The 71,658-nt window shown below is 34.7% G+C and overlaps 5 protein-coding genes and 1 long non-coding RNA gene across 11 annotated transcripts; 3 read left to right on the top strand and 3 right to left on the bottom strand.

Moving 5' to 3' along the window:
• Positions 1-15,868: 15,868 nt before the first annotated feature.
• On the top strand, positions 15,869-20,363 carry LOC130968724 (phosphatidylglycerophosphate phosphatase PTPMT2-like). 6 transcript variants are annotated; one of them, XM_057894139.1, is made up of 9 exons: positions 15,869-16,090; positions 16,194-16,458; positions 16,775-16,897; positions 17,136-17,229; positions 17,368-17,450; positions 17,549-17,638; positions 17,781-18,325; positions 18,402-19,683; positions 19,919-20,363. In XM_057894139.1, exons 2-7 carry the CDS (start codon positions 16,255-16,257, stop codon positions 18,039-18,041), a joined length of 855 nt encoding a protein of 284 aa, XP_057750122.1. In that variant the 5' UTR covers positions 15,869-16,090; positions 16,194-16,254; the 3' UTR covers positions 18,042-18,325; positions 18,402-19,683; positions 19,919-20,363. The 6 variants fall into 6 exon arrangements, with proteins under 6 accessions (XP_057750122.1, XP_057750124.1, XP_057750125.1 ...); XM_057894141.1 differs by having other exon boundaries at positions 17,781-18,332; XM_057894142.1 differs by having other exon boundaries at positions 17,781-19,296; positions 19,517-19,683; positions 19,962-20,363.
• A 14,792-nt stretch (positions 20,364-35,155) lies between these two features.
• On the bottom strand, positions 35,156-39,742 carry LOC130969980 (NAC domain-containing protein 75-like). The gene is made up of 7 exons (XM_057895908.1): positions 39,672-39,742; positions 38,349-38,795; positions 37,089-38,084; positions 36,710-36,865; positions 36,533-36,631; positions 35,485-35,585; positions 35,156-35,383 (listed from the first exon to the last, which is right to left on the bottom strand). The coding sequence occupies exons 3-7, from the start codon at positions 37,875-37,877 to the stop codon at positions 35,353-35,355; spliced, it is 1,176 nt and encodes a 391-aa protein (XP_057751891.1). The 5' UTR covers positions 37,878-38,084; positions 38,349-38,795; positions 39,672-39,742; the 3' UTR covers positions 35,156-35,352.
• A 7,411-nt stretch (positions 39,743-47,153) lies between these two features.
• LOC130968117 (uncharacterized) lies at positions 47,154-47,672 on the top strand. The gene is made up of 3 exons (XR_009081516.1): positions 47,154-47,315; positions 47,391-47,477; positions 47,602-47,672. It is a non-coding gene; the product is annotated as an uncharacterized LOC130968117 (long non-coding RNA).
• A 4,868-nt stretch (positions 47,673-52,540) lies between these two features.
• On the bottom strand, positions 52,541-56,892 carry LOC130970556 (mitochondrial-processing peptidase subunit alpha-like). Its single transcript, XM_057896670.1, has 13 exons — positions 56,638-56,892; positions 56,266-56,517; positions 55,886-56,182; positions 55,106-55,273; positions 54,847-55,014; positions 54,656-54,736; positions 54,278-54,344; positions 53,996-54,093; positions 53,783-53,855; positions 53,610-53,680; positions 53,392-53,441; positions 52,988-53,100; positions 52,541-52,873 (listed from the first exon to the last, which is right to left on the bottom strand). Exons 1-13 carry the CDS (start codon positions 56,674-56,676, stop codon positions 52,821-52,823), a joined length of 1,530 nt encoding a protein of 509 aa, XP_057752653.1. The 5' UTR covers positions 56,677-56,892; the 3' UTR covers positions 52,541-52,820.
• Positions 56,893-57,779: 887 nt separating this feature from the next.
• Positions 57,780-61,005, top strand: LOC130967124 (ATP-dependent 6-phosphofructokinase 3-like). Its single transcript, XM_057891945.1, has 11 exons — positions 57,780-58,470; positions 58,554-58,600; positions 58,681-58,720; positions 58,810-58,872; positions 58,951-59,088; positions 59,163-59,444; positions 59,532-59,661; positions 59,755-60,020; positions 60,162-60,210; positions 60,302-60,456; positions 60,616-61,005. Exons 1-11 carry the CDS (start codon positions 58,369-58,371, stop codon positions 60,763-60,765), a joined length of 1,422 nt encoding a protein of 473 aa, XP_057747928.1. The 5' UTR covers positions 57,780-58,368; the 3' UTR covers positions 60,766-61,005.
• Positions 61,006-62,286: 1,281 nt separating this feature from the next.
• On the bottom strand, positions 62,287-70,925 carry LOC130968867 (uncharacterized). The gene is made up of 22 exons (XM_057894342.1): positions 69,807-70,925; positions 69,338-69,453; positions 68,959-69,167; positions 68,409-68,528; positions 67,885-68,013; positions 67,669-67,794; positions 67,148-67,200; positions 66,938-67,037; positions 66,728-66,845; positions 66,405-66,614; positions 65,975-66,302; positions 65,791-65,884; positions 65,444-65,552; positions 64,973-65,244; positions 64,740-64,867; positions 64,376-64,610; positions 63,956-64,144; positions 63,565-63,851; positions 63,266-63,446; positions 62,928-63,170; positions 62,737-62,828; positions 62,287-62,660 (listed from the first exon to the last, which is right to left on the bottom strand). Exons 1-22 carry the CDS (start codon positions 70,640-70,642, stop codon positions 62,513-62,515), a joined length of 4,323 nt encoding a protein of 1,440 aa, XP_057750325.1. The 5' UTR covers positions 70,643-70,925; the 3' UTR covers positions 62,287-62,512.
• Positions 70,926-71,658: the final 733 nt, after the last annotated feature.

The following is a 71,658-nucleotide window of genomic DNA, read 5'->3' as shown; positions in this document are numbered from 1 at the left end:
CCAAAACACGTCATAACCTGGAGTTTAACGCCAAGAAAGGCCTCTACTCGTGGATAGCTTTAATCTCAGCCCCAGCACACACCAAGTGGGCCCCAGAAGTGGATTTCTGCACCAATTATCTTAGTTTATTCATTTTCTGTAAACCTAGGTTACTAGTTTACTATTTAAACAACTTTTACAGACATTTCTTGTAACTCATGACATTTTCAGATCTGAATTACATACTTTTTGACGGCATGAGTCTCTAAACTCCATTGTTGGGGGTGAGGAGCTCTGCAGCGTTTCGATGATTTAATACAATTCCTTTGTTTTCCATTCAAACACGCTTGTTCTTATCTAAGATGTTTATTCGTGCTTAATTGTGAAGAAGGTGATGATCCGTGACACTCATCACCTTCCTCAATCCATGAACGTGTGCCTGACAACCACCTCCGTTCTACATTAGACTGAATGAATATCTCTTAGATTCTTTAATCAGAATCTTCGTGGTATAAGCTGGATTGATGGCGGCATTCATGAGAATCCGGAAAGTCTAAACCTTGTCTGTGGTATTCCGAGTAGGATTCCGGGATTGAATGACTGTGACGTGCTTCAAACTCCTGAGGGCTGGGCGTTAGTGATAGACGCAAAAGGATCAATGGATTCTATTCCAACCTGATTGAGAACCGACAGATGATTAGCCGTGCTGTGACAGAGCATAGGAACGTTTTCACTGAGAGGATGGGAGGTAGCCATTGACAACGGTGACACCCTACATAGAGCTTGCCATGGAAGGATCTTGCGTGTGTGGAAGGATTTCAAGGACGAGTTGAAGTTCAGAGGACAAAGCATCTCCAAAACTCCAACATATTCCACAGTCCCTTATAAACAAGTAACTCTATTGTTCAAGTAATCCAAACAATTTTGTTGACATCCTGACTAAGACAAATAAAATAAACATTGATTGCTTCAAGCCAATAATCTCCGTGGGATCGACCCTTACTCACGTAAGGTATTACTTGGACGACCCAGTGCACTTGCTGGTTAGTTGTGCGAATCACAAATTCGTGCACCATTATGCAGCTGGGAATATGACCCTATTTTAGAGGAAGTTGTTTGTAAAGGGCAGTGAGCTAGTCACATTTCCACCTGCATAACTATTTTTATAAATATGGCATAGGTCTAAAATTCAAATTAAATATAATAGACATATAAAGCTTTAAACTGTCACTAGTCCCAACTTAATTACTTATCTGAATTAAAAGTTAAGTAGGTTGAAAGTTGATACTTCTGCAGCAGGAGTACGAAATTTTCTACAAAAACCTATAGTTTTCAAAAATTCATTCGTCTCAACTTTCTTATCCATATGTTCTGAAATTTTTAGGAGACATTAAGGACACACTAAAATTTCATAAAAAAATAATTTTGTCCAAAATGGTGGTTTAAACTACTCCCAGAATTTGTTGCAAGTCACTGTTAATTATGCAAAAAATTCTACATTAAGCAATTTCACAACTTTATATACCAAATTCCATATCTAAGCTTATAACTCTTTTAAAACCACACATTTAACTTTCTTTCGGGTATCCAAAGTTGCTACTACCCTCAACATAGCCCCAACATCTCAATTCCATTAATTCAACAATAGATACACAATTAAATAAATTACATATCATCAACAAAATCAGCACGCATATAAACCAAAATTTTCAGCACACCATCATCAATGATCAAGTAACAATTTCACCACCTATCAACTAATTTTCCAAACACAATCACAATTAACATTTACATATCCTAGCCCTTGCATTGGTTGTTAATTAAACACACAAAACTTGTCCTTGCTAATTCCTTGAGCTCGAACTCTAGTCACAACAAGAACTAGAATTTTTTGTCATACTCAAGGCCATTCGGTTGAATCAATCACAAGCATGGAAAAAATCACTCACCTTTTGTGGCATGTGGTGATGGCTATGATGAATGAACTAGAAGAATGGAGCAAGGGATAGGTTAGAAATTCGAATTGGAGAAGAAAGGAAATAAGATGAAATCACTAGTTCTTACTTAGCAGAGAAACTCAACGAATCAACTGGGTGTATAGGATGCAGCTCTTGCTTCATCTTCGGTCGCCCTCCTCCTCTCTGCTCTCTCTTCTACTCCCGTCACTAGCCCTCTCTCCCTTTTATATGTTTGGTGTGTGTTTGGAAAGAAGAGTAATTGAAGCTACTTACCTATATATATATATATATATATATATATATATATATATATATATATATATATATATAGAGAGAGAGAGAGAAAGAAGGGTTGAGCTGTTGATGAAGGCTTCGTGGCTTCCTCTCCTCATCAACATGTAAGCACAACTCTACTGGTAGGAGGTGGAACTAAGGTTGGTTGCATTGTTAAGAATGAGAAGAACGAAAGGAATTATTCAAGGTTATCTGTTGCTTGGTTTATGGTTTAGCTTAAAAGGGGTTTAGTTCGGTTGAACCAAGGGTTAGGAGAAGAATAATGGTTTAAATCATGGTTCATCAAATAACCAAGGTCATTTTGCTTAGTCGATCAAGTGTGGTTTCTAACTAACTAACCAAATATTATATTAATTCATTTGTCTTAACATCTATCTTTCACACATACATATATCAATTTACAAAAAATATTTTTTTTTAGTAAACAAATGAAATTTTTGAGGTAGAAAAATTGGGTTCTTACACAAACATCTAAAATAAACATTTTCTATAAGAAAATATATTATTTATGCATATGACAAATCAGCATTTAGCCTGTCAACAAAATTATAATTTTATGCAATTCGATATACATTCATAAAAATTTAAAAAAAAACACAATTGATAAATAAATATAACCATATACTAATAGATTGCAATTAAAATAACAGTAACTTACAACCCATAATTTTAATGAGAAGAAAAAAAATAACATATTTCTCCAACTTAACAAAGATAATGTTAAACTATCATGTGATACTATTATCTTTTTCTTTTTTTTATCTGCACACAATGTAAGATACAAAAATATATGATAAAGAGTACTTTGTTTCAGTGCCTTTTGTGCTCTCAACAGTTTCTCCTGCCCTAAATGCCAATTTGGATGTGTTCTGAGGGTTACCTGAAACTGTGGGTCGATCTCGGAATCTGCAGTGGTGGTCGGAGCTGTCGTGTCCGACTTGTTGAACTTGGTGGTGCTGCTGATCCTTCATCACCGGAGGGTGGTCGTACCTGCAAGAGACTCCGATGCTTAAGTTAGCACGTGCTTTTGGAAGATTTTTAGTAAAATCAGAGTATGAGTTATACCTAGGTGCTCCAGTGTATTTATAGTAGTGTGGAGTGACCTCTCGAGAGATAAGATAGTTATCTTATCTTTGAGTGAAGTTATCTTATCTTTAAGGAGAACCGCCCTTATCTTTCTAGGCTTTTGGCTGCCTTTAGATTTGGGCTGTGTTCCCTCGTGTTGGGCCTGCTTTGGGCTTTTCTGACGATTTGGTCGATCTCTCAGAGAAGAGGTCGGTGGCGACCTAGCCTGAAGAGGTCGGTCGCTTGTCTGAAAATAGCACAAGTCTCATAACTCGACCCAGGGTATGAACAGGATGGTTCCAATTTAGACTTTGCCATCACAATTATTTTTCTGCCCACATCTGTAGTTATGAAAATCGAAAAAGTAAACTATCTTTAGTCACCAACTCAAAATCTGAAAAAAAATGAAGACTCTTCCTTTTGAGATTGAAAACGCAATATGAAACTCAGAAATAATAAATCCAAAAATATTTAAATTAAATGAACTGAAAATCACCCCAAAAGGATTCAGAATCATACAGACCAGTAGATGATAGAGTCATCATCATCAACAGCAACCCTAATCAATATCCATTCGAACCCATCGTTCACCTCCAAATGAAAAAAAGAAATCTGAAATTTATTAAAATGTGCATTATCTTAAATAAAATATAAATATTATAAAACCACAAAAAAATATATTCAACATAATTTATATAAAAATAGGCAAAAAAACTATTTAACTTAACTTTCTTACACACTTTTTTACCCCATTTTCGATTCCAGTAGTAAATTAATTTTTATTTGAAACAAAATCAAAGAAGTATATCAAGAAACCGAGTTAGACAATGCAAACATATTCATTTGATACTATACTAAAAAATGACATTGACAGATACAATATATAATAATATCTGAGAACAAAAAAGCACTAAGTTGCCTCTGGTTTATTAGGGTCTTTGACACCTTTTTATTTTTTAGCTTTTTCGTTGCCTTTAAAGACCACCATTTCTTTCTTATTCCCAGCAAACCTAACAACACCACACAAAAATCACCAAATAGCACAGAAGTCACCTAAATACAAATATGCAACACCTTAAATTTCAGATAAACTCGTTATCTTCACAATTTTTACAGATCAGAGATAGAAGAACAGAAAAAAACGAAGACTCTTCCTTCTGGGATTAAAAATGCAATATGAAACTAAGAAATAACATATAAAAAATACTTAAATTAAATTAACTGAAAATTCTTACATACCTATCCCAAAAGGATTCAGAATCATACAGACCCAATAGACGATAGAGTCATCATCATCAACAACAACCCTAACCAATATCCATCCCAACCTATCATTCACCTCCAAATGATAAAAAGAAATATCAAATTTATTCAAATGTGCATTATCTCAAATAAAATATAAATATTATAAAATCACAAAAAAAGAACACATTAAACATAATTTATATAAAAATAGGCAAAAAAAATAACTTAACTTTCTTACACACTTTTTGACCCCATTTCCGATTCTAATCGTAAATAACCTTTATTTGAAACAAAATCAAAGAAGTATATCAAGAAACTGAGCCAGACAATGCAAACATATTCATTTGATATTGTACTAAAAAATAACATTGACAGATACAGTATATAATAGTACTTGAGAATGAAGAAAGCATTAAGTTGCCTCTTTGGTTTATTAGGGTCTTTGACACCTTTTCACTTCCCAGTTTTTCCATTGCATTGAAGACCACAATTCCTTTTCTTATTCCCAGCAAACTTGACAACACCATACAAAAATCACCAAATAGCACACAAGACACCTAAATACAAATATCTAATGCCATAAATTTTAGATAAACTCGTTATGTTCACGGTTTTTACAGATCAAAGCTGGAAAACCATCATCCCTAATTATTTTGATCACTTTACCTTAATACACCAGTAAGGTAAAAAAAAAAGAACCCGTAACCTACAACAAAACAACAACCTACGCTACTTATTTGGATCGGTTCTGTTCAAATCGCCTTTCTAATTTGTGACTTTCGTGACATCAGTTGTAACCAAAGAAATTAGGTTAGTTTTCTTGGCATTAAATTGAATGAAACAATGAAAATGAAGAAGAAGTAGCGACGACTGAAAACAAATACGAACCAGATTGTCGAAGGCAGAGTTAAGAACCTAGGGTTTCTTAGAAATAGCGAGAGAGACCACTACACTCAGAAAACCAGACATCTGTTCTCTTCTCTCACAATCCACTCCCAGAAATTAAATCTCATCTTTAGAAACTCCAACCTAGCACTATGACAACCCTTCACATCGAGATACCCAGAGACAGGCAGATCGCAGGCTACCCACAGAGACGCTGTAATCCAGAGAGGGAGGGCACACAACATTGAAAGACAGAAGATCTAGGCCAGAGGGAGAGAATAGCCTATCGAGGAGGGAATGGAAGGAATAAGGGAATTAGGGTTTTTTGAGATTGAGACAGAGGAAGTGAGTGCATGAAATGAAGGAGAAAGAACAGAGGGAGAAGATGAGGCGATGTCAAACACGTATACGTTATTTTTGGTTTATTATATTTTTATTCTAAATGAATATGAGACTGACTTGTGGCTGAAAGAGCCACGAAAATTATACAATTAGTAGATATGAAGAAGAGAGAGATGAACGTGCATCACAATAGAGAGAGGACACGCTTTTCAGTGTTAGAATTACCGAATCATGAACCTAACATGTATGGACGTGTGTCGAGCATGCAGAATAATATACGGGGATATATTCTAGTAGTGACGACCCTATCTTCTTATATAGGAAAATTCTACTGTGTTGAAGGGTGAAAGTTGCTTTAGTTGCTGATGCTGCATGTCAAGCTTGAATAAGTAACGCATGGAGGAGTGAGAACTTGAAAAAGTTCTTGGCATGTCAAGATCTCATAGACCACGTGGAGTGTGGATCCCATAACATCAGTGTTTGTCTGTTGTTAATATTACAATTGAGACTTAATTATTGTTATAATATCTCACAGTAAAATAATTTATTCAATTTTTTTATTCATTTCTTTTTAATTATTTTTAATTCAATTTCTTTTAATATAAAAAATAAAAAAGGGAAATAAAACTCCGAAACAAACCTAATCTAAAAAGAAAGGACCAAGAAGAGGACAAATACATGAACTAAGATCAAAATAATTATTTAAATTAATAATTCCACATAAATACTGCAATATAATACTCACAGAATAGAATAACAACACTTTAACATAAACTCTACAAATGACCAAATTAGCAATATCAATAACATGAACTTAGAACAGGACCACAACAACATTTAAAACAGCTAAATCCAAAAAATAACAGCAATAAAGAATTGACAACAACTTAAATACAGGAAAGAAACAAGAACAAAGAAAAGAAATCAATTCACTAAATTCTGAAACATTTGAATAGACTTCTTTTGGAGGTCGAATCCTAGAACACTCAACGGAGAAGGAGCTCCTATGAGAGTTGAATGACAGCGAAAGCACAACAATATTGTGGCAAAAGTTCGGTCAAAACAAAGGCCAAATCGTGCGTAGATACAAAGAAGGCTTGAGGCTTGAAAGTCGACCAAACGACTAAACCAAACGACCAAAAAGAAAAATAGCGTCGGAAACACGCTATGACAAAGGTGAATTAAAAATAATAAAAAAATAAATTAAAAAGATTAAAGAAATTATTTTATTATTGGATATTATACCAATAATCAAGTTCCAATTACAACATTAACAACAGAAAATAATAATATCTTAAAACTCACACTCTGTTTGATCTCTGAGATTCTGACATGTCACGAAACTCTTCAACTCCTTCATACGTTAATTACTCATTCAGTCTGACACGCAACCTCAACCTCTAAAATAATGGGTTAATTCTCAAAATGGTCCCTAGACTTGCAGCCAAGTCTCAATGTCGTCCCTTAACTTAAAATTGTCTCAAATTTGTCCCTGAACTTAGTAATGGTCGTTCCTAAGATATTTTTTATTGACGAAATGATGACGTGATTAGACGAAAGTCACGCTGGACTGGTAAAACATCGTCGTTACATTTTTGGTATCCAAATAGAACATAAACATTGTTTAGGGTATTTTGAGGGGTTTCTACCCTCAAACATGTTAAAACTCCTCAAAATACCCTAAACAACGTCGTTTATGTTCTATTTGGGTGCAAAAAATGATACTGCAACGTTTTACCAGTCCAGTGTAATTTTCAACGTGGCATCCATCTAACTATATCATCATTTCATCATTGAAAAATATATCAGAAATTACTTTTATTAAATTAAGAGCCGAATTTGGAATAGTTTTAAGTTTAGAGACAACATTAAAATTCAAATATAAGTTCAGAAACTATTTTAAATATTAATTTCTAAGATAATCTTTATTCTTCAACACAGTAGAATTTTCTTTTGTATAATATACCGTTTTACTCTATCAATTTTATACACACATTGAAACTCAATTAAATAAAAAAACGTAAATTTTAAACACAATAACAAATGTAAAGGGATAGCGTCAATTTAGGCAGAGATTCTGAGAAAAAAAAAAGTTGTAAGCATACGGCCAATGTGAAAGTGGATCAGACCCAATTTTAAAATAATATCCTATTCAATTGGTTAATAGGATTGTAGCCTTGTAGGAGTATGTTTACCATAGTAGTTCTAGCTAGCTATCCTTCCTCTGCTGCTGAAACATGGTTGGGCATGCATGTGATGGGAAACTTCGTGAAATCTGGACGATTCGGATAAAGTCGAGATTAATTATTGGTGAATTTTATAATACCTTTGTTGTAATACTTAAATGATCCAATTTATTTTTTAAAATAAAAATAAAATATTTAAAATTTATTAAATATTATTTATTTTTTTTTTAATAATTTAGACACAATATTAAAGATATTTTGTGCCTTAACAAATATTATTAACATAACAACGATAATATTGCCTTCAAATTTAATGGTAAAAAGGATGAAATGTGTATTATACTATTATTACTTGGCACTTGTTAATAATAATTATCAACTTGATTGAGTGTTATTAAATTGTTAAATTCTTTAATAAAAAAGATTTTTTTTTATTTTTTAGTATATTTAGTAAAATTATAATATTAAAAATAAAAAAGTTTTTTTACAAAAATTACAATTTATATATTTTTAAAAAAATTTATTTAAAAAATATTTTTAATATAGTAAATAAATAAATAAATATTTTTATATTATTATATTTAAACATAATTATTAAAAAAATATTTTTATATAAAATATTTTAATATAAAATTGCTTTTATTATTATTTTTTTTAAAGGATAATTTTTTTTAATTTATAAAAATTTATCCAGACAAACCGTAAATCTCATGATAATGGGCAAGGTCAAAATATAATCTAATAACATTAGCAAACATAGTTCAATCTAATACCTATGATAGATTTGCAGAAAATTGATTCCCATCCATGAAGAAGGCTGATGAGCGCCTTCTTTTTTTCTTTTTTTTTTAATGAATTAAAAAAGTCTAAATTTGAGGCGTTGCATCATATATTTTACAGCACAGTGACTGTTTATGGTTTGGTTAAACTAAAAATTAAATTTATTTTTGATTAGTCAAAAATATAATTTAATTAATTAAATAAATTGATTTTATGTGATAAAATTGATTATTAACCGTTAAAATATTCAAAAACCAGTTTTTAATCGGTTATAAAAATAAAAATCAATTTAAAAAAATAATCAATTAAAAATAATAATTTTTTACATTAAAAAATTGAATTTTAAAAAAAATTAAAAATCAGTTTTTAATCAATTAAAAACTGATTTTAATCAGTTAAAAATTAATTTTAACCGGTTAAAAACTGATTTTTACAAAAAAATAAAAAATTGATTAACCAATTTAAACACAAGAATTGCATAAAATTTAGTTTTAATTTTGGTTAATCAATTTTTAAAATTTGATTTTTATTAATCACTTTTTAATAATATGAATATAATTTTTAAAATTATTTTATTAAATTAATTAACTAAAATGTGGTTATAATTTTTTAACCGATTAACACAATTAAATTATTTTGTGAACACTATATATTTATCTACACTATAATATAATAATACGTTAAGAGACATGTTAATATGTTTTTTTTTTTTTTTTTGGTTTAATGTTAATATGCCATTTCAATTAAGAGTCAGTTGCGATGAGCATCTTCTTTTTTTTTTTTTTTGGTCGATGATGAGCATCTTCTTAAACTGACTAATGGAGTGTAACTTTTTTTTCCGGCCCAATAAGATAAGTTATGGTAAAAAAATTTTTAAAATAAATATTTTAAATATTTTTTATATATCGATATAGATAATTTAAACATAATTTATGTTTTTATATCTTATTATTTATCTTATTTATTAGGTAAACATTTTATTTAATAAAATATATTGTTAATTTTAATATTTTTATCATAATAAAATTTAACTACAAAAGTTAATATAATATAAGAAATAGAGATCAATTAAAAAATATAAAAATCTAATTAAATTTGATTAAACAATAAAAATTGATAGAATAATTAAATATATTTAATAATATTTTAAAAATAAATAAATGTAAAAAGTGAAAAAAAGTTTAAATAAGTTTTTTTAAATTTTTTCATTTTAACTAATAATGATGAGTCTAAAAATATTTTTTTTTGATTTGATCAAATGTTTATAGTGCAAATAGATAAGGATTTTACCTATGTCCGATTCAATTCAATTTGCATACATTCTTATTTAATATAACGTGTTCATATTTAACACGTCTCATATTTTAATTATAATTTTATATAAAAATATTTTTGTATAAGTAGTTATTTTTCGTTTTTTTATTTCATGTGTTGGGTATTAGAATGATAATTTTAAACTAGGTAAAGATTTAATGTGTTTTTTTAATGTAAAAAATATATTTGACCATTAAATTTATATTTTAATATTAAAAAAATTAAATGTACAAATTAAATTCTTTAATTTACTTTAAAATAAAAAGATATTTATTTTAATACAAATCGGATAATCTAACTTTTAGATTTCTCTACTAATTTTATTATTCTATAAATTTAAATATTTGATTTATTATTTAAAATTTAAAAAATTAAAATTTATATAAAAAATACATAATTAATCATTACTATAAATTATATGAATTTTTTAAATAAATAAAATAAATATTAAAATTATTGAAATACGTAATTTTTAGAATTTTTACCGTTTTACGTATTTAATCTTATCTACCTTACAATATAAATGAGATACGACTATACTGTAAACAAGATAAGGTTAATTGGTGCCTATAAAAGCAACTCGTTGACAGACGACTTTGGACCACTCTTGACCCACATTTCTCTCATTTCTCTCCATCTTTAGGCCAATTTATTAATATTTTTGAGTTTCTGAAACAGTGTGGCACGTAACCCTAACAATAAATCGGTTGAACGCTACCTAGCACATTGCAGGAGCCATCAACTTCGAGGTTAGTGCTATCTTTTGTGTTTCAAATTAATAATTGATTATCTTTTAATTAGTGAATAGACAAGATAGATGGAATCATATTTAGGTAACATAGGGTATGTTAGTTGACAAATGTGGATTAAAACATTTATTAGTAGTTAACATAATTTCTAGTGAACTTTTTATTTATAGGGTTGACTTGTTGACAACTTAGTTAGCAGAAGTTAACTTTATTCATAGTGACAATTTGAGAAGTATGTTAGTTGGCAAATAGGAATTATAAGTGTTATTTTTTCTGATGTTTATCTGATGGTTATCTGAGTTGCATATGATATTTTTTAGAATAGATCTGAACATACGAGAGAAGTTAGTTTGAATTCCTATATCTGTAATTATTTACCTTTAAACAGAGGCCTCACCTTTTATTGCCTAGGTGGGTTAGTCACACACTTGCACCCCCGGATGCCATCGTCCCTTAGTACCCTTACCTGAGGGAAGCAGGGTTTGGCGACACAGTGCAATTCAGGGACTTTGTTTTTGACAACTCTTTAATCACTACATTTGTGGAGCGGTGGCGTTCGGAGACCCACAATTTCCACACACCGATAATCCGGCCACCCTTCGACAGTACACCAGGTGCTATATCATGCTGCTGATCAGTGGATACCTGATGACTAACAAGTCCAACAATCAGGTGCACATCAGGTGGTTTCCATTGTTGGCGGACTTTAGGATGTGTAGCCGTCTTTCTTGGGGGTCCGCTGTTCTTGCATGGACATACCATTCCTTGTGCCATGCAACACGTCATGATACGAGAAACATCGCCAGCTGCACACCGATTCTCATGTCCTGGATATACCACAGGTTTTCACAATGGTGTCCTGAGGATCGGCAGATTCTGACATTTCCACTAGCAGTGAGGTAACCATTTTCGTTTTTAGATTTTTTGGATTTCTAATTATTGAATTCATATTTTACTTGCACGGGTTGACATATGTGAAGTTCTTTGTTTATTTAACAGGTTGATAGGGATGTTGCAGCAGACTAGGGACCACCATGCACAGAGGGTTCTTCGCTGGCGTACGTCGTTAGATCAGCTCGCTTTAAACGAGGTATACCATTATCTTTACTTTGTTAAATGTTACACGTTTTCGTCATTTTGTAGTGAATTGCTTCTTATGGCAAGATGATATTGTGCATCGTATTTTCGTTGGACACCGTACGCTAACAACTGGTTGCAGGCCATTACTCCAGACTGGGTGAGGCCTCCTCGCAAGTAAGGGACTTGGTTGTCTATTGTCCCACTTGTATGCTTCAACATTGTGGAATTTCACCAATCTGATCGGGTGAAGTGCCAGTTTGGAAGTGAGCAGACGGTCCCGATCGACACGGTCAATGTCGACTAGTTTCTCACTCTGGACAAGGAGAAGATGTATGGTTGCCAACCAGGCTGTGTGACTAGTACGATGGGTTTAGGGCTCGGTTTGAGGCTGGCCGCATGATCTCCATTCAGCCCACCGTAGACGACAGGCCGATACTGGAGTATTAGGTCTGGTACCAGCAGGCCTATAGGGTGAGACATCTATCAGGTGAGGATGTGCTCGATGATCCTAGATTTAAGACACTTCCTGACGATGTCCAACCCATGCCGAGTTAGCCCAGGGAGGTCCTACATCTTCCAACCGATGTTCTTCATCGCCGGAGGCATGTCAGGGAGGTGCGCCCAGACACAAGGAGGCCAGCCTAGAGGGAGCGAGGGGCGAGGGATCCCGGAGGAGGAGCTACAGAGCCTTGGCGAGAGCGAGCCTGACCCCTTAGGCAGAGGTTGGACGTGGAGTCGGAGAAGGAGACGGAGTTCGCCAGGCATGATGATCACGGCGACATACCCCATGATGTCAATGAGTCACCAGCACCAGCACCTCCACTACCACCACCAGCTCCACCAACACCATCAGCACCACCAGTGAGCCACTTTGCCCATGACGACCCGTTCACGGCTCCTCGGGGATGGGTCGGCCTTGGTGCGTCATCTACCCAGCAGGAAGGATAGTTGGTTGACGAGATCCAGTTCTCTGAGGTCTTTTAGGTTAGGAGCGCTGACCAGCAGACCATATTTCGGATTGCAAAGCAGTTTTATATGGCGAGAGAGCATGGTGCCGCCTATGGGATCCCATTCTCTACCCCACCTGCTACGACATCGGTCTAGGTGCCTCAGATGTCTCCCGGTGCATCCTCTTCCCATGGTCCAAGTTACCAGAATGGGCTTCAGTAAGCCACACCACCGGTGAACTGCCTGCGTCGTACGTAGTATTTCAGCCGTTTTGACTCAACTACTTGATACTCTGCGCTTCTTTGGATGTTGTAATTCTTCACACCTTGCAAGACTGCCTCTCTGCTCATGAATCTTTGACCAACCCTAAACTTCACACCAGCATCCTTGTTGTAATTCTTGGCCCCCGTGTTCGAGTACGGAGTTTCCTCATGCATCGAATCCAAGTTCAATGTGTGGTAGTTGCTGGGCACAGATGGTAACTCTGGGATTGGTTTGGGAGCTGGCAACAGGTATCGACGTGATCCCCCAATGGGAGTCTCTGGTATGAACTCAACTTTGTCATCACCCTCAGATGAACCACTTTCATCACTATTGGAAACACAGTGGCAGGTGGAAAAATGCCGGTTAAGAAATTTTAATAACATCAGCGTTGCAAGTACAGTTCCTAACCGACGAAAATTTCACTGTCAATTTAAAAATGATGTCACAATTTAGAATAAATAACTGGGAGTAGAATTCCCAGGTCGTTTCCTAAAGAGTTGACACAAGGTGCAATTTATTAGTCAGGAATTTTCTGAGAAATTTTAGAAGTTGAATATGAAAAAATAAATAACTAGGAGTTAAGCAAGGAGCAATTAACAAGAGATGTTGTGTATTTAAGATAAAAGGCCTTGACTAGGAGAAGATTAATTGGAGTTTCTATCCTTATTGGTTTTCCCAAGTATAATAGTAAAAGTTTGTTGCTTCCACTTAGTTATCCTATAATTAATAAAGGAAAGTCAAGCAGCTAACACTAACTCTGATTCACAAGTCCTAATTGCTTTCCAGGGAGGGATTAGAGTTAGTGAGAATTGAGTTAGATAGCAATTTCCAATTACAAATTAACACTTGAGTTTTCTAACTCAAGGGTTTCCAATTAATCAACTCCAAAGCCAAGTTGAGAGCTCTACTCCATTAACATGAATGCCATTTTCACAATCATGTAAAGGGAGTAGATAGGAGACATGGTAATTAAAGTTGAATTAACAAAAACACAATTGGTACTGATAATTGATGAAAAGGGATTAAACAAGTAATGGAATTAAATGTAAAAATAGTTCATTGCATTAATAAGCTCAGAGTTAACAAAATCCAAACATGAACTCAAGTAACTAAATGAAAAATAAAGGAGTAGAGTAATAGAAAGGCAAACTATAACGATGAAAATTTCAATCGAAGGTAGTAGCAGCTCTCTCCAAATCCAATCCAAAAGCAAAACTAAGGAAATACTAAGAACCCTAGGAGAAGTAGTGTTTCTCTCTCTAGAATTCAAAACTAAAACTAAAACTAAGTGAGAATGAAAGTATGTTCAGTCTCAGCTACACCCCTGCCTTTAGTATGTGTTTTTCGGGCTTGAAACTGGGTCCAAATTGGCCCAGAAATCGCCCCCAGTGACTTTTGATATATGCAGCACGTGACGCTTTGTCACGCGTACGCGTCGGCCACGCGTACGCGTCGATGGACTTCTGCACAGGTCACGCATACGCGTCGATGTGGACTGCGCCATTTCACGCGCACGCGTCAGCCATGCGTGCGCGTCGCTCCTCGCTTCTAATCTCTTTGGTTTCTTGTGTTCCTTCCACTTTGACATGCCACCTCTTCATCCTTTTAGCCATTCATGCCCTGTAAACCTGAAAACACTTCACAAACACATCACGGCATCGAATGGTAATAAAGGAGAATTAAAAAATTAACAATTTTAAGGCTTAGGAGGCAAGTTTTCAATCATAACACAAAAATTGGGAAGAAAGTGTAAAACATGCAATTTGCATGAAAAAGTGTATGAATGATTGATAAAATCCACTCAATTAAGTACAAGATAAATCATAAAATAGCAGTTTATCACATAGTCATCGTCCGATTCCTCACCCTCAACCTCAATGTCCTGCACTGGACTCGCACAGTGCAACAGACGTGGTGCGAGAGGAGGGTCATCCGGTACGAAGTCCAAGGTACCACTATCGACTCCACCAATGTCACGAACCTCTGCTGAAAGCTCCATCACTTGTTCAACCATAATTCTCCCGTGCACGTCAAACATAAGGCGCACATGCTTGTCGCCATCGAGTCAAAATAGACAAATCGAAACATCCCTATTCCCCATCCATGCTAGCATCCTATACCCAACTCGACCAGCCTCTTTTGCCTTCGCACCACCGACGTGAGACAATATCATTCTCTTTAGCTCTGACAACGAATCCGTTTTTTTACTTCGAAAGAGCGCCAAACTCTCGCACTCAAATATCACCTTACTATCACTGTTTCTCATCCGATGGTTGGGATAAACCATCACAATAAAAAAATCATTACTACTAGACATTTTTCCCAAATCTCTAGAAAAGAAAAGGGAGGAGAAGGAAAATTTGATGATTTCGTGAAGAATACCAACGGTTTACTGGTCCCTTTATAGAAGCAATATTTTTGTCCTATTATATCTTGTTTATTGTGTCAACGAACAGCCTTAACCTTATCTCGTTTACATTATAAACGAGATAAAGTACGTATCACAACATGTTTATAAACGTGATACGTTGAGATGTGTGCATATTTTATCTGATTTACACTGTAAATAAGATACAACCATATTGTAAACGAAATAAAATTAAATACGTAAAATAATAAAAACTCTAAAAATTACGTATTTTAATAATTTTAATATTTATTTTATTTATTTAAAAAAAAATCCTAGATTATACACGATCTTTTTCTATATCTAAAAAATTAGTCGTTGTTTTTATTTATGATTTTCATTACATTTGACGTTATTTTATTCTACCATTACCCTCTTTTGAAGCAAGAGAGTAGGTCTTAATTTTTTTGGTAATAAAAATAAATTCCGAGGGCATTCTTGACAGGTGCCCTCTGCTTTTCCTCAACATCTCAACGCTCTCAATCCCACACTCTCCCACTTTCGCTTCTACCTTATCGGTCGATTACATTTCTTGCTACTTAGGTTTCATCGATCTGTGATTTTTCTCGCCTTCCTTGTTTCCCTATCTCGGTGGTAAAATAAGATTGATCCTTTTTCCTTCTACAGTTTTCCTTGGTTTCCTGATAATAATTAATGTATTCTTATCACAATTCCTGATATTGAGGTTTTGTTTCAGAATTTGATCGCGGTTGTGGTTCTAGGGTTTCTTTGTTTGTTTGGTTTCGGGGTTTAATTTGATGTGTGGCATGAAGATCGAGGAGTTAGACGATATGGGGAGTAGTAGGGATGAAGAGAAGGGGGAGATGCAGATTGTGAGGGTTGATTCAAAGAGAGCGTTGGTGGGAGCAGTTGCTCGGATCCTGTTTTACCCGACACTCTTGTATAATGTGCTTCGTAACAAGATTGAAGCTGAATTCAGGTGGTGGGATCAAGTTGATGAGGTTTTCTTTTTTACTCTCTTTCTCCTGTGTCTGCGTTCATTCTTGCTCCTTTTACTCTTTTATTTCTGCGTTTTGCTCTGAATTGGAGTGAATTCTCTGATATGCGGGTAGATTTTCACCATTGAATTAGAAACATGAGGCTTAATGTGGGTGGGACCCACCACAAAATCAACTCAATAGCAACAACAGGATGATCGTTTTGTGTTTAGAGCGAATGAGTGATAATTGAAAATGAAGTGATTGCGAGGTGCCATGCCGTTTAATTTGTGATGTGTTTTGTAGTAGTGGTTTAACTAAAGTGTGTTGTTGTTTACAGTTTTTGTTGCTGGGCGCAGTCCCATTCCCCAAAGATGTTCCTCACTTGAAGAAGCTTGGCGTTGGTGGTGTAATAACTCTTAATGAACCGTATGAAACTTTGGTGCCTTCATCATTGTATCATGTAAGTGTTTTTCCCTTTTCCAAATTGGAAAATTTTGAATTTGCGTTTTGTGTAAGCTTTGAAATCTAGGATTTCCAGTTAAGTATTGTTTGTGTGGGTGTGTCATGTTTCGTTGATACTTAGGAATAATGAGTTATTGAATTTTCACAAATAAGCTCATAAGTATTGTCACGATGCCTTGCAATATAGTCGTTTTAGGCTAGAACTATTTCTAATATTCTGGGTTTATTTGTTTCAGGCTCATGGAATTGATCACTTGGTAATTCCCACAAGGGATTATCTCTTTGCCCCCTCCTTTGCTGATATCAGCCGGGCTGTGCAGTTCATTCATCGTGGGTTTTCTTTTGTCTTTGAAATTTAATTTTGGAAGAGCAGGGGTTGGAAGTCTAATGCATCTATCAATGTATGTGTGTGTGCTTTTGTGGATGCAATGTAGGTAACTTCGCCTCACCTTTTGTATTTTGTTACAGAGAATTCAACTTGTGGTAAAACTACTTATGTTCACTGTAAAGCTGGGCGGGGAAGGAGTACAACAATTGTGCTTTGCTATCTGGTGATTTTATGAACTATCTTATACTTGTGATGTGAGGTGGCATCACCTGAAGCTTCGAATGCTAATTGGTTGCCATGTAATGAACCTATGTTTTGCAGATTGAATACAAGCACATGACAGCTGCTGCTGCCCTGGAATATGTGCGGTCTCAAAGACCCAGAGTGATGCTAGCTCCATCGCAATGGAAGGTATGAATGTTGCAGTTTGGTTGGTCATTCTGCCCCCTAACCTTATGAAGGCTAGTGGTATGATGATTGTAATGCTTTCTTTTGATTATCGTACCTCTTCACGGCATTCAACTTTTAATAATCTCTGCATTATCGTGAGCAGGCTGTTCAAAACTATAGCAAACGCAGACCTTGTTCTTTAGCACGCTCACCCTCATGGGATGCAGTTCTTATAACCAAAGCTGATCTTGAAGGCTACCAGAGCTCTGGTAATGCTGGTATGGAGCTGGCCATTGCTCCTAAAGTGCCAAAGACTAATCCCATGATATCAAGACTATCTTGTCTGTTTGCATCCTTAAAGACATCCGGAAATAGTGTACCCATGACGAGGTGGTTGCCGGTTTCTGAGTCACGTGCTTGTTAAGCCAGCAAGCCAGGCCAGCTTGACACGGATATGTACAGAAGAAGGTTGTGGAAATAAGTGAAGTTGGATACTTTCCCACAGAGTCGGTGCAATTGTGTTAAATGAGAGTATGCATAGTATGAAAGATAGGGAGGGAAGATTCCTCCATTGTCGTGTTACGTTGTAGTTCTCTTGTAGATACCTCATGGTCATGGGTGATTACTCCATATGCAAGTTAAATCATTATTGATGTGAAATAAATACAATTACTCAGTTGGTGGCCGAACGGTTGCTTCTGTTTACTGGTACAAGGTCTCTTTCCTGTTCCTTTACACTTGCCTACTTGCATATTGCCTGCCTGAAGCACAGCTCGTTTTGCAGATCTGACCTCTGTAGCTCTGCCTACTGCTCCAGTTTCTGTTGCAATAGGATTCTAGGAAGGAACAGCGTAATATGTCTTGACGTGTGGATGCAGCCTTGGAGTGTTAGTCATTTATTGTTGCTCCAATTCTGGTGAAAAACTTGGGCTTTGGGTATTGGTCGTAAAAGTATCTTAACTATGTATACATACATCACATTGATACATTGTGAAAAGTGTGCGATGCATCAAATAATGAAGTGTTTACAGACACTTAATTTAGTTAAAAGAAATAAAAATAAAATTGTGGATTTTAGAGTGAGAAGTTACAATAAAAATTCACAGATGACACGAGTGGAGCAAAGTATAACCAAGTTAAGACTACAGAAGAAAAAAAAAAGGTTGTATGAAAACGTTAGAATACACTAGGGATTTACACTTAGAGAAGTGTGCTTTAGCAATAGATATCTAGTACCAGGTATCGGTGACCGGTGACAACTAAGTAATCTAATAAGTAATAACCTATTTGGCGTCGATAGTTATGTTGTTGATACAAACTAGTAGCGTTACAGAGGAAAAAAAAAGGTTTTGTTCATTTTCTGTATGGGAAGCCAAACAGGGTGGCAATGGTGAAAACAATTGCTTAATAAACAAACAAGCAGTGAAGGAGGAAAATGTGTGCATAGCATTGGTGATGGAGCCCCTTGATTTTGCATTTATGTTTCTTACCACTCTGCATTGCTTGAATATTGCTCTCGTTTTCTGATTATTCTGATTTCTCTATTTTTATCCTTTCTCATGGGCTTGTTTTCTTTTGTTGCTGAGTTGTTCATCCTGCATTTTTTAAATGCCGAACGAAGCCAAAGCTGACATCTCCTGGGGCTAATGGGACTAATATGGCTGTGCTTGATAAACATGGTTGATTATGCTTGCTAATAACAACAATGATAACTTTGATCTAATAGTCTATCTATTATTAAACTTCTGAATAATTTAACAACACTAATAATAAAAAAAAAGTTTTAAATAATATATGCTCTTTGACTGAATTTCAAAAAATAAAACATCTTATTTTTTAAGAATAGTACATAAAGTGATCAATATATGAGAAATTTTTACTTATTTTTCGTAAACGTAGAGACTTGTAATGGATTTCCTTTCAAGCCATGTTTCTGGGGATTGGAGGAGTTGGTTTAAGTATGGATTTAATTACTCAGAGTAGAATATGTGCTTGATGAGTCGGACAAGACAAGCCACCTCATGGACTTTCTTCATGCACAGAGAGAAGCCGGGATTGATGGCAAGGTAAATTGTTATCTCTGTGTACTGTTATTTGGACTTTTGCGTTTATGCCACAAAAGTACGACGTATTGAAATATTTGTAAACGGTAGTTGCTTTGATTTGTAAATTTATTTATCACATCCGCAACCTTCTGTTAAGAATTTTTCGGGTTTCTTTTGCGACAATTAATTTTGATATAATCAATTTAATTCCATGTTATATAGGCTTATGTTTTATGTTATGTTTATCATTGCATAGTTCTCGGGATTACTATTAATGTTCACAAGGTGTTCTTGGAAAGGGATGTTGAGTTATTCGAACAGTGCCAGAGACAACATGCAGAGAAAGAAACCAAAGCCAAAGATATTGAAGAGCAGAGGAAACTAACTTGGAAAAGACTAGCAGATGTTGCCAGAGAGAATGGGTGGACGATATAGTCACATATTAGCTTCCAAGTATGCCACTCTCCATAATCATGTCATAATTTATGGGTTTATACTTTATATATATAATTGCCAGCCTAATTTTTTACCTACCAATATATTCTATTTCTCACTTTTGGTATAATCAGTATTTTGAAGAGAGCAGTTATTTATGTAACTTTTTGAAAGAAGTTAGTAATTTTTTTAGATGTTCTGTGAAGCACTTCCACTTATGATTAAAGATTGTTCGTGAAGTAAGATTGACTTTATTGTTTGAAGAATCACTTGGATTTTTTTGATGACATTTATGTTCTCCTATAACACCTATCTAGCCCAAACGAAGTTAAGACTGAATCGAAAAATAGGATAATATATTAAGACATTTTTTTTAATATATTAAGGATGAACAAGTTAGGACAATATATTAATTTAATAGGACTTTGAACAGCAATAAGATTTTGAACAGTTCGTCAATAGCATTAAAGTATAAATTAATTCAATTAATTTTTTTCTTTTAAATTTATACTTAATAAAAAATTTAGTTAGTATTCCTATGTAGATATATTTGGCTCCAAGATATAGCTCGTCCTACTCAATGCTTGAACTCGTCTATCTTTGAGTGAGGCAAAATATATGCCGGTTCTTCAAGAAATAGGGTGGTGGATACTTGCAAAGGCACTCTAAAACTCAAGTTAAAAAAAGAGTAAAGTAGTAAAGATGATATTCAAAGTGAATAACGTACCTCTATGTGTAGTTAAGGTTTTGTATTTATAGAGTTATTGTGCTACAGTTACTCCTAATATTCTGAAGCTGTTGAGGATGTTAGCCTATTTATGTTGTAATTGCTCTTTAGTGATGTTTGACTTTATAATATAAGCTCTTTAGGAGAGCAAAACACGTACGTACTTCACGTACTCCTGATGTAGCACGTGTTTATTTAATTTTAAGCAAATTCTGATTTATAGTTTTACTTGAGTCGGGTTATTGCCAACAGATCAGTTAGTAATATATTTATAGTTTGAATAAATTTCTACATCCAAGCAAAATACTTAACTAAATCTAATCAAATTGTTATAACCGCTTTTCAAATCACGTGCCTTCTCCTTCTCCTTTTCTGTTTCTTTTCTTCCAAATTCACATAAGCAGGTTCTTCTTCTTCCCTCCTCCTCCTCCTTTTTCTTTTTTGTTATATTTCTCTTTTTTTATCGTCATCACCAATAATACCAACATTTTGTTAACATCTTTATTGGTTCTGATTTTTTCTGATACCATCGTTAAATAATTTCGATTCATTTCTTAGTTTATTTCGTTTGTATGTCAATTGAGGTTTACTTGATGCTGCTGATAAATATTGACCAAATTATTTATTCCTTAAGTAATTTCGGTTCATTTCTTAATTTATTTGAGGTTCATTTGGGTGATTCAGAAATGAATTCGATGAATTTTTGTTAATGATCGAGTCTTTTTTATTGTTTGTTCAAATCTAAACTAATTTCAGTTCATTTGTATGCTAATTGAGGTTCACTTGATACTATTGATAAGTATTGACCAAATTTGTTAGCAAAGAAGAATGAAAATATTCATTATCACTTTATTCAATTGTATTAGATTTCACTTTATTCCATTTAATTAGTTTAGTTTTGAACAAATAGTCAAAAAGACTCAATTATCAATAAAAACACATTGAATTCATTTCTGGATCCAAATGAACCTCAAATAAACTAAAAAATGAATCGAAATTACTTAAGAAATAAAAAACTTGGTCAATACTTAACTGCATCATCAAATGAACTTCAATTAATTCACAAATAAAACGAAATTAGTTTAATTTTAAACAAGCAGTCAAAAAGACTCAATCTTCAACAAAAATACATACAATTTATTTTTGGATCCAAATAAACCTCAATTAAGCTAATAAATGAACTGAAATTACTTAAGGAATAAAAAATTTGGTCAATACTTATCAGCAGTATCAAGTGAACCTCAATTAATTCACAAATGAACCGAAATTAGTTCAATTTTGAGCAAGCAGTCAAAAAGACTCAATCATTAAGAAAAACACATCAAATTTATTTTTGGATCCAAATGAACCTCAATTAAAAGGAGGAAAAGAAAAAATGCAGCAACAATAGCAGCAATAAAAGAATAATGATTGAGAAAAAACATGTGAAGAAGAAGAAGGAACGCGAAGAAAAAGAAGGAGGAAGGCAAAGAAGAAGAAGGAAGAACGCGAAGAAGAAGGAGGAATGCGAAGACAAAGAATGAGTAAAGCGAAGAAGAAGGAAGAACGCGAAAAAGAAGGAACGCAAAGACGAAGAAAGATATGTTTACGTTATTGAAGCCCGCATATGTACAAGCTGGTGTAATGAAAAGGGTTTTTGTTGAGTTTGGCCCAACTTAATTGGATTCGGTTGCCAAAAAAACTTGAATGCGTAGCTGAACTGTTATAGTTTATACAATCAAAATTGGTAGATTAAGAGTTATTGATCTATACTTGAAGTTTAGTATCATACCATGTGTTAGATAAAAAAAATATTATTACTTAAAAAAATTATTTTAAGTAAATAAATATAATATAATATTATTATCAACTTATGAAGTCAGTTTCAATATATTTTAAGTGAAGTTTCTAATTAACACTAGCAAAGGAGCAGTTTTATGCAAAATTTGAATTAGGCCCGGGTTATAGGGCATGCTATGTGCAGGAACAGTTATCAACATAGAGCGTTAAAGTAGGGTGTAGAACGGTCGTTAAGGAAACAAGTGCGGACGGTTATTCAAATTTTAAAAACTGACGAAAATCATTATAGGAGTAACTGTCAGCTGACATTAGATTAGTCTATAAATAGAGTTTTGGACAAACATTGTAATCAGTTCGGTTCTTCTTGGAAAACACTTGGAAACTCAAAAATGCTCTCAGCCTCCCTGGTATCATAGAGTAAAACTGGGAATCTTAAGTAATTCCTCTGAAGTTTGAACTCAAACTTGTACTTTATTTTCCAAAGTTCTTTATTTTTATTTGTTCTTCATCTTCTTCTTCCATTCTCTTTTAATTTATGCATTTTACTTTGTCTTGGGCACCTTGCATGTTTTCTTTTTATCTTTAATTTTACTTTTAAAACTACAATTGAGACCTTGAGACACCCACAAAGAGTCATTTACGCTCCTTGAATTAAGATTGTGAAATAAAATTCGAAAATTGTTGATTTATTTGTTGTTAACATTAGAACAAAAAATCGAGTAAAACAAATTGGCACGTCCAGTGGGACATTGTCAATAGATTGTAGTTTGTCAAAAGAAAAAATTCAAGAGTTTTGAATTTGCATATGGTTACGTAGTGGGAAGATTGTGTTTCCAGAGACAAAAAAAATTAGCGTCAGTTGACATGTCAAATACATCTGCAGCATCTTCTTCTACTTTCAGCAATGAGACTAGAGGAAATGAGTTCGAAAATTTTCCCGTGATTTCAAACACAGAGCATACCTTGCTGTTAGTGAGGCATGATGGCATTGGTCATGCTCATCCAACGCTAAATGCAACTCACATAAATACCGTGGGGTGGCTGTCTTATGGCTTGCCACCAGGATATGTCCCCTCCATGGTGACACAAGAATTGTCTATGCCTCTCTACTCAATATTTGAAAATCCTTCTTACCAAAATCCGTATGTCATGTCAAATGTACCAGTTTTTGGGGTGTCAAGTTCACATATATCACAACAGAACTTGCCATATGCCATTAATTTAGGAAATAATAGCGTATATAATTCAACTACACCTACTGCTACTAGGGTAGAAAATTCTAGGCCCGTATTTCCTGACATGTCGAGAATACTGCCTGTTAATCAATCTAGTCAAACTGTCGGATCTTTAGCAAATATTAGGCAACAGATGGGTGAAAGCTACCATGATCTAGTAAGCATGTTAACTCATCAAATGGTAACTGTTCTGAGTCTTTTCTTAGAAAACACAAATATTAGAATTGAACAGTTAAATAGGCAAGTTAATAGAATTGCTACTGTTATAAATTTAGAAGAAAATGGCAACTATGGTTTAGGATCCGATAATGTCAACCAAAATGATGGAGCAATTTCTAATTATGATGTTCATATGTCTAGACATGGTCAGAATGCTGATAATATGTTGAAAAGACTTAGGCAAAATAATATCGGGGGGCAAGATGTCAATCAAGTGATTGAACAAATTCTACAAAGATTGAAATTTAATGTTGGATTTGCAAATCAACCTCAGTTTATATCTCATTTTACTGAATTTATCCAACAAACTGAATTGCCTGAGGGATGAAAGTTTTCTAAGTCATTAACTACATTATCTGGAGAAGATGAAGAATCGTCAGTAGAACACATTACTCGCTATACTATCGAAATCAATGAAGTGACATCAAATGAGTATTTAAAGATGAAATTCTTTTCCTCCTCATTGACAAGAAATGCCTTTATATGATTTTCTAACGTAAAGTCAAATTCAATTCACTCTTGGATGGAATTAGAAAAAGATTTTTATAAACAATTTTTTCGTAGTGAATTAAGAATTAGTTTAAGTGATTTATTCTCCATCAAAGGCAAAGTTGGAAAATCAATTGATAAGTATTTGGTTAGATTAAAAAACATGAGAAATAGATGTTTTACTCCAATTTCAGATTTTAAAATTGTCAAAATAGCTATATATAAATGGATTAGAATTTAGAATTAGGAAGAAATTTGTAAATCAACACTATCATGACATGACTCAACTTTCTGAAAATGTTTGACAAATTGAACAGTTGAAAGCTGAGAAAGAAGCGAAGTATAAAGAGATAATAAAGAAAAGATTGAATATTTATCAAACATCTCATTAAATAAGCCATATAGAAGAAGATCCAAAAGAAATCTTTGAAGTATAAGATAAATGACTTTTCTACAAATAAGAGATAATTTTGATAAACAAAAAATATGACAAAAGTGGTCTCATCTTCTTTGTTTTTTTTATTGGTTTTTATTTTTTTTCATTCTTATCTTTATTTTTTTTTCTCTCTTCTTTCTCTGCTTCTCTATCTCTTTTTTATTCATCCTAATCTTCTTTATCTTATCTTTCTCATTTTTCTTATCTTTTAAATTCCTATTTCTTTCTTGTCTTTTGGTTTTAACTTTTATTTACCTTGTTATGGTTTTATTTTTTTTTTAAATGCATCAAGTTTAAAATCTTAAACAAAAATAATTTGTCATTGACATTTGGGTATGTAATTCATAAGTATAAAAGTCTCATTGACTTAGAAATTCTGTTGAGTCTATTGGCGCTTGGAGCCAAAACTATTAGAATGTTAGTGTGGAGATTTTATAGGATTAAAAATTTTATTAAATCTAATTGACACCTAGAGCTTAACATATGAAAGAGACGACTTCACAAAGTTAAGATTATGTTACTTTCGAAGTTAGAAAAATTGTGTCAATTAAAACAATGAAAGTTGTCAAAAACTCTCAAGTCAAATGTCAAAGGTTAAAACAAAGGTCAATTGATACACATTTAATGTGTCAAAATTAGAACAAATATCATTTGACATACTTAAAAGCTTCATACAAAAGAATAAACTCTATTGACAATTCAACTATTAATGTAAAAATTTTATAGACTTAAAAATTCTGTCAAGTCTAATACTAATAGGCATTAAATTTGTCATGCGTCCAAAGTGTCAATTAACTCTCAGTGTCAAAGATAAGATAAATGCTAATAAACAACTAAATTTTCTCATTTTTCAATTATTGTATATCTTCAAGTGAAAAATCTTGGGACATCTTATTAGACAAAAAAAATATTATTATTAAAAAAAAGAGTTATTTTAAGTAAGTAAATATAATATAATATCATTATGAATGAAGTCAGTTTCAATATATTTTAAGTGAAGTTTCTAATTAACACTAGTAAAGGAGCAGTTTTATGCAAAATTTGAATTAGGCCTGGATTATAGGACATTATATGTGCAGGAGCAGTTATCAACATAGAACGTCAAAGTAGGGTGCAGAACGGTCGTCAAGGAAACAAGTGCGAATTGTTATTCAAATTTAAAAACCGACAAATATCATTATAGGAGTAATTGTCAGTTGACATTAGATTAGTCTATAAACAGAGTTTTGGGCAAATATTATAATCAGTTCAGTTTTTCTTGAAAAACACTTGGAAACTCAAAAATGCTCTCAGCCTCTCTGACATCACAGAGTAAAACTAGAAATTTTAAGTAATTCCTCTGAAGTCTGAACTCAAATTTGTACTTTATTTTCTATTTTTAATCAAAGTTTTTTATTTTTATTTGTTCGTCTTCATCTTCTTCTATTCTCTTTTAGTTTATGTATTTTACTTTGCTTCTGACATTTTGTACGTTTTCTTTTTATCTTTAATTTTACTTTCGAAATTATAATTGAGACCTTGAGACACCCACAACAGGAGTCGTTTCAACTCTTTGAATTAAGATTATGAAATAAAACTAAAAAATTATTAATTTATTTGTTGTTAACATTAGAACAAAAAAATCGAATAAAACACCATGATTTTATACAATCAAAATGCATTCAATTAACAGTTAGTAATATATTTGGATTTCAATTAGAAATTTTTTTTGCTATATATTTGCATCAGAACAAAATGTACAACAGAAACTATTATCGAATAAGTACACGACCTACACATGATGCTTGCTATACACTAATAATTTATGATGTATAAATATTAACACGGATACAAAATACAATACGATACGAGATATGTGGATATATATGGATTTTATATTTTTATAAGATACGAAAATATAGTATATATATATATATATATATATATATATATAAAATATAAAATATTTTTTTAGATAAATTATAATGATATTTTGTTATTTAATTAATATTAAAATATAAATATATTTTTAATTATTTTTAATATTTTTTAATTATATAAAATATTTAATTTTTTTATTTTAATAAATAATAATATATATTATTTTTAAAATTATTTTAAAATTATATGTTAAAAATAAAATTATTGGTATTTAAATATATTTAAATGTATCTATTTTTTAATTTATTATTAAGATACAATTAAATATAAAAAAAGTGTTAGACAAATATTGATAAATATCATGTTTAAAATGTGTCATAAATAGACACTACCACTCATAACAATTATAAAATATGTTAAGATAAGTATATGATGTGGATGATCATTAATATGGGCGGCTCAGTTTTTTCATATTGAAAGAAGCAAGTTATAGACAAAACAATATTAATGAAGTTTGAAAAGTAAAATCTTGTATGCCTATAAAAGTATGTACGGACAAAAGGAATACATATAACAAGCAATAAAATAATTCTCTCTCCTTTTTTACCTTACAAATATTCTTCTCTTTCTTTTATCTCTGTGTGGTTTTAAGTTACAATAATTATAATATTAGTAAATATATATAGATTATTTATATTATAGTGAGATAAGAGAATATTTATATTTCTCTATTTTATATTTATTATATCTTCCTTATTTATTTCACAACACGTTATCAGTACGAGACTCTGATCAAATTTTAGGAAGATTCGGGTAACAAATTTTCATTATGTCAAAACTCTCTCATCTTGAATTTAATGCTCTTGATATATCTGGAAACAATTATTTATCATGGATACTAGATGTTAAAATCCATCTTGATTCAATGGATCTTGGAAATACCATTAAAGCTGAAAATAATACATCCCAGAAGGATAAAGTCAAAGTCATGATTTTTCTTCGTCGTCATCTTGACGTATGAATAAATATTTCACATTAAAAGATCCTACAGATCTGTAGAAAAACCTTGAAGAAAGGTACAATCATCAAAAGACGGTGATACTTCCTCAAGCCTGACATGTTAGAGAAAACTTTCTCAACCTTCCATGCCTTGAATGTGCTCCTGCAGCAGCAGTATCGAGAAAAAGGATTTAAAAAATATTTTGAGCTAATTTCTTGCCTTTTTGTTGCTGAACGCAACAATGAGTTGCTCTTAAGAAATCATGAAGCGCGCCCAGCTGGCGCCGCCCCTATTTCCTGAAGTAAATGCGGCAAATCATTACCCCAAAAGAGGTAAATGGCAAGGTTTTAGTAACAAGAAAAATTATGGAAGGAATCGGAATTATGTTCACAAGAAAGAATTTCATTAGAAGTGGGATAAAGAAAGAAACTCTGAGAAAAATAAATCAACAGAGGATAAGTGTTTCTGTTGTGGTGAAAAGGGCCATTGGTCACGTACCTGTCGTACCCTAAGGCACCTAGTCAATCTTTATCAAGTATCTTTGAAAAAGGATGACAAAGGAAAGAGAACAAATTTTGTTTCAAATGATGCCGAAAATTCCACCAATCATTATGATGTATCTAATTTCTTTGAGGATCTTGAAGGAAATATTGGTCATTTGATCAATGATGGAATAGTTTAATATGTGTATTTGTTAAGTATTCATGTGAATAAATAATGTAAGAAACTTCTTGTTAAGTTTTATGCATTTGAATTTCAAAATTATTGAATGTACCAAGATAATAATGAAATTTTTAGTATATACTATAATTTTTAGAAAAATATTTTCAATCAAGGAAATAATTTTACTGCGTAAATATTTCTACTCATTTTATTATTATTTGTCTTTGAAGAGAATGGCAAGGACATATAGTGAAGATGTTTGCCTTGTGGATAGTGCAAGTTCGCACACCATTCTCAAAAGTGATATATATTTTACCCATCTTGTGCCAAAAGAAGAATATGTTAATATTATTATTGGTTCGGACAATATGATAGAAGGCTCCAGAAGAGCTATAATTTTGTTTCTTGGAGGAACAAAATTCATAATAAATAATGCACTATTATCTACCAAGTCTCTGAGAAACTTGTTGAGTTTTAAAGGTATTCGCCGAAATGGATATCATATTGAGACTATGAATGAGGGAAGTCATGAGTACTTATGTATTACAACTCATGATTCAAATAAAAAGGTTATATTAGAAAAGTTGCCCTCACTTTTATTTGGGTTATATTATACCAAGATTAGTGCAATTGAATCATATGCCACTGTAAACCAGAAGTTTGCTAGCCCAAATGAATTCATAACTTGGCACGATCGATTAGGTCATCCGAGAACAACCATGATGAGGAGAATTATTGAAAACTCCCGTGAACATTCACTAAAGAACCAGAAGATTCTTAAATCTAGTGAATTTTGTTGTGCTACATGTTCTCAAGGGAAGTTAATTTTAAGGCTATCACTAGTAAAGATTAGATTTGAGTCCCCTGAATTCCTAGAAAGGATTCAAGACGATATATGTGGACCTATTCATCAACCATGCGAATCTTTTAGATATTTTATGGTCCTAATAGACGCATCTTCGAGATGGTCACATGTGTGCTTGTTGTCTTCTTACAACCTGGCGTTTGCAAGATTACTAACTCAAATTATTAGATTAAAATCACAATTTCCAGAAAATCCAATCAAAGCAATATGTATTGATAATGCTGGTGAATTTACTTTCCAAACTTTTGATGCTTATTGTATGGCTAATGGAATAAGTGTTGAACATCCAGTAGCTCATGTTCACACACAAAATGGGTTAGCTGAATTACTTATTAAACACCTCCAATTAATTGCTAGACCCTTACTTATGAAAATAAATCTCCCAACCTCGGTTTGGGGGCATGCTATTTTACATGCCGCAACACTTATTCGTTTGAGGCCAACGAGTTACCATCGATTCTCTCCTATGCAATTAGCCTTTGGCCAGCAGCCAAATATTTTCTGTTTAAGAATATTTGGGTGTGCAATATATGTTCCTATTGTACCACCTTCTCGCACCAAAATGGGACTCCAAAGAAAATTGGGGATATATGTTGGATATGATTCTCCTTCTATAGTGAGGTATCTTGAGATACAAACTGGGGATGTATTGAAATCCCGATTTGCGAATTGTCATTTTGATGAATAAAAATTTCTAACATTAGGGGGAGAGAATAAGCTTCCTGAAAAGGGACTTAATTGGAATGCATCATCTTTGATGCATTTGGATCCTCGGTCTAGACAATGTGAACTAGAAGTTCAAAAGATTATACATTTGCAAAGAATAGCAAATGAATTGCCTGATGCATTTTTCGATACAAAGAGGATAAAATCTTATATGCCAGCGAAAAATTTTCCAATTCAAATTGATGTCCCAGTTGGACAAATTGCCACTGAAGCAAATACACACCAGAAGCGTGGCCGGCCTGTCGGTTCCAAAGACAAAAATCTTCGAAAAAGAAAAGAGGTAAATACTATTCCTATTGAAAAAGACATAGTAAAGACACCTGCAGTTGTCCAAAATTCTGATATAATTTTAACGCCAGAAGACGTTCAGGTACCTGAAAATTGTGAAAATGACGAGATCTCGATAAATTATGTCTTTACAGGAGAGAAATGGGACCGAAATATTTGCATATATTGTGGCATTAAATATCATGCATGAAAGTAAGGACTTAAGCCAAGATCAGTCAAAGAATGTCGACAAAATAATGAAGTGAGAAAATAAAATGAGAAAAATGAAGTTGTATGCTACAAATCTCGACTTATGGCACAAGATTTTTCACGAAGGCCTGGTATAGATTATGAAAAAACATATTCCCCTATAGTGGATGTAATAACATTGTGATATTTGGTCAGTTTATCCGCATACCATAAACTGCATATGCATTTAATGGATGTGGTAACAGCCTACTTATACGGCTCATTAGATCGGGATATCTATATGAAAGTCCCTGAAGGACTAAAGATATCTAAACCATCTAATAAATATTCGCAGAGGTTATACTCAATTAAATTGCAAAGATTTTTATATGGTTTAAAGCAATCTGGACGAATGTGGTATAATCGTCTTATTGAGTATCTGACCAAAAATGGATTCAAGAATGATGATATCTGTCCATGTGTTTTCATAAAGAAATCTGCATCAGGATTCATTATAATTGCTGTGTACGTTGATGATTTAAATATCATTAGAATTTCTGAAGAGATTCCAACAATTATTAAAACTCTAAAAGAAGAGTTTGAGATGAAAGATCTTGGAAAGACTAAATTTTATCTCGGCATGCAAATTGAGCATATGAAAAATGGAATCTTTATTCATCAAACAACATACACAGAAAAGATCTTGAAGAGATTTTATATGGATAAGTCATATCCATTAAGTACCCAATGATTGTAAGATCTTTGGATGTGCAAAAGGATCAATTCCGTCCTAAAGAAGAGAATGAAGATATCCTTGGTTCTAAAGTACCATGTCTTAGTGCCATTAGAGCGCTAATGTATCTTGCTAATAACACACGACCTAATATATCATTTGCTGTGAACTTATTAGCAACGTATAGTTCTTCTCCAACCATAAGACATTGGAGTGGAATCAAACAAATCTTTCGATATCTTCATGAAACGGTTGATATAGTTATTTTATCCCTATGGATCCAAGTCACTACTAGTTGGCTATGCAGATACAGGATACTTGTCTGATCCACATAAAGGAAGATCTCAAACAGGATATCTATTCACATATGGTGGTACAACTATATCATGGAGATCCACGAAACAGACGATAGCAACAACCTCCTTTAATTATGCTGAAATACTCGTGATACATGAAGCTAGTCGCGAGTAGGGGTGGCAAACGGGCCTAAATCCGCCGGGCCGGCCCGTGTAACCCGCCAAAAAAGGTGGGTTGGGCTGGAAAATTGGGACCGCCAAATAGCAAAAGCCCGCTTAACCCGCACCGCTTAAATCGCGGACTTTGGTGGGGCGGGGCAAGCTTCCCCACCGGACTTAGTATTTTTTAGCAAGGGGGTATTTTTACAATTTTTTACCGAAACCCAACTTCTCCCAACCCAACTTACAAAAGAATGAAGATGAAAATTGAGTGTTTTGGATGATGTTTATTTTGTTTCAGAGACAATATTTATAATTATGTTTTGGATTATGTTTATTTTGCTTTGGGAACAATATTTATAATTATGTTTTGGATGAAAACTTGGTTTATAATTATGTTTATTAGATATTTATAATTATAAAGACTTTAATGTTTGTGAATATAAAAATTATAATTTGTTTATACTTTTAGAAATTATAATAGTTAAAAGTAAAAAACAAAAGAGATTTTTTTATGCCTTTATATATATATTATTTAATAGTTAAAAGTAAAAAAAATATGATATTTGGCGGGCTTGTCCTGCCGGCCCGCCAGCCTAAGGGCGGGCTTCTGGCGGGGCGTTCTGGCTGGCGGGGCGGGGGCGGGGCGGGCTTCCCCGCTTGCCACCCCTAGTCGCGAGTGTTTTTGGCTCAGGAGTTTGATCCAATATATTATGTCTTCATGTGGATTGATTGATCGGAAGATAGCTCTAACTGTCCTGTTTGAAAATAATACAACATGCATTGCTCAACTTAATGGCGGATATATCAAAGGTGATAGAACAAAGCATATTTCTCTCAAATTCTTCTTCACTCATGATCTTCAAAATCAATGGACAAGTGATGTCCAACAGATCCGATCAAGTGATAATCTGGCAGATTTATTCACAAAGTCACTCCCAAAATCCTCCTTTGAAAGATTGGTACATGAGATTGGGATGTGCTGATTTCGAGACATTAAATGATGTCGACAAGAGGGGGAGACTGTACTCTTTTTTTCTTGGTCAGGTTTTGTTCCTATTGGGTTTTTCTTTACAAGGTTTTTAATGAGGCAGTCTCCATCACAAAGGATATTATACTCTTTTCTTTCACTAAAATTTTTTTTCATTGGATTTTTTTTAGTAAAGTTTTAATGAGGTAATAATTCTAAATGGTCATTTAAGGGGAGTGTTAAGATAAGTAGATGATGTGGATGACCATTAATATAAGCGGCTCAGTTTTTCCATATTGAAAGAAACAAGTTATAGACGAAACAATATTAATGAAGTTTAAAAAATAAAATCTTGTATGCCTATAAAAGTATGTACGGGACAAAAGGAATACATATAACAAGCAATAAAATAAGAAAAAGTCTAGGGGCAGTAATTTTATTGCATTTTGACCAGCATGTAACAGCAGAGAAATGTGAGCCATTGGATGAAATCTCACACTAATCTCACACCATCAAATCATTATTGATAGCTAGTTGATGACTACTAATCACAAATATTGATGACCCCCTAGCATTATTCATAAAATAATTCTCTTTCTTTTATCTTACAAATATTCTTCTCTCTTTTTTATTTCTGTGTAGTTTTAAGCTACAATAATTATAATATTAATAAATATATATAAATTACTTATATTATAAAAATAAAAACATATTTATATTTTTCTATTTTATATTTATTATATCTTCCTTAATTATTTTAAGGCAAAATAGAATTATAAAATGGATCGGAATTGTTGTCCAACCCACGCATAGCGCGGGTATTTATTCTAGTGTGTGTATATATATATTGGGAGAGTGCACTAGGATTACGAGCATTCCTCCTGCAACTTCTTTATGGGACCAAATCTCTGCCACCCAAGCCAAACTGCCCCACGACTACTACTACTCTTACACTTATCACTTATGTTCCCTTCCAAAGCATCCAAAGTCTCCCATAAAGAGAAACTCCTCCATACTACACTACTGCTACACACACATGCATATTCCATTCCCAACAACTAATTCATATATCACGAATATAATCATTTATAATCTCTATTTTTCCTTTGTTTTTAATTCTGATTATTAAGCAAGCATCAATCTGACATAAACAGTACTAACACATATCATATAGTAGATCCATGGGTACTAATATATATATTATTTTATATATACACACGGTGAGTGAATGTATAGGAGTTATACGCAGTCAATCAAAAAGAGAAAAGAAAATGAAAGAACCTAAAAAGTTTATTCTTGTCTTCTCATCCCTATTCAACACGCACCTTTATTCCCAACAGAAACTACAATGAAATTACCTATTCATCTTAGCTTTATTGCATGAACATTATCCCATGGAATTAAACAAAAGGATTAACATGCATGTTACTCTCTCTCTCTCTCTCTCTGATAAACACATCTTTACTCCAATAATACCGTAGGAAAAAGCTCGAATCTAACGCAGAATAAAGCATTAAAGATGTGCCTGTCTCCTATACTATATGATATCATATATATATATATATATATGATATATCACTCTCTAGCTTTCCCAAATACTAAACAGAAAAAGTAACCCTAGCACGCATAGAATGCAACTTGTCTTGTGTCATTCAAAATAAAAGACCTACTCATCAGTCATCAGTAATAATTTCAATAACAAATTTTGAACTTGGGTTCCCTCCTTCTCCTTATTACTGGATAGATCATAGAGATAGGAATATATGAAAGACGCAAGTCATAAAGGCCTATAGAGAAGCAAAGTGTACCCTAGCAAACCATCAACCGTAACTAACTTAATATATAAATTTCACAACCACTGAATTTTGCAGGAAAACGTGTGCGCGTCTTTCTATTCTATTACTATTATTTTTGTACATATATTGCAGTTCAAATTCATGTGTAGAGTACTACTGTTTGGTCAGTTAAAGGACCCATCAAAACTGAAAGATCTTATCGAAACTCAACTCCTAAAGTAGCATTTCTTTTTAATAGGCAATCACCAACACCAATAAAAGCTCCAAAAGGAAGCTATATGAATTCGTGCAGATCACTGGTAACTCGTAACGTCCAACCACACTCACACAGCGTAATATCTTTTAACGGTTTACATCAATAACGGTTCAAAGAAGTTCTTTTAAAACATTTTACAACATAGGCTTCTATGCATATGCCATGATGAACTTGGTTTATTTGTTTAACGTAATTAAATATCTCTTCTTTTAATAGCAAAAGTACCTATCTAGGTGTACTATATATATATATATTAGGGCAAAGCAGTTTCCAGAAACTCATCGGTATATTTGATATTTCATGTAATGTGTAAAAGAAGCAAGTCAGCAAAAGCGAAATTATACAAACATCTTAATTAAAATAATAAAATAATATGAATAGAGAGAAAAAAAAAAGATACTATATTGGTAATAGTGATGATTTTGATGCATTATCAAACTGTTTCTTTGTGTGATGAGGAGGTAGAACAGCAGCTTTAATTTTCTTGCGGTTATTTTCATTTTCTTGAATTTGATTCAATTTGTTCTTCCCTCCTTTGTTGTTTGTTTCCAACTTGATGTATGTGCCGTTACAGTGCACACATGCAGCAGTTATTTCCGTTGAGACTCGAAAAGCCACGCCCTTTTATATATATATTTGCATTAATGGAAAAAAAAAAGAAAAAAAAAAGGAAAGCGTAAGTGTGGATGATTACTTTGCCAAATGGGGTCTGTTATTATTACCCATGAAGATGAGGCTGAGGCTGAGGCAGAGGGTCAGCCCAATAAGAAGAGTACTTCAACCACTCAGCTTCTTGTGGGTTTGTGTTTGTCATTGATGCCTCCTGCAATGTAATTTAATTTAGGGGTTAGCCTTCTGCACACTTCGAATTGCATTGAAGCTCATCCAAATTAAACAATCATTTCTTTCTAACAATCTACTTATTCTCATGCAGTAGTGATGTTTTTATTGCCACCTACTAGCTAGATGTTGCTTAATCATGTGTGTGTGTGTTTGTTTTTTAATTTTTTCAATTGGCACTTAGAGAGTTCAAACATGAAAATTAATAAAGAGAAGGATTCTTTCCCTCCTTGTCTTGGAGATCTCTTTCCTTCAAATAACCATAGTTGACGGATTTATTAGTCTACATATTCTCCTTACTTTTTTCTTTTCTTTATTTCCTTCTGGATATGATATATTCTTATTACTTTACAATGGGAAAAAAGAAATATAACATCAACATAAAGCAAAATTAACCCCGTAAGCTATTAACAAAGGTAGGAATATATTCTTTCATATTCAAACTTAGTAATAAAGTTTAGATGACAAATAATAATTCTTTAATCAATCATTTCATTTGTAAAATAATCTAATATTAAACAATAAATATGACATAGAGTTCTTTGATGTAGAAAGATTAAAACAAGTATGACAAAGTAAATGGTGCAATAATGTGTGACGTGGTTTGATGACCTTGTATACACACGGTATTAATGTAACTTTAAGAAATTCATATAACAAATTATTGTATTGGGAATTCTTATTTTTATGGATGTAATCATTCTTTTAATTTCCTCCATTATTGTGTAAAGAAAAGATTATATTCTGTTCTTAGATACAGAAACAAGAAGAGAAGAGAAGCAGCACGTTGAATTGTTCCAGTCTTTAATTCAAAACAAGAATAAATAAAAAACTGGACCATGTTTAGTGTGATATAGTTTGTATAGTGCGCATAATAGGTGACAAAGTTGATGTGAAGAGAGGTGAGTGAATTAGTCTCATTGTTCTTACTTTGGTGATATTATGAGTGGTTGAAGTTGAAGTGCAGCCCATGATGAGTTCCTCTAAACCAGAAGCAGAGGTTCCTCCTACTACTTTATTATCATGCTGCTGCATCATGTGGATTTTCAAAGGTCAACGTGGCACTCAACAACAACAATAACCAATCTGCACATAGAAAGTACCTACCTGGTGGAAATGAGGAGGAGGAGGAGGAGTCATGAATCTAGCGGAGATAAGGTCGTCAAGGATGATGGAAGTGTTGTGATGGAAGACTCCAACAGGATTTGATGAAGGAATATGTGACGCTGGTGTGCAAGTTTCCCCTCCTATTCCAACTTCCTGCTACAAGGTCATTGCTCTATGTTAACATGCACCCAAGTCACTATATATGGTTAATGCTAAAAAGACAAAAAAAAAATAGTCAAAATTTTTTATTTAGTATTCATTAATTACTATAATAATTAATGAATGCTAAATAAACAAATTCTGATTATTTTTGGTTAAATTTTTGTTGTTATTAAATATTTTTACTATATATATATAGTTGTTACGATAAATTAATCACCTCATTATGGAGGGGTTTTCTGAGAGGAATGAAGCTGCTGAAATGTTCCATAGGAGGGAATCCAAGAACGGGACACGTGTCATTATTAGTTTTGAGAGAGGGAGCAGCAGCAGTAATTGAAGAAGAAGAAGAAGAAGACGACCAACTGCATTGCCTGGGCTGAGTTTGGTAGAAAATCTTAGAGACGACGAGCTCCCCGTCTTTCTCCTCTTCATGGAGTCCGAGGTGGTACTGATGCATGACCCAGTTGGTCTTCTGAGGCTTCCTGTTCTTGCCGAAGTTGGTGTACAGCACCAGAATCTTCTTGCACCCCTTCTGCTTTCCCTTGAGCATAACGGCCCTTGTCTTACCGGTCTTGTGCCACCGTGTCTCTCCTCTCTCGGCCTCTGCCTCATCGTTTTGAAGAATCTTTCTTCTCTTCCGTGTTCCAGTGGTGTACGCCCTTGATGGCCTGTGAAAGAAGTGTCTGCTCAACCCATCCCTCGTCACACCTGGAAGCTTCTCGGGATGGGTGTAACAGATTCCATCTTCTCCTTCGATGGTGGGAATGAACTCATCGATCAAAGGGTGCGATCTCTTTGCCTCTACTTTTGCTTCTAGATGCTCTATCAGTTCTTGGTCTGTTGGATCGAACTTCACTCCTGCTGGCAGACCTACCCACTCCCACTCCCCCTTCTTCCCGCTGCTGCCTTCAAACTTATGTCCACAAGCGGGGCACTGTTTCCACGATGATGCACACAATTGATGCTCTTCTTGCAGCTTCGCATCTATCAGATCCATCTTATTCATCGATTCTACTTCTTTCCTTGTTATTTTCAATTCTTTTTCTATGCAACAATCCACTACTGCTACTACTACTTATCATCATTCTCTTCTATCTATAACTCACAAATCCAACACTTTGATTAATATATATTGGAACTGGATCACATCTTGCAATCATCTAATTCATCAGATAACGATTCGATTATTTAGAAACTAGCTAGTGGCTCCAGGCTACAACGAATAATTAAAACAAAATTATTATTATACCTTAATCGAAAATACTAATAACTTTTTCTCAAGAAAAGTAACCAGTGGTAGCTAGGCTACATATATATTTTATTTAGAGTATCAACAGAAAATTAATTTGTGCTGAATATATGAAATTAAGTATGCACTATATATGCAGGAAACCTAGAAATTAAAGGAGAGAAGGGAAGGATGTAAAAAAAAAAAAAAAACTGTTAGAACATATAATAGGTTGGAGGAGCAATAAACCTGCTGCTTTAACCATAGAAATTAAGCATAAACCACATAGAGCTCTCTCTCTCTCTCTCTGCAGTGACGAATAAAAATTTATAATAAAGGAAAAGTTGGGTGTGGCTTCAAACACATAGCACAGAATAGCACCTTTAAGACTTTGCTAATTTATGAAGCGGATGTATGTAGTAATAGCTAGGCTGCGCGGTTTAATTATGTGAGAAGAGGAAAAAGGAGAAATTAATAAAGAGAGAGAGAAACAGAAACAGAAACAGGATATAATAAAGAAAGAAGGAGAAAAGAAAAGAAAAAGAAAAAAAAGAAAACCATCCAGGCCGTTTGGTTTATTCTAACTAATTAAAGTTGAAAGCCCATGCTGCCTTCGTCTCTTCTCTCTTGTATGTGTATGCCGCTTCCTTCTACTAATTGAGGAGGCAGGCAGAACCTTTCTTTCAGCCTTCACTGCTAAAGCAAATAAAGCACAAAACGGCACAAAATTATATATATATTTGGAACCATTAAAGTATATATATAACTAAAAAATACAAGTTTGAAAAATAAATAGTCCTGTACATGAAAACAAAGAATAAGAAAAGGAAGACAAACAAATAATTGATTAGAGAGAAACATACATATTGCAATGCTTTCTACCATAGTTAAGCTATGGGAAGTTGGGAACCATGTAATAATGTTATCATACACATTAAAATTAGAAAAAGTATAAGTAAACAACAATATTACTGAATAATATGAATAATGAAAAAAAGTAAATTAATATCAAATTTAATGAATAGAATGAGTAATTAATATCTAATAATAATTAAATTTAAAATTTGTTGTTCATATTATTTAAAAAAGTCATTAATTACCTAAAATAACTCTTAAAATTAACTGATCACTTGTTAATACATGTCAGAATCATAAAAATAATTAAGCTCAGAACATCCATAAATAAGTAATAAAAATGACTAATATATAGCTTTAACTTTAAAAGAATTACAATTTAATTAATAGAAATATTAGAGAAGGAACAAAATTTATTATTTTTAGTCGGTAGTTAATTAATAATGCTTAAAATTATATATTAAAAGTATATGGTTGAATTATTTTTAAATTAAAAAAATTAAATTAATAATTAAAAATATTGATAAAAAATAATAAATTATACTTGTTTTTAAATTTTTTATTAATTAACACCTACATTATTTTCAGTGCACATATAACAAATTCATGTATATGGAGCATATCTACATACATAATAAAGCCAAAATTATCTTAGAGAGAGAGAGAGAGAGAAGAGAAAAATAGGGGGGAGGGGGGCAAAGGCTGATAGAAACTCACATGGGTATTGAGCTGGAGTGGTGATGATGATGCCTTTTGGCATGAATGTTTTGCACACACTCACTCACTCGGAGATCAGAGAGGTTGCTTGATAATCAAGGAAAATAAATGTGCAGTCTAGTACTTGATGGACCACCACCACCACCACCCTCTCTTCTAATTACTACAACTATTATTATACTAAATCATATATTAATATATATTTTTGGATTTAAACTTCTGAAACGAAACTTGAACTAGAAGCACACACACCAAATAGTTTACTACTATATATATATATATATATATATATATATATATAAGGGTGCATTTTCTGATGGCCATAGTTTTGTATCGTGATTATGATGATTATAAAAAATCATCCAATTGTTTTACCACCAACACTATTCCTAACCCTAACCATTCAACAACAATGTCAACCTATTTCGACAACAAATGCTCTTACCCAATTTTTAGCACGCTACTGTGTATTACCGATTGGCTATCGTTTTCGTTAAAAATACCCATTCAAGTAATTGATGTTGTTAGACTTAAAAATCTGTCTATTTACAGTTCAATCCCCACAGTAATAATCGACAAATCACCGTGCTTAACATGAAAAACAAACATTAATAATTTCTTTTTGGGATGTATATCAACATTATTATTTTTGTTCAGGTATGACTCTTGAATAATAATAATAATAATATTGATCGTAATCATCATATATTATATTAGAGAACATAAATATATAAAGAGTAGACGACCAAGAACATAGGTGGGTCCGGCATCAAGATGGAAATCTTTGGCTCCTCTTTATCAGATGATGTGGTTAGGCTTCACGTTTATAACTACATACATTAATATTCTTTTCTTTAGAGCAGTCAATACAGAGAAAGAAAAGAGGGGCCCTAATGATGTTTTTTTGCAATGTTGAGAGTTGGTTATGATTGTTCCTTAGCTTTGTCGTCCTTTGCAAATTGCACCAACTAACACACTCTGTTCATACTTCATAGAGTATGTTGACCAATGACCTAGTTATTTCATCCCTCAATTATACATATATACAAATACGTACACAAACTATTTATGATTATTATAATGGAACAATAAGCAAGGATTTAATTAGTTTTATACACACTCAAATATTCTAAAATATACTACTACCCAAAGGAAATTCCAGCATACTCTACCGCTTTGTTCCCGCCCGCATATACATACTTTATCTTTTAGAATATTTCTTTAGGAGTACAAATCCGATACGGTATTTATGTATGTATGCTCTGCATTTCTCCTTGGAGCTTTTAGTAATTCTTGCACTTGCACGGGGATATATTTATTTATATATTATCCGTTCAACTGCTGGCCTGCGTAATTCTATTATATCAACAACGTAATTATTCTCATAACCGATGGAGTTAGTATCACCGTCATTTTATTAATATAGTGTATGTAGGAGACAAAGATGGAATCATTACGGTTCTAGTTAAATTAGTACTATACAAAGAAATTAATTAAACGGGAATTACTATAAGAGAAAACACTGCAAGCCAGCAAAGCAGGTAATAATACCACTATTGAGAACACATTCATGTCCCATAAACTTCAATTGAGGACTATTTACATTAATAATAATTAGGAAAAGTCTAGGAGGCCAGCAGTTTTATTAAATTTTGGCCAGCATGTAACCAGCAGAGAAAGGTGAGTCATTGGATGAAATCTCACACCAATCTCACACCATCAAATCATCATTGATGATTAGTTGATGGCTAACAATCACAAAAATTGCTGGCCCCCTAGCATTGCTCAATTAATTAATGGACAACATTCATATATATTTTAATTTCAGCATTACCTAAAGAGGCAGGAGACCAAGTAAAGCTCAAGTGATTATACATTTATACTACAATATGATTACCAAGCGCACAAGCAGACGATTGGTCAAACAAAGAAATTCTGAAAGGGAGCCTGTAATTATTAATTATCTTTTCCATTGCTAGAAAGAAGAAACGGTAAAACTGATTTGATCCACTTAATCGATTTTGACATGAACCTATATTTGGCGTTCCTTGCGAAGTGGAATTCTTTGGCAGGTGAAAGGCGTTGTGAAAACTATATATATGTATAAAGACTTATGCTATGAGATGTGTAATTAAATTGTAAATGTAATGATTTAAGGTTCTGAGCCACGAAGAACGTGCAAACTAGTGTGATCCATATTCTAAGTTAGAAACAGTAATATGGGTAACTTGACGATGACCATCCGAGAGAATGGAAAATGAAATTGGTAAGTACGAAAGTAGGTATGACGGAGCGGATAATATGGAAAACAATGATGGTGCTGAATGATGATGCTTGCTTTGTTTACGGTAATTTAGATTTCTTATGTGATACTCGTCTAATTGTTGTTTTGACTTTTGACCAAAATGGAGGCGGAACTACGGGCTCGGCTGGGGCAACATGTTAGGCAGCAAGTCTGCAGACTTTTTTCTACTAGCTACTTAAACATTTACCTCTCAACAGTATGTGATATGATCAACCATCACACCCGTTTTTATAACCGAGTTTTAAACCGAAATCTACTCAATAATTTTTTATTAATTTCTTTTAAGACCACTGTTCATAGAAAGATATATATTGACATATATGAAAATTCTAGTCTATGTTAGTTTAAAGTTAAGAATTTAATTTTAATATATTAAAGATTAGTGTAAAGTAATTTTATAGATGCATTTAATTGTCTAATATCACATTAATCAAAATAATTATTGTATAAAATATTTTGCTTTATCAGTACATCAAAATAAATTCTAAATTTAATAGTTAAAATTTATTAGAAAACAATTTAATCAAATATATTAAATTATATAATAATTTTTAGATATCAATTTCATACAAAAATAATTACAGGTAAATTTTCACCAATATATTATGTTAAATATTATATTATAATTAAATATATTAAATCTTCTAATGATTTCTATCATTTTCAAATAAAAATGGCTCCATACAATTAATTATCATCCTTTTTCAATAACTTTTTTTAAAAAAGTAAAAAACAAGAACATATGCTCGCACCTTCTTCGAAAAAATAATAATAGACATGTTTAAAATAAATTTAATTTTCATGTCCTGTCAATATAAAAATTTTACACAAACAATCATGTATTATCATATTAACAAAATAACTAGCTTTTAAATCTACTACTTAAAATATAATTTAAATAAATCTAATTAAATGACAATATAAAACTAGTGCATTAGATAATATGTTATTGTGTAAACATAAATAAAACATCGTATATTTAATTACGGGCCTGCTACACATACAAGCTTACAAGCATACAAGTTGGTCCAGCCCAAACAGAACTCACGCGCATGAAGAGAGATAACATGGCGCGTCAAAATCACGCGCTCAACATTCGAACGGTTACGTATGGCAGACTCTTCCACTTCTTCCACTTCTTCCATTTCTCAAGGCGCTTTCAAAACAACGAAACCCTCCCATTTTCGAGCGAAAATCAAAGTTCAAAATATAGAAATCGTAGTTCGAAAACTGCATTAAAACACCATCAAACTCTCCGTGAAGAATCTGAAGAAAAAACAAAGCAACAATACTCAACGTAAGTCCATTAAGCTAAGATACTGTATATTTTACTTTTCTTCTACGTCGTTCTTCTAGGGTTTACTATTACTCTTGCTTCTTTGTTACACTGTTCTAAGTTCTACGTCGTTCTTCTAAGTTCTACGTCGTTCTACATTGTTATTCTAAGTTCTCCTGCTATTTTTGTTGATTTTTGGGGGTTTATTCCGTAGATTCGGGGGTGTAAACTGCTTAACCTTGTAATGTGGCTTGATATTGAAGCATGGTTGAGTGATATCTGACTGATATCTATATGGAAGTATCTGAATAATATCTATGGGTGTATCTCACTGTAATCAATGGGTGTATCTTGTTGATATCTTTGGGTGTATCTGACTCATATATATGGGTGTATCTTACTGTTATCAATGGGTGTATCTTGTTGATATCTTTGGGTGTATCTGGTTCATATATATGGGTGTATCTTACTGTTATCAATGGGTGTATCTTATTGTTATTAATGGGTGTATCTGAGTCATATATATATGGGTGTATATTACTGATATCTTTGGGTGTATTTTTAGTTTCAGAGAAAATGGCAGCAAGAAACCAAACAAAAGACCTTAAATGTGCCACACATCTCCTGAATGATAAGTTCAGAAACATGACTGAGGAGAAGAAGGCGATTGTGAGGGATCTTGGATTCGGTGGGTTGATGCACATCCCACCACTGAGGGTGGATCACCAATTCTTAAGGGAGCTGGCAAACAACTTCAAACTTGGGGAGAACAGACTGAAGACAGGATATGGTTCTTTCCAAATAACCCAAAAAAAAATAGGTGATGCGCTTGGCATCAATGCAACAGGTAATTAGCTCAAAATTATAGGTGTATATTAAGTTGTTGCTTGGGTGTATATTAACCTGATGCTTGGGTGTATTTGAACCGACTTGGATGCTTTGTTGTCTTCCTTTTTGTAGGAGATCTATTTCCTGAGAAAGTTGACTATAAGAAACTTTCTGATGATGACAAAATAATTTATAGAAGATTCCAGGGTAAGACCCTCAAAAGTCTTACCGATGAAATGATGGAAATTGGCGTTGGCAACGAAGAAGAACGCCTGATGTTCAAGAGGATATTCATCCTCTACATACAGATGGCGTTCCTTTTGCCAACGACGATAAACAAAATATCGCCCGTGCACCTGACCCCAATTTTTAAGATGGACGGCATATCGGAGAGAAACTGGGGGGCATGTTTTGACCTTCATGGTCAAGGGCATCACAGACTATCAAGAGAAGAAGAAGAAGGCAATCAATGGCTGCCTCTTCGCCCTGATGATAATCTACTTTCATCTTTCAAAAAACAAAGGCAAGAACAGGGCTGAAAGACCACAAAAGCCATGGATTGCCAACTGGACTAAGGAGCAGTTGGTGGAAAGAATGAATGCAGAAAGAGGGGAAATTTTGGTGAGTAATCATAATAATTTGGTGTATTTTATTTACCCGAATGGTGCTAACTAAAATATCTCATGTTTCAGGGGATTGTGAAGATGGTAGAGACAAGAGAAAAAATGAGAAAAAAAGAAAAAAAAGAAAAAAAACAAGAAATAAAAAAAACAAAAAAAAGGAAGGCGAGCCCAACATCGTCTTCGGAGACAGAAACTACTGACAGTGACACTTCTACCTCTGAGTCTGAGGCTCAAGAAGACTCAGAGGATTCGGGAAGAAAACACCCCGGCAAAAAGGGAAAAAAGTAACTACCATACTTGGGTGTAATTTCTTTTTCGGTTTGGGTGTATTTTATTTGTCCACGTTGGGTGTATGTAGCTTATTAAGCAGGGTGTGTTTCGTTTGCTGCGTTGGGTGTATATTGTATATTTAGTTGGGTGTATCTCGTGAATTCATTTGGATGTATTTTTAGTATGTTCTAAATGACAATTGTTTGCCTTCCAGAATGGACTCAAGAAAAAGAAAGCAGAGGCAAGACGAGTCAGATTCTGATTCAGAATCTGAATCTGAACCAAGTGATGAGTAATGTCCTGAAATTAATACTCCTTTCTTTTGGCTTCGTTATAAAGATTTCGTGTATTAACTGAAGTGTCTATTATTAACTTATAGGAGCGAAGAATCATCGCCTGCGGAGAAGGAGAAGAAAAGAAAGAAACAAAAACAACTCCAAAAAAGTAAGCATTTCTTTGGATAAAATTATGTGATAAAATTAATTTTTTATTTCTGATTGGTACTGTTTTTTTTTTCACCCAAAACACAACAAAAAAAGAAAAAAGTTGTTGTGGAGGATTCACCTCCTAAAGAAGATCAATACTTTGACGGGTACAGTACCTCGTAAGCTATACTACGGTCTATCATCATAATTATTTTGTGTTAACGTCTTATTTTATGAATGTAGTGAGAGATATGAAATATCAAGTGACGAACTCGATGAATGGCTAAGGAAAAACGTTGATAAATCTGCTGCAGAGGGGTATGTCTTGCTGGGCTGTGTATTTGAGATTTTGGTGTCTTTTGTTTGCTAATAATTGTATCTTGTTTCGCAGGGAGAACCAAGCTGACCTGCGATCGACAGAAGGTCGCTATGTGTCCTCTGAAACATAAGAAGCTTTATTATTTAATAAAATATTGTTATCATGATTTGGATGTATTCTGTGAAACAATTTGGGTGTATTTTGTGGATCAAGTTGGGTGTATCTTGTTTACTAAGTTGGATGTATATTTCGTTTGAATAACATCAAATCTGTTTAGACTACCGGCTGTGAACTTGGGAAGTGATGATCCTTCCTCTCAAGGACGCACAGAACAGAGTAGTGTAAACCAGCCGTCTCAGAGCATGTAATTTCTCTTTCAAATAATCGTTACTTTTGTTCTTCTAATAACTTCTACTTCTAATTCTGTATATATTTTTTTTAGAAAAAAAAGCCCTTTATTATTTTATTCAAGAAAAAAAAGGCAGCAAAAAAAAGCAAAAACTGCAAGTATGTAAGTTCTCAAAAAATAAAGCCTGTCTTCTTTTTGAATTGTTCGGGTGTATTTTTTGACCTTCTTTGGGTGTATTTTAGGTTGACTCCGACTGATTCGAATATGATGGTTGTTAGGGAACAAACACCGTCGGAAGCGCTTGCAATGTGAGTTTTCCAAGAATATTTCAACCTTATAACCTTATTATTTTCAAATACGTTGTTAACCTTTCATTTTTATTCTTGTTTAGAGTCCCGATCCAGTTTTTTGTGCCGGCATCCCAACAAACAACCACTGACGCAGATTTCGAACCAATCCCTATGCTACAGATTGAAGGGGCTAGAGAAACGTAAGAAAATAGTATTGGGTGTATATTTATTTAGGGTTTGGGTGTATATTTGCTAACAGTTTGGGTGTATATTCTTCCTGATCAGTTTTTTTTTACGCCATGATTAATTTTGTGTAACTGTGCAGCACTCCTAAAACCCCCAAACAACTTCAAGAAACAACACCCAAGCTTCCCCCAGCTCCAACAAAAATGTAAGTTCATTAGACTAAAATCAATCTTTGCTTATCATCCGTATATTCTTATTCTTACTCTTATTCTTATACATAATGACGCAGTCATCCAGACGCAGAGGACGCTGCTGCCCTGTTGATGATGGCACGGACAGCAACCTATGTTCCTAAAACAGATCCGGGGATGCCATCATTCAGCCTCGGATTGACAGATTCAAGCCAGGAGGGGGCGTCGACGCAGGAGACAGAAAGAAAAAAATCTCCAGAAACTGCAACTATGCTAGAACAATTAGACAGTTTGGTCCAAAAATTAGCAAGCAGTGCGGCAAAGGGAAAAGACGAAAGTCCACAAATTCAGAGGGAGACTGGGGGAGAAAGTTTTGCAAAGTTTGAAACTCCTGAGGGAATAAATCAAATTCCGGATGATATGAAACAAAAGTGCTACATCTGGGGGACGAGACTGAAGGAAGATGCAAAAGGCGATACTGACGAGTTTGAGGAGATATGCACTCTGATTGGCCAAGGAGAATACATTTTGATGAGAACGCACCTTGCATCCCTCCAGGCAAAAAGTGATATAGAATCTCAGGTAATTTTAGACTAACATTAATGTTTTTACACCAAAGTCAACTGCAATGTTTATTAATTTAAAATTGATTTCTAGATTGTATCTGCCATCTGCCTCATCCTAAACCAGAAAAATGAAAAGAGGTTTCAGGAACAAATATACTGTCTCCCCCCCGATATTGTGGTAAGTGTTACTTCTACGAACTTTGGGTGTATTTTATACATTGATTTGGGTGTATTTTTTAGCTTAGATTGGGTGTAAGTTGTGTATTTTCAGTATTTCATTTCTTGTATCGCAATTCTTGCAGAGCATGGCACTTTCGGATCACCCAAGGGGGAATTCATATCCCCGAAAACGGAAAAGGAATTCAGGGTGGAAGCCTACCCGAGTTTCATTCACTTCATAGATAGAAAAAATTAAGTTCGCATCCATATGTAAGTTTGGTTTGCTAAATTTGTTAGTACGCTTATTTATTACTTATATGCCAAATAAAATAACACACTGTTGAAATGTGGCAATCCTTCAGATTTTTGCTCCTGTTTGCCACTCGGGACATTGGTGGTTATGGCTAATAAATACAACAAAGCGAAAATGTCAAATACTTGACCCGCTACACAAAAAAGCTCCAAGCGATGAGAGAAAGGAAATTAATAAATTCACTGTAAGTTGCCTCTGTCTTCTTTACTTTAATAGATAGGTCTATTTCGAAGGTTGTGTTGGGTGTATATTTCATATTCAGTTGGGTGTATCCTGTGCATTCATTCGGGTGTATTACTGATTTGTTTTGGTATTTAAGGGATATGTACTTTCAAGATTGATAACATATGCCGGCGGAAAACCTCTGGAGAAAGGCGAGAAGGAAAAGGAAATTAAAGCATCATATGTTAAAATATCAGGGCAAAAAAAAGGTATAAATTTGTGAGTCTGAACATTAAACTTTCCTAAATGAGATTTGTAATTTATTTTCTTCGTTTTCAGCTATGACTGCGCTATCTACGTTATGAAGTGGCTTGAGTTAATTGAGCCGGAAAACATTAAAAAGGGGAAGTATGAATGGGATAATTGGACACAGGTAACTGTCTTTAGAACTATATAACTCTGTATTACTTTACTGAATTAATATTTCTGTTTAAACATAACATACTTTTTAATTGTAGGAGGAGGTGGACCACTATAGAGTGGAGTATGCTTCCCGGATACTATTCAGTGAGATGAATAAACAGAGAGATCGGGCAATTAGAGAGAGTAGTGCTATAAGGTTGTCGAAGCCATCCTCTGTATTATTGAGTCTGTTTTGTCAGATTAATTCTGCTGATATAGAAACTGGGTAATCCAACTGCTGCGTAGTTTGTAAATTGAACAAATGATGTAAATATTTGCCATTTATCAACAACTTCTATTCGATGTATATTTTTTCTGATAGTTAAACTATCTGTGATGGTAAACTGCCTGTGATGTATTCAAAAGCTGTATTACAGGTGGTAAAATATGAAAAAAAAATAAAAGCATATATAAACGTAAATTATAAACTGTTACACCCAATGCAAGTCTAATAATACACCCAAGGTTGAATAAAATATACACCCAACTGTGTGTGCTGTATTCAAAATGAATGAATTACATGTACTAAAATATGAAGAAAAACATCAACTGAAATATACGCCCATAACCTGTGAATTTTTACAGCTTTTGTTCTATATGTATCTATATATGTGTCTATATGTAAATTGTCAATTAACAAAAATACACCCAAAAGAAACAGAGCTTTTACACCCATACTCTTTATAACTTTACACCCAAAGATTTATCCCCTGCTGCTGGTACCCTGAGCTGATAATTTATAACTTGTCCATGATATTGGCTGTAATTTGAATGCGCCGCTGATGCAGCATCAAACAGGTTTATCTGAATATAACACTTCCGCATTAGCTAAACTATTAACTAGAAAAATAAACTCAATCGCCACAAATTTAAAGAACATTACATTTACCTCGCTTAAAACTTTCGTCTTCTTCTTCTTTGTGGCATTTGCAATCTGTTTCTCGAGTTTTGAACCTAACCTGTTTTTTGGACGTCCTCTTGTTCAAATCCTTGGCGGGCTTTGAAGCTCGTTAACGGATTCCAAGTTGGCGTCTTCGTGGGATAAAGATGATGTCCCCTTCCTTTTGGCTTTTAATGCTTCCATCTCGGCCATGACGTTATCGTACGCACAGTGCAGAATTGCAGTCAGCTCCTCCGATTCAGAGGCAAATTCGCAAATATTTTGCGAACGAAAAACCAATTGGTTGAACCTCTTGCTTCTTGGCTCCATTAGTGGCTCGTCGTGGCTGCTCTTGATGTGTGTGTGTTGCCTCTTTACCTTCTTGCTCCATCGTTCCAGTATGTATCTAGGGGACACTTGGCTTACTTGTTCGAAGCTTAACACGCTTAGTGCATGACGGCACAGTATCCCTCTCGACTCGAATAATAAGCATTGGCATTTTACCTCGGCTGCAACTGAATCGTAGGTAACCGCGAACTTGTCGAATATTGAGCTGGAAACTTGTTCTCCGACTTCGTATACTGAATAGCCTAGAGCGGAATTCTTTAATCTGGTGATGCAATTCGCCTTTCCTCTGAATTGGGCTTGGACTTTCCTAAACTTTGCGTGAGTGTACGCATCTTGAAACTGAGCTTCGATGGAGGATTTGGTTGCACACGGTATGACCGTATGAAAATCTGCAGCATCTGATTCTCTCTCTGCTTGCTCCCTGCTTTCGAGGCAATTATCGTACTGTTTGACGAACTGAATGAGCGAGCTGTTCCGGGTGATGTACTTGTTAAAAAATGAATGCATGCTCTCGCTCCTTTGTGTGCTTCTCATCCCTGCCCAGAAGTAGTGGTCCAGATAGATAGGAACCCATATGTGACGGTCTTCGTACAGATCTGCATAATACACCCAAACACACACTGTAAAATACACCCGAGAGATCGTACAATTTACACCTCTGCTGCAGATTTTAAAAACACATTACCTGAAAGCCACTTATTGTCCGCAAGACCAAAATTCACCAGAAAATCGTTCCAATTCCTATCGAATGAGTCTTTACTATGAGAGTTCCAAACAACATGGCTCATTTGTTGTTCGATATCGGCATGTCCCTTGTACCCGTTTAATTTGGTTGGAATCTTCTTCATGATGTGCCAAATACACCAGCGGTGAACTGTTGTTGGCATACAGGCCTCTAAAGCCCTTTTCATTGATGCGCACTGATCGGTGAGAAACCCTTTCGGAGCGTTTCCTCCCATGCAACGAAGCCAGCATTGAAATAACCATTTGAATGATTCAATTTCTTCGTTCTTCATCAAAGAGCATCCGAGAAGTGTTGACTGACCGTGGTGATTCACCCCGACAAAAGAACCACATACCAAATTATACCTGAAACGAATTACCATGGTCCAGAATGCAAAATCATTAGGTACACCCTAACAAATGCTTCGAATACACCCAATGAAACAGCCAATATACACCTCTGCTGCGGATTCGTAAAAATAAATTAATTTAGCATCATAAACAGGGACAGTTTGTTACCTGTTTGTATTGTAGGTGGTGTCGAATGAAATGACGTCTCCGAAATACTCAAACGCGGCTCTGCTTCTTGCGTCAGCCCAAAAAGCCAGCTTAATCGATTGATCCTCCTCGAGTTCGAGCTCAAAAAAGAAATTCGGATTCTTCTCTTTCATTCTTAAGAAATATTTCCCGAATTCCTTTGCATCTTCTTGTTCGGAAACATTCCGCACTTCCCTGGTAATGTAATTCCTCACGTCCTTTTCGATAAAATTTAACTCGCGGTGACCCTCGGCAGCCGCAACAAATGATTGGTAGGTTTTGCTTGGTCTGATACCGGCCTCATCGTTATTCTCTATCGTACGACGAATGGACATGCTTAGTTCCCTGTGCTGTTTGAGCATCTCTGCTTTGCTTGGACAGCAGGGGTGTGAATGATCCAGCACAACCTTTGAAATGATCTAAGAACCGACATCCTTCAATGTGTGTATATAAATTCTTGCAGGACAGTTTAAACCGGCTGTCGGATTGGTCTTCTCGGTTGGAGATATTTTAGATTTCCATTTTCCCTCTCTGCTACATGTAATCAGTTGATTCTTAATCTCGTTTCCCTTCCTATTTGTGTACCGAACTCTTGTAGAGAAACCTGCAGCCTTGGCGTAGTTCCTGTAAAATTTTTCGGCATCTTCAAGGGTGGTAAAGGTCATTCCGACCTTCGGAACAAGCTCGTCATCAACAACCGAGAGAGGCTGCACAATACACCGTGTCAGAACTGTGAATACACCCATAGATATGATACAAATACACCCAATCATGTCTAATATGATACACCCGAACCGAAACAACTCAACTACAGAATGACCTTTAAAGCCATAAACTGTCGATACACAGGCTGCAGAATACACCATGTCAAAAACTAAAAACACACCCAATCATGTCTGATATAATACACCTGAACAACAACAACTCAATTAAAAATAACAAAAAACCAGTAAAATGTATATACACCCACACTTATAGCTAAAATACACCCAAAGAAGAGTTGATCTACACGCGAGCGTCTGCTATAAATTCCAGGTTATTAAACAATGTTGAGCAATTTTTAAACTACACAATGCTATACAAATTACTGTAAATCAAACCTCAGGAACTTCGTTAGATTCAAATTCATAATCCACTTCGCCTGGATTCATCACACAATCTGAGCTTGAAGGATCCATTATCTTCAAAACGAGTTCAAACTTTGATTTCAGAAAACAACAAATCAAAAGAGAAAACGAAACTCGAGTTGTAGAGAGAGAAAAAGATAACGTAAACGAAGAACATACCAGTGAGAAAAGGAGAGGAAAAGATCGATGGAGAAGAATGAGGGAAGACGCGCGAGAAGAAGAACAACCAAATCTCAAAATAACGAAAACGAAGAAGGAAACAAATATTTTAAATTTGGAAGTTAGATATACGCGGGATATTATATAGCGCGTGTAATCAACGTACGTGGAGGAGTGCGTATTTTAAATTTATTGTTTAATAAACTTGTAAAGCATACAAGCCCTAATGACTTGTATGCAGAGCTTTTCCGATTTAATTAAGGACACTCAAGTGATGTTAGTAAAGATTAACGAGACTTGCGATATAAAAAATGTTAAAAGCTGCAAAAAGAAATGAAATGAAATAAAATAAATTTGTAGTGACACATTGGTTGAAAATGAATAACGGATCAATGTTCTATGATTTGGTTTAGGGAATGAGACTGAATCCAAAAATAATCCAGCAGTCAGTTCAGCCTAACTTCAAACAGTAAATGAAGACCCACTCAGGTCAATGATTATGAACCCCAAAAATAATGAGTTACGCAGGCATATGCTACTTGCGCATGATTACCAATTTATTGGCTTACAACAAGGACATTTAGGGTTTTAACTTAATTTTACACCTTTCATCCATACATGAGTTCTTTGATTGTATGTCACACTCACACCTCATTTTGAACGGAATTTGCTGCTCACTGATTCATAGTTTGGAACATAAATAACTGCACATCATGGAAAGGCAACATAAAATTATTACACAGCAAGATACATTAAATAAATAAATAAAATAATCAAAGGGGATTCTACAGGGTCAGGGAAAAGAAGAAGGGAAATACCATCTCCATATGATGCCATTGTAAGAGGGGAAGAAATGAGCTTCTGAGAAATTGAAGCAATATCTTTTAGCGTTACTTCGTCCACTGCTTTCAAGAAATCCTCGACAGGTTTCCTGAGAAGAGGGAACACAACTTTCAGAACCCAACAAAAGCAAGATTCTACGGTGAACATAACACGTACACGTCTTTTTAAAATTAAATAAACAAGTGTTTACTGCTAATTGCAATTTCTGGAAGTCAAACAAATATCTCCACAATGAAATCTGAATCCTTAAACTTATTCACAAATTAAATGGCTACTGTCTAAGCTACTAAATATCTAAAACCAAGAAAATGAGATGCGACAGGAGTTCAGGTAAGCAACAAATCAACAGGAAATTTACAATGTGATTACTAATCCATACCTTTCACCGTATGTCAGAACTTGTCTTCCTATATCTTCTGAAACAACCATCTGAAAACAAATTAAGTTTAATAATAAGCAGATAGGCATAAGAAATCACATTAACTGAAAAACTAAAGGCACAATTAACAGAAAGAACAAGAGAAAGGGAAAAAAATAAAAAGAAAATATCAGTGTATGATTTCCATGTGAAATTTCACTGGATGTATATTTACTTACTCTTGATTCCAAGTTCATCAAAATTGCAGATTTTGTAGCCTGTTTGGCACGATCCAGCTGTACCTGATCAACTGCATATAGAACCCAAAGAATAAGCATAAAGCTTCTCATACGAAGGTTGTAACCAAAAAGCAAAATATTAGTCATGCGAATTGAATAGCATAACAGCATACCCTGTCCAGATGTAGCGACTGCAAGAAGCTCATTAACTGTTATATCGATGGCTTTTGATACAAAATCCGAACCCTAACACATACATAAGCACATATACAATCTTATGAATATTACGATACATATACATTATAATGAATAGTATTGTATATTGAGCAGGGAAAGGAAACTTCAATATTTCCAGAAATCATGATACAGGATGAATAGTATCTTACTGTTGTAACTTGGATACCAAATATGCCTGTGTTATTGTAAATATTGTTGAATGCTGAAATAGAATGAAATTGTGGATATTCATTCAGAACTCGGAGATCTGCATATGACAAACACAAGATGTTAAGGTAAAAAGATTTTGAAAAGAAAACGTTATAAATGAAGTCTTGACCAGCATAAATAATCGGCCACTGTATGTAAACCAGCAGCAGTTGTTTCATTCTCTGTTCCTATTGAACAACTTAAGCTATGGACCCAGATGTTACTGAATAGATAGAACTTACATAGCCGTGAATACATTCCTTTACCAGGTCCGCCAGCAGAGAATGATCCACCACCTCCCAGTAGCATCTACATTCAAGTAAGATAATGGTCATTTCCAAAATCAATATGCTGGACTACAATGAAAAAAGAGCAATGCTACATGACCAACAAAAATGATCATTTTTAGCCAATACTTGACCAACACTCTACCCTAAGCAATCAATTCTAAACCCTAAACACTAAACCCTAAATTCTAATAGTATAAAAATAAGGTATTGGCTAAAAGTGTTGGCTAATATTAATAAAAAGTGTTGGCCTCCTAACATGTCTCATGAAAGAAACCACCAAAATGGCAACAAAGTTTAAGGAGCCAACTAAATATACATTCTTTGGCATACCTGAAGAACAGTTAAGACCATAGCATCCTTCAACTTATGCCAGCCACCAGGAAGTTCAAATGCGAGAGCAAAGTGGGTCCTCTGGCCATTCAAAATATGTTAGATTTAACATACATTTCTTCACAAGTGACAAGTGTAATAATGAAAATATGAAAAGAACAAAATTATAAATATGTTTTTCTGATGCATACTCCTGATTCAGTGTGGCATCTATAATCACCACCAGTATATACAGATTTGGGCTCCTCTGGACGTTGGACGTTGGGTAGGTCAGACAAAAGCGGTTCTGCAATAGATAACAATTCCTCATGCTCAACACCAGAAGCAGCAAGTACTATCCGAGGTGCCGTATAGTTTTCCTGATGTTAAATAAAAAATGGTCTGAAAATGAGATAAAGAACAGCTCAAAAAATATTTAAATGCTTTAGAAGCATCAATTTGAGAACTTACGGCAACAAATTCCTCCAGAATCGAACCATTTAGTCCGTTAAGTGCGGATTCTGAAGCTAAAAGAGGATTTGCCAAGGCACCAGAATATCCAGCAGAATGAATCGCTTCCAAAAGCAAGTCTTGAGGATTTTTGGAAGCTTCACCAACCTCAGCCTTCACTTTCAGAAGCTATATATGGCAGAGGACAAGCATAAAGCTTCTATGTTAGAAACATCCCACCACACTCAACCTTCTTTTACAGTACTGCCCTTTATTTCCAGCTAAACCCAACACAGCAGCCTTTCACTATTTATTATTGGGTTTTGCTAACTTGTACCCTAAGGACATCGGTTAAGCATATTATAAAAGGAAATGGTTTATAAAAGTTATTGCAAAAATTAATTTTTTTTACATTTTCAATGCGTTGAATACATCAAAAATATTACAAAGTTTCTATTATTATATTTTTAAAATGTACCCTTAGGGCACAACTTAGTTGAATCCTTTATTATTATTTGCATAATTCAACTTTCAAATCACACATCAGGCATTATAATCATACACAACTAAACCTAATTTCTTTCAAGACCACATCAACAAACTACATCCTATTACTGCCTCCCAAGCAAGGCTCACATTCACTGGACTATACTATCATTGAATATATCTGTTAGAAGTTCGAACTACTTTCATATAGACCACTAATTTCAGTTTCAGATAGCACCGTTCTAAACAGTGTGAATAGTATAAAAATAAAAAACACCATCAACAGAAGCATTTGAGAAGGATATGGGAACGTACCTGTTCATTGACCTCCCAGTCAAGAAAGACAGGGTTCCTAACACAATCAACCAGAAGCTCGACCATTTCGGGAACATGAGTCTTGAGAGCATCAAAGGTGTAACCCATCTGCTCCCTGGAAGCGGAGGCCTGCACATTGCCACCAATGGCCTCTACCTCGCGAACCACCCGAAAGTGAGTCCTGTTTCTAGTGCTCTTGAAGGCCATTCGCTCTAGCAGATGTGTTGCCCCAAATGTTAAAGGAGTCTCATAGATTGAACCACAATCCACATACAAACCAATTGAGGCTGCAGGACCCTGAACAAGCAGCACAAAGCCCTCAGCACATTATTAGAATCTATCCTATCTATCAAAGAACGCACAAGAGAGAACACACATACCGCGGAAGTTTCGGAGGCAAGCTTGATTCCATTTGGGAGGGTAGTGACGATGGTTTTACCGGGGGCAACGTGATCGGGCAATGGAGAGGGGAGGGTCACTCCGGGAAGGGGGAAATCCAGAGGGGGAGCAGAGCTGGATCCGCCGCCGGTGAGCCACCCAAACAAGCCACCCAACGGAGATGATTTTGTTGTGGCAACGGAGCTCGAACTTGCGAATCTAGCAGTAGCAGGTACCCTGCTGATGGAACGCGCCTATTCTCGTAGGATTGAAATCAAAGTTAGTTGAGAAATAGTAGAAGCTAAATCAGTTGTGAGAGTAGACTAAGGATTGAACCGAATCGAATGGGAAGAGAGATGAGAGCGGTAACTAACCCTCAAGGCCCTAAGGCGTGAAGCAGCGTTCCTGTACATTGTGCCAAGACAATCGCGATCAATGAGCGAATGACTGAGGCTTCTTCTCTCTTCTGTCTTCACTCTCCTCTTTGCTTTTGGACTTTGGGCCTCTTCTCTCCTCCAATCTTGCCCTAAACCCAGCCCATTTCATTTTCATCTTCAGACTTCAATCAATCAAAAACTTTTTTTAATGATGGATCACTTATCATGTTTAAATAATCTGGGAATATAATTGAGTGGAAGAAAATTCTCTCACTTCAAATATGAACATTTTTTCCCCTTCTTTAAAGTTCGAATTAATTATTCTATCCATAAAAATGTAACAATAGATATTTTCTTTGAAAACCATAAATGTAACTAAATTATATCTTTTATCTGCCGACACTTTTTTTAATAGTAGTAAAGAAGCAGAGATATAACATTTGAAGTAGTTGTAAGTGTTTAAAGGAAAGAAACTATAAGGTTTTTCTATTGTTAAAATGTGTGCATAAATCATTATGATGTAGTTGCATAAGCACTTAGGCTGCATTTGGTTTTCAAAAACAGTATGATATTAAAAATAAAAATACAAAAACTAATATTTTATATTTTATTTAATAATAAACTGAATATAAAATAAAATAAATAATAAAAATTTTTATTTATCTTCTTTTTTTGTTCTTCATGCAAAATTAAAAAAAAAATACAATAAAAAAGTTGTGTTTTGTGTTTTTTTATTAGAAAAAAATAAAAATATTTATTTATTGTCTTAAAACATAATATTTTTATCTATATGCCATATGTGAAACACAATTTTATATTTTTATATCCTATGTCATATTAATGTAACATTTAACTGGTCTATTTTGCCTCCTTCCTACATCTTCAAGTCCATGGGAATGTTAACGTCGTTCAACACTTGAAGGTCTTCTGCTGTCAATATTGAACACCCCAAATAAATACTTCTACTTAAACACTACAATAAAAGTTGTAGGTTATTGAAACAAACTATATATAAAAGCTGTTGGAGAGCCACTTTTCTTCTTTAATTGTGGTCATGTAAAATGTAACAGTGTATTTTTTGGTGATGGTGTCAAGTAATAATATACAATCAGATGTTTATGTAAAAAAATTTCTCATATATCTTTTATTTATTCATTTTTTAATATTTTAATTTAGTGTTTCCATTAGCAGCCGTCGCTCCTTTAATAGACTAGTCACCTCATTCCTCAAACTCCAACAATTTAGGGCGGCCATTTCTCTAGCAGCCGTTTTATTTTAGGTCATAAATAATTGAATAATTTAATCATACCTTTTTGACCCCATGAATAAATCATATTTGTGTATTATAATGATAATTTCAACCCGTAGGAAAGAAAAATAAAGTTCCCATATGCATAGGGTAATATTTATTTTTGCTATGAAAAAGCAAAGAGCCGTGAGTTTTTGGAAATTGGAACCTTGAGTTTGGGTTTGGTGGCACTCTTCTCCGACTCTGTTTCCTACTATCTTTGACTTTGACTCTGATTTTGATTTTGATGAGCAATAATAGTAGTAATTTATTATTTTATTTTGGTTTACTATAAATGAGAGCTTCATGTGATCCACTCGTTATTGCGTTTAACCAGAAACATTAGTTTAGTTTGTGTTTATGCTTATTGCCTTATTCATTGAATCCTTCTTGAATTGTGAACAAGAGAAGAAGACAAACCGCATTTGCGACTTTGAGGGATGGGTTCGTCAGTGAATTCGAAACCGAAGGTGATCAAGGGCCCCGCTGGCTATGTTCTTGAGGATGTTCCTCATTTCTCAGATTACATCCCTGAGCTTCCTGTACGTATATATATACGCATCATGCACAATCATTTCTCTCTTTCTTTTTCTCTTTCTCATAACAACAAATATGTTGTTGGCAGACACATTCTAATCCTCTGCAAGACAATCCCGCTTACTCAGTTGTCAAGTAAGTTTCAAAACTTGCCCTTCTTTCTTCTTCTATCGTAATTTCATATCTTGAATTCTTCGCTTTTTTTCTCTTGCCAGGCAGTATTTCGTGCACGTCGATGACAGTGTTCCTCAGAAGGTTGGAATCATTAACAATTACGCTTTCTTCAACCGCATTGATATATGGAACCATGTAACTGTAACTGCTTTTCCTTCATTTCCACACAGATAATTGCTCACAAAGAGAGTCCAAGAGGGGTGCATTTTCGGCGTGCAGGACCCCGTCAAAGGGTATGTGTTTCTGTATATATATCTGTTGAATTCGATAGAGTGGTGGTGCTTATGCATGCAGCATGTTGATGTTGTTAGGTGTATTACGAAGCAGATGAAGTTCAAGCTGCTATTGTGACATGTGGGGGTCTATGCCCTGGTCTCAACACCGTTATCAGGGAATTAGTATGCGGCTTAAACAACATGTATGGCGTCAAGAAAGTTATGGGAATCAATGTAAGTGATTATTGATTGTTATATATATTTGACGAGGATTATTGAGTAATAATTGGTCGAACTAATTAATGAAGGGAGGATACAAGGGTTTCTATGCACACAACACAATCGCACTGACTCCAAAAAGCGTGAATGACATCCACAAGCGTGGGGGAACCGTGCTTGGTTCATCAAGAGGAGGACATGACACCACTAAGATAGTTGACAGCATTCAAGATCGTGGAATCAATCAGGTCTATATCATTGGAGGAGATGGAACTCAGAGAGGTGCTAGCAGGATTTTTGAGGAGGTTAGAAGGCGTGGTCTCAAAGTTGCTGTTGTAGGAATCCCCAAAACCATAGATAATGACATCCCGGTACATATAGATTCTTTTTCTATTCTTTAATGGTCTTTTGTGTATTTCAATTCTTTTAACTAACTTGGCAAATGCTTTTCTGGATAGGTTATTGATAAATCATTCGGGTTTGACACAGCTGTTGAGGAGGCTCAACGTGCTATAAATGCAGCACATGTTGAAGCTGAGAGCATTGAGAATGGGATAGGTGTTGTCAAGCTCATGGGAAGATACAGTGGTAATTTTCTAGAATCATCACATCAGCATACTCTTGCATTTTGTTTTAATTAATGTGGTTAGCAAGCCTGATATTTTGTGATGAATGGTGCAGGGTTTATTGCAATGTATGCTACTCTTGCGAGTCGAGATGTGGATTGTTGCTTAATTCCAGAGTCACCCTTTTACCTGGAAGGGCCAGGTGGATTGCTTGAATTTGTAGAGAGGAGACTCAAAGAAAACGGCCACATGGTTGTTGTCATTGCTGAAGGGGCAGGACAGGAGCTTGTTTCCGAGAGCATGCAATCGATGGCCAAGCAAGATGCTTCCGGAAACAAGCTTCTTCAAGATGTTGGCCTATGGATATCCCACAAGATTAAGGTGTGAATTCTGATGCATGTGTTTAATCTTTTCACTGCATTACCCTCTTCTCTTAGTTTAGTTCTTCAGTCCATATTCGACCCGTTTGCTTCCTTACAGCCATGTTAATGTTATAAGCATCTTGAATCTTTGATCTTGCAGGATCATTTTGCCAAATTGAAGACAATGACCATAAACCTCAAATATATAGGTTAAACACTATACATTGTGTATGATGTATGATGTATTCTGAAAGGAGCAATAGCTGAAGCAGTTGTTTTTGTTCTTTTTCTGAATAACAGATCCAACATATATGATCCGAGCTGTTCCAAGCAATGCTTCGGATAACGTCTACTGCACCCTTCTTGCTCAAAGTGCTGTTCATGGAGCAATGGCAGGTTATACTGGCTTTACATGTGGCCTTGTGAATGGAAGACAAACTTATATACCCTTTTATGTGAGTTTCTTAACCATGCTTGTTATTTCTTGGATATATGCCAAATTCAAACCGAATATAGTTTCCATTCTAAAATCAAGTGATGATAACTGATTACATGATAAAATATAAACAAAAGTTTTGCCTGTAAGTTCTGATGGTAATAACTTTGTTTTGCAGAGAATCATTGAGGGACAGAACAAAGTAATAATAACTGATAGAATGTGGGCAAGACTTTTATCTTCAACAAACCAGCCTAGCTTTATAATACATAAGTCTGATACTGCTGAAGAGAATAAGGAAGAACCACCATCGGAGTCGGCCAAATAACGCTTTGGTTAAGGAAGAAAAGTTAGGTGTATTTATCACATTGCTGTGTACTTTTAGAAGCTATTATCCTGGGTTTACCTTAATCATAATTCATGCCTTGTAAGTAGTACATAAGATTAAGATCAGATGGCTGTGACCATGAGAAGATATTCTTTGTTATGTTTTTGTCCTGTTTCTTTGGAATTTTCTTTATTCTGTAAATGGATCTCTGTTTTTATTGGCAACAACTCTATTTGAATATGTAGTGTACTGAAAGGCAACTCAACCATTTGATGGGTTTGGAAAACAATTTAAATAGACGTAAAAATAAAGGAGAATTCTACCCACCCCTTTTAAATAATAATATGTAAATTATCCTCTATGACATGATATATTTTAATTTAATAAAAATTAACATCTTAACTAAAATAAAATCATTTTGTAATTAAATAATTTTTTAAAATGAATAATTATATAATTTCTTTAAATATTAAAATCTGAATTTATTTATTTTTTACCAAATCATTGTGACGTTCTCGAAAGGGTACAGAGTGGAGGAGCGGGAAGTAAGGGAGTTCTTGACAATAGCGTATGGAGATTGCATTGAAGCATTGTACATGCAGGAGGTGCAGCACCCAAACCATCAATCCCTCTTCGCTCGAATTGTATTTCGAAGGGCATCCACCATTAACGTCATGCTCAAGGGTGCAACCAAGGTTTTTTTTTTTTTTTGGTCAAATGGATTGGACAACTCCAATCCTAGGCATCACAACACACCCACACTACACACTCACCTACACAACATTTAAGGGTTCATATTCAACACTTGATGCACTCACCAAGATTTGAACCCAAATACAGCATATTAAGAGGCACATAGTTTAACCAGTTGAGCTAAGTCTACCAAGGTTAAGTTCAGCATCAACACAAAGATGTATGGGACAAAAAGTTTGTGCCAAAAATTTCTACTTCTAGTTCGAATATCAAAATACACGATGGAATAGTCATGTCTCGAAGGCCCAATAACGAAGAAGGAATGGGGGAGGAGCGACAGCTATTAGAGAGAGAGTTAGGGCATATTTTCTAGAAGATTGATTTGGTAAAAAAAACTAGGATCAAATTATACATTCACCCCTTTTAAATATTTTTTTAATTACAAAATAGCCTAACTAGTTAAGATAGTATTTAATCATAAAGTGATACATCACAGAAGATAATTTACGTCACTTTAAAAAGAATATAATAGAATTTACCAAAAATAAATACTAAAAGGATATGATAGAATGTAAGTGTGCTGGGCAGCTGGGGAAATATTCCCTTAGCTCTACTATATATTATACAGCTAATGCATTGGATAGTAGTGTTACATGTTTCTTTATACAATTATTATATTTATAAACAATAATTAAGAAATTTCAAAACGGTAATTAACGTGAATCACATGGAGTAACTAATCGTATACAACCAAAAGTTACCAATATCGGGCACAATCCCTGTTGTTAAATAATTAATTCAATTGTGTTATTGATGATTGATTGTGAATTCGTAATTTCAGCTCATCTACCCATGTTAATGTTATTGCTGGACACGTGACCCTAGTAATAATCAGAACAAACTATAATAACACGGATGTGTATGACGATGTCCTTTGATGAACCTTCCCTTTCCCTTTCCCTTTCCTATAACAATACAATTTACACAATGCCACAAAATACGGCAGCTGCCACCTACACTAAAAAAAAATATACAGAAACCAAAGTTAAAACATCTAAGAATTCCAGAAGACGTCAGGATCACTGCTATACAATGAGGGATCCTGTATTTCCTGGTTAGCAACGTGGCAATCAATAAGGCGTGCTTGAATTATTTTGCATAGTGTTAGACCGGATGGCAGCATCCACCATTCACTTTCATCCCTACAAAACAAGCACCACATGTGAAACTGTGACTACAAATTCATCTCTAGAATCAAATTTTGTAACAGCTACTTACAAACTAAAATTCCAGGATTGAATGTTGTTGGAGAGCTTGTTATTTGAATGTGCTACTATATAATGAATAAATCCACCAAAGAAAGCTACTGCCTGTTTCAAGAAATCCATTTTACACTAGGTTTAAAACAAGTGATAGGAGCTTAAAAAATATTGCTACATTAAAAAATAAATGAGTTCAGAACTTCTTACAACATTGACCAAGGAGGTAAGATTCCACAAAGCATACAGACGAGCAAGCCCAGCTGATTTCCTTGGTCCTTGGCTAAACAAAGCACTAATTCCAGATGGAAACGAAAATAGTACCCCAAGAGGAAGAACAAATAGCACTAAAAAGAAGTTCAATAGGGACAATGAGTACATCTGAAGCAAAGTAAGCAACACTAGGATGAAATCTCCCAGGAGTAGTATAGAGATAACCAGACCAACAAGATCCTGCAATTATACAAGAGTCAGAAAAGCGTGTGCAAGAACACTAACCAGACTTTTCTCAGATGTAATGAAGTTAACTACGGAAAATATTTTAATACCTGATGACCAACAGGTTTTGTATTGTAAATAATAAAAGCAAAAGGATAATATATTGTTCTCCTCTCTTTAAGTGTTCTCAGGTTCTTGGCATTTAATATCCCACCAGATATCTTTCTAGGAATCAATGGGTGTTCATAGCCTGTCATGTAATGCACTGGATTTCTAGAACCTCTAAGGAAACTGCACATCAAAAGCATCAGAAGTTATTAATCACAGACTTCTCTTTCTTTTTTTTGGGGGGGGATAAAAATTCTCATACTCATTAATAGTCAGCAAAAGAACTAAAAATTTGGCATACTGTGGCTGCTTTTCATTTATTGAATCTTCGTAACCTTCCCACGATGAAGAGATGCTTTCATTCCCAGTTGCATGTACCACGAGTCCAAATTGGCAATATCCAGAGGCTGTGGGCTGAAACCAGGCAAGATCAACACGGACACCGTATCTAGCCAATGTGGGGTTTGCATATACATCAAGCCAGCTAATAACAGGGCCAAAAGTTATCCTTAGATGTCCATGGCGAACCAAGCGTAGTTGGGCATTAAGACCAGCCACTAACCGATACCATATAGTTGATGGAACAGACTAGAAAGCACAAAAATATAATAATGATTAATGAACCAACAAAATAAACATCTAAGAGTATTTGTTAACATTTCACCGAGAGTTAAAATTTAAGCTATGCAAACCTGACTCATGATGCTAGTAAGAATATTATCACTGTGAAGAGAGAAAGGACTCATGTAACTTCCATCTCCCCCAAAAACTATAGATATAGGAAATCTTTGATGAAGGCGAGGCAGCAAATCAGGTCTTTTCTCATCCCCGCCAAGAAAGAAATCCAGATATGCCAGCATCAGATCAGATGTTGCACCTACCTGTAACATGATAGATGGTGTAACTATACTAGTGTATGATACAAAAATGGGTTCTAACAAATAATCCTTTCGTTTGATCAGGAGAGAAACTAAGGAAAATAAGACAACAGAAACACGTTCCATGATATATTTTTTATGAGTGAGGAGGCAAAAACAGGAAAGGATAATTGAAGTAACAAATGGTTTCAGTAGTAAATTTAGCAAACACCGAGGAAAGTAAATCTGGAGAACCTTCAGCCCCTCATAGAGTGCTCGTGACCGGCAAGAACGCAAACAAGCATGATCATACTCTGATCGAACATATTCTCTAAGTTGCTGCAATTTCGCTCTTCGACACCTTTGCAGCCATGACCAAGCAAGAGGATATGCGACGATGCAGAGGATACTGTATATAGACCCTTCCCACCAGTGATAAGTAGCTAAACTATTAATCTCATCCACAAATCTATTAAAGGCATCTTCATATCTGCAATATAAGTTGTATACTAAATAGTTTCAAGATCCATCACAATATGAACTAAAATAACAGTGTGCAGAATATATATTGTTGACAATATTCGAAGATCCACTATATGTCATGAAAAGAGAGGCATACACAATATCTTTTACTTGTTCAGGGGGACAATGAGATAGATGCCAAGGTTCACTGAATGTATTTGGGGCCTGGAAATACAACCTGTGCACATGACTCTGAGATTCCTCACATCTACTTGTTTCAATAATCTGAAAGGTCACAGGAATTTAAGTTAAAATAGACTACAATGATGAATATAGTTCCAAAGGCGGTGACCATTCATGAAATTGACAAGGAAGAGCTAGGTCATGGACCTCATTCAGCGACTCCAGAAAAGGGAAAGAGTGGTTCAATCGAGTATCATTCCGAGAAGACGCATGGGGTGGTAAATCATCCCCCGCAATGTATTTCGTTCGTGCAACACTGAGAACTAGGGCAAGCACTATGAGGACACCCAAGAGAAGAAGACCAAAAAGCCATGGCCCACCAAAAGTATAAACCAACTCTTCAAATGTGGTATAGCAGTTTGGCATGTGATACCTATCAGATATGCATCTGTATGGACAAGGATTCTCTACCACACCACCTATTTAAAGTAAATGGGAATTAGGAATCTGATCAATTTAAAATTATGCGATAAAATATTAAAAGAGGGTTACACTTGCACTGCACAGAGGTTTGACTGAGAGTATCAAACAGTTAAGGAAATGTTTCAAGTAGAAGTGCACACATTAATAGGCTTTAACTCTGTTTCAAGTATGACACATTTTAGTTATGGAAAATACCTCGAACAGGAATATATATGGCACGATGTGGAAGCTCATCAGGCGGACAATCACGACACAGAGCTCTATCAGACCCAGTGTCATTTTTAAAAGTACCGACAGGGCATTCCTGCAACGCATAGTTAAAATTGAAGTGACTTATTTAAGGAAACTGACTAGTTTATCTTCAAATTCCAAAATCATCTCACCTATACACACATGAACAAACCAGCCCAGATACTATGTGGGTGACAGAAAAAAGGATCACAAAATATAAGTTGATGATGCCAGGGCAACTAGTTTTTCTAAATTTCATTCCAATTATAAAAATGTTGAATGAAAAATGTAAAGGAAGATTGCTGACATACCTCACAGAAGATGCCATAAAGCCCTCTGGGGCAAGCTTTTCCACTTATAGATCCATTTTTCCCACGAAGACCCTGCCCGCCACCAAGTCCTCCTCTGAAATTAGAAATGAAAACTAAATAAAATATCTTGGAAGAAGAAGAAGAAGAAGCAGCCCATATAAGCATACTTTGCTTGTGCACCAACCTAGTAAGAATGCTTCCATTTACACTTGCTATAGGGATATATTCATCTCCAACTAGAATATTAGACCAATGAAAGTGAATCCTTCCACCACCCCCACCCCCGCCCCCACTAGGACTACCTTGTCCTCCAGCAGTTGAGATTATGGAAGAATTACCAAGTGATATCGTCTGAACAAACAACAGAACAGTTCCACCAGAGCCACCACCAGGACCAATGCTTGAAGTAATTTTACCATCCTGCCCTGTATCTCCTCCAAAGCTTTCTCCATCAGCTTTAACTGAACCTTTCACGACCAAACTTGATAATGAGTGCTCCAATGAACCCATCACTGCCAAAATCAAGATAATAATTATACAAACCAGCTTTCACTTGAGATTATTAAGTAACAGCATTATGTTTAGACACAACCAAACTTTACTTCAGATCTTACCTACAATTCCACCTCCTTTTGTTGCACCAGCTAGGCTATCATTTCCACTGCCACTGCCGAGTTCACATGGCAAATCAGCATCACCATAAGTCGAACCACCCTCAACGAAATTACCATTGTAATATCCATCTCCACCATAGCCTCCATGTCCACCACCCCCACCAATTCCATTTTCAAAATACCTTCCTCTACCCAACCCACCAGTACAGCCTGTAAAAAACTCCAAATAACAATTCAGTACAGTAACAATAAACCATTTAAAACCATATAAAAACAATGTATGAGATCTGTTATGGACATGGATCTAGAGTAAAAAACACTACCAAGCCCAGAGACATTGATCACACCGGAATTTTGGACATATACATTTCGAATCCAATGAAAATGCACAACGGAGCCAGTTATGGTGCCTTCAACATTCACATCCTCAACCCGACATATCTGCAATAGCAACCCAAGATATTTACTATCCTTGATACAGAGATAATCTAACCTTTATAGTGATTTTGTTTTTGACTTGAGTAATAAACAACCTGAAGGGTGAAAGCCAATGAAGAATTCACATTACAATCTTCAGGTGGATGGAGCAATTCCACAGGGCAATTTTCAAGTTCACAGTAGAGTTTTGGTGTCCTACCATTTCCGAAAGAAAAAAAAAAAAGAAGGAAAATAATACATTAAACGGAAGGGAGAATTGCATGCTAATTGCTAAAGCTTTCTTACTATACATCCAATAAACTCACATATCATCACCAGCAGCCTCCAAAGGACCTCTTAGAACAGATCCAGACTCGACCTTTAAATATCAAAGATAAGAGTTATTATTACTAAGACAAGAAGACAGTAAATATAAATGGAACAAGAAGGAAAAATGTAAGTTAACTAGCTTCGTAAACTATTGCTATTGTCTCTGCCTACAAAGTCAAACTTCTTTGCTCATAACATGCTAACCCTCATATGTTGCTTAAAAAAATACATAATTGTTTGACTGCCAACCCGAATTTGCAGTACCAAATTTGAGTAGAAAAATATCCCACCCATCAATCCCCCAAGTTTTTCTTCCCTTTTGTTTTTTTTGTTCAATCCACCAAATTTGTAGCTCAAATTTTCTTGATACCAACAAAACAGATGATTGCCCCAACAAAATAAAACTTCCATCAAAGTGAGCATGCACATGATTGCCCCAAGATACAAAACAGATGTGCCTAAACATAATGTCAACATAGAGAATGCCTATGAACTTAAATGCATCACTTTGACTTACATTGATAGTATAAAACAATGACAAAATCAGACGTTGAGCTTCAATCAGATTTCCAGGTCCAGATAAGTTGAAAAAACCTTGTCCATGAATTCCCAAATTTGCATTAGAATGAATAATTGATGAATCCTGCTCACCACCACATAGGGAAGCATGTCATAAGAAATAAATACATATTAAGCTTCTGATGTAAATGAGAAAAATACAAAGGATACCAACCTTGAGAACTACTAAGTTGGTAGCTTCAAGTAAAGTCGTTGAAACAAATGGTTCACCATTGACATCTATAAGCATCTTGGAATTCAACATCAGGTGAATCTTGACTGACATACGAAGCGCCCCAAATACCTAATCAATAGAGCAAAAACAACAAAAATAGACAGGAACACATTATTCATCATTAACCATCCAATACAAATGTCATGCGATAGAATAATGTCCAGTTGTAGATCAGTAAGAACAACTGGCTCCCTCAAACTTTTATAATATTTAAGTCAGTAGGATATGGATTCTGAATTTGGATCAGTGCAAGATATATAAACCAAATATTGACTCTAGTCTAGCCAATTTTTCACAATCTATCTATTTTTAAAAAAGGTTTATACAAAACACTAAAAAATATTAATAAGTACTTCAAAAAAAAAGAAACAATTATTATAACATGGGCTTTGAAAGAGCATGTAATGTCCAAAAGTGAAAAAAGTACTACTCTAAGAAAAAAGAAGCTGTCCAAATCCGCTTGCCTTGATTGTGGAGTCACTCATTAGAAGCTCTTCTGCCATTAACTCAACCTCTGATGAACCATAATGAGCAAGCCCAACACTTAAAACAGAGCCAAAAGTCAAACGAACTAGCCCACTGACCTGTAAGTTCATGAAAATACGTAGTATTTAATCAATTTTTTAAATCTCAACTGCGATGATATGAAGATAGCACTAAAAATAACAGAATATTGATCCCTCCATCAATTGATCCTAATAGACAATAATAGGTAACTATATCACATTTGCCTTGTCTATTGTCAACCGATTCCTAGTTTTTCTTCAACTTCATTTTCCCACAAGAGACGTTATACCAACAAATGGCCAAACGTAGATCCTCCAAGTTTAGCCTGAATGTCCATTAGTAACTCTTATTGGCATCTGAATATTTAATTATTTATGAAGGATTTTATTTTTGTACTGCTTAAATTACTCTTATCAACCGTTCTCCTCTCTTCAAAATATCCCCCCTTTTTCAAAATTTAATATAATATGTCATTTCAATGGGAAACAGGCTCAGTATTTCAATCACCTGAACACGGCTCCAATATAATGGAAACAATGCCTTGGCTTTATTCTGGATATAAACATTTGTCCAAAGAGGCACCTTAGGAAACTCTAACAGAAGCGTATCAGTTTGTGTAGATAAGTTATAATTACAAATTGTAAGAGTCCTAGGAACAGCATCATAATATGTCCCAGCAGCACCTGCGTTGCCAGAACATCCCAGACTAACTCCTCCTGCAAAAAACAAAAGAAAAGTATATTATATCATGCAAGTAGCATTTCTTAGCATTAATGAACTTTCACTTATCAGAATGCAGAATAAAATTGTTCTAGAAAATTATAATCAACACAAGACAGGGGTCAATAAAATTGCATATTTAAAAACAGCAGTCACTGTATCACACCATGAATGAAGAATTTCGTATTGTCGTGTCTGCTGAAGACATTGATTGAAACTCGTCCACCTCCACCTCCGGCAAACCCACCACCTCCTGTAGCACTGATAGTGCCAGTTCCGGTCCTGCGTTTTGAGAGGACATGATTAGTTGCAAACTATTTCATTAGCCCCGGCAATCTGAAATTACACAGGGAAATAGAGAAGAGTTGAAGCCCATGAAGGGAAGCATTGCTTGTTTAACAGTTGCATGTTAAAGAGCACCTCATTGTAAACACTTTCAGCAAAAACTAATAACGATGAGAACAGAAAAATTGCAAGACCATTTCCAACCCATCAGATATGCACACACTCACTAGTCACTACGTGTCTACGTATAACATAATAAGCCCGAATAGGAAGAAAAAACTGATGTAATGCTCAACTTTAAAAATGCACTGTTGCATTAAAGGAAGAGAGAGGGAAAGGGGGCACATTACATTCTCTGAGCTTTAATATAAATGCTACCACCAGAACCTCCACCACCCTTGATCCCACCGTCACCTCCATTTGCCAAAAGATCCGCAGAGACTTCAATGGAATCAAGTACCTCAAAGCTGATTCTGCCACCTCCTTCCCCACCATAATCTTCTTCTTTACTTGTGGTCCCCCCTTTGCTCCCATAACTCCACGGCTTGTCCAGTGAGGACCAGGAGTACGCATCCCCACCCCAGATATCATCGGGAAGCTTGGTGTTGTCGGAGACACAGCTGGCACCTCTGCCGCCGTAACCCCCGCCGGCGCCCTGAGTCCCCGACGGCGTGCCACTGGTCTGAGAAGGCGGCATACCGGCCATACCGGTCACGTTTATGACAGAGCCAGCGAGCAAGCTGGCATTCTGGGAAACCACAGAGACAGTTCCAGCAACGATGGATGCACCGTTCTGCAAGGTGAACCCCCTACTGACGTTGATCAAAATCACGCAACCCAAAATCGGGCAACTCAAGCTCGCACCTTGAAGCACGTTGAGGCTCCCATTTCCTTCTATGTACACATCCCTATCGAAAACCAAACTGGAATTGAGGTCGCAGGAGGTTCTCAAGGAACCAGTTCCCCTGAGATCGTCTTCGCAGGTGAGGGAGGGCGGGTGCGGCAGCGGCGGAGGCTGAGGCGGCGCCGGGGGAGTGTAATCCCCGTGGAGCCAGTCAAAATCCGAATCAATAATGGAGAAATCATGGTCTAAAGAAGAAGATGATGAAGCAAAATCAAGAAAGGGAAAAGACAAGGTAAAGTATAGTATGAAAAGCAGCGTGTGATTGTGATGAGCGCGAGCCATTAAAAAGGAGCCGAACTCATCACAGATATAGTTATTTTATGAGACAACTGAAGTGTCTAGGGTTTATGTGGAATTGGTTTCGTGGAATATCATGCAGCACAGGGAAGGTAGAAATTTTGGTGAATTCAATTGAGGAATCAGAAAAAAACTTAGCGCGGAAGAAAGAAAGAAAGTAGAAAGGAAATGGTGTATGTGTATGAGTATGAGTGTAAGGTGTGTAATTGGTATGTGGGACGGAGGATTAAAGGAAAGTAAAGGCAGTTGAAGCAGAAAAGCGAAAGAGCAGTGAGTGAGAGACTTGGCACAGAAAGAAAGAAAGACAAATGAAGAAAGGAAGAAACCGAAGAGGACTCTTTCCCACTGAATAGGTGTCTACACGGTGGGGCACCACCTACGCTTCCCACGTGTACCCTTCCTTCTTCTTTCTTACGTCAGGGCCTGCTGACTCACATCTCTCACGCAAGCCCGGCCCACTTTTGGCCCAGATAAGTCATTAACTAATTACGGGCTTTTCATATTTGCAACCCATCATGAGTCATGACTCATGAGTACGATAAAAAATGAAGGGAAAATAATAGACCAAGTTCATTTAATTTTATACTCTTTCTTGAAAATGACAGCCTTTTATTGGATTTTTATTTTATGGTAGAGGATAATTAAATAGAGGAAACAGTGAGATATTAAATTAATTATTATGAATTGACGTGTAGTTAATATTATGAATTATTGAGATTTGGTTTGTTAAATTTTTTATTTTTTAAAAGTAGTTTTTAAAAATTAGTTTTTCAAAAGTTATAGTATTTGTATTTGGTAAGTTAAATTAAAAATAATTTTTAATAAGTACAAGTAATAATAAATGTGTTTGGTAAAATAATTTTTAAAGCTTAAGAATATTATAATAGACATTAATGTAATAATTAAATTTAGTATTAATTAATATATGATGTTATATTGAACTTTTGAATTTTGATAAGTACAAGTTAACTTCAAAAAAATTTTTTTAACTGTTTTTAAAA

Source organism: Arachis stenosperma, chromosome 3 (genome assembly GCF_014773155.1).
Source record: "Arachis stenosperma cultivar V10309 chromosome 3, arast.V10309.gnm1.PFL2, whole genome shotgun sequence".
NCBI lineage: Eukaryota > Viridiplantae > Streptophyta > Magnoliopsida > Fabales > Fabaceae > Arachis > Arachis stenosperma.
The sequence above is the reverse complement of the archived record's forward strand: the minus strand, read 5'-3'. Positions and strand labels throughout refer to the sequence as shown.

Bases quoted from the DNA above. Each gene is read 5' to 3' on its own strand.
- LOC130968724 (XM_057894139.1), top strand. From the start codon at position 16,255: ATGTGTGGCATGAAGATCGAGGAGTTAGACGATATGGGGAGTAGTAGG. The intron at 16,898-17,135 runs GTAAGTGTTTTT...TATTTGTTTCAG, and splicing joins TGCCTTCATCATTGTATCAT to GCTCATGGAATTGATCACTT. The intron at 17,451-17,548 runs GTGATTTTATGA...TATGTTTTGCAG, and splicing joins CAATTGTGCTTTGCTATCTG to ATTGAATACAAGCACATGAC.
- LOC130969980 (XM_057895908.1), bottom strand. From the start codon at position 37,877: ATGAATAAGATGGATCTGATAGATGCGAAGCTGCAAGAAGAGCATCAA. The intron at 36,632-36,709 runs GTAGGTACTTTC...CACATGATGCAG, and splicing joins CTCCTCCTCATTTCCACCAG to CAGCATGATAATAAAGTAGT. The intron at 35,586-36,532 runs GTAAGAACAATG...ATTACATTGCAG, and splicing joins CCACTCATAATATCACCAAA to GAGGCATCAATGACAAACAC.
- LOC130970556 (XM_057896670.1), bottom strand. From the start codon at position 56,676: ATGTACAGGAACGCTGCTTCACGCCTTAGGGCCTTGAGG. The intron at 56,518-56,637 runs GTTAGTTACCGC...CTACGAGAATAG, and splicing joins CACGCCTTAGGGCCTTGAGG to GCGCGTTCCATCAGCAGGGT. The intron at 56,183-56,265 runs GTATGTGTGTTC...CTGCTTGTTCAG, and splicing joins TTGCCTCCGAAACTTCCGCG to GGTCCTGCAGCCTCAATTGG.
- LOC130967124 (XM_057891945.1), top strand. From the start codon at position 58,369: ATGGGTTCGTCAGTGAATTCGAAACCGAAGGTGATCAAGGGCCCCGCT. The intron at 59,089-59,162 runs GTAAGTGATTAT...TAATTAATGAAG, and splicing joins AGAAAGTTATGGGAATCAAT to GGAGGATACAAGGGTTTCTA. The intron at 59,662-59,754 runs GTAATTTTCTAG...TGAATGGTGCAG, and splicing joins GCTCATGGGAAGATACAGTG to GGTTTATTGCAATGTATGCT.
- LOC130968867 (XM_057894342.1), bottom strand. From the start codon at position 70,642: ATGGCTCGCGCTCATCACAATCACACGCTGCTTTTCATACTATACTTT. The intron at 67,201-67,668 runs GTAAGTCAAAGT...TGATATTTAAAG, and splicing joins CATTGTTTTATACTATCAAT to GTCGAGTCTGGATCTGTTCT. The intron at 63,171-63,265 runs GTATTAAAATAT...GTATAATTGCAG, and splicing joins CAAAACCTGTTGGTCATCAG to GATCTTGTTGGTCTGGTTAT.